The sequence below is a fragment of the Tachypleus tridentatus genome, chromosome 13 (genome assembly GCF_004210375.1).
Source record: "Tachypleus tridentatus isolate NWPU-2018 chromosome 13, ASM421037v1, whole genome shotgun sequence".
In the NCBI taxonomy this organism is placed as follows: Eukaryota; Metazoa; Arthropoda; class Merostomata; order Xiphosura; family Limulidae; genus Tachypleus; species Tachypleus tridentatus.
The window spans coordinates 188335579-188398787 of record NC_134837.1 but is presented as its reverse complement, the minus strand read 5'-3'; the positions used below and the strand labels follow the sequence as shown (position 1 = coordinate 188398787).

At 30.9% G+C, this 63209-nt stretch overlaps 2 protein-coding genes across 4 annotated transcripts; one reads left to right on the top strand and one right to left on the bottom strand.

Moving 5' to 3' along the window:
- The first annotated feature begins 14179 nt into the window (after positions 1 to 14179).
- LOC143237417 (uncharacterized) lies at positions 14180 to 25081 on the top strand. Of its 3 annotated transcripts, XR_013020060.1 has the most exons (8): positions 14188 to 14439; positions 15191 to 15320; positions 15933 to 16027; positions 17007 to 17099; positions 18595 to 18657; positions 22970 to 23050; positions 23553 to 24711; positions 24782 to 25081. XR_013020060.1 is itself a non-coding variant. In XM_076476651.1 (7 exons), the coding sequence occupies exons 1-7, from the start codon at positions 14323 to 14325 to the stop codon at positions 23673 to 23675; spliced, it is 702 nt and encodes a 233-aa protein (XP_076332766.1). In that variant the 5' UTR covers positions 14180 to 14322; the 3' UTR covers positions 23676 to 25081. The 3 variants fall into 3 exon arrangements, 2 of the variants coding, with proteins under 2 accessions (XP_076332766.1, XP_076332767.1); XM_076476651.1 differs by having other exon boundaries at positions 14180 to 14439; positions 23553 to 25081; XM_076476652.1 differs by having other exon boundaries at positions 14236 to 14476; positions 23553 to 25081.
- A 260-nt stretch (positions 25082 to 25341) lies between these two features.
- LOC143237416 (trypsin-1-like) lies at positions 25342 to 62945 on the bottom strand. The gene is made up of 8 exons (XM_076476649.1): positions 62760 to 62945; positions 61346 to 61478; positions 52812 to 52839; positions 51987 to 52071; positions 49739 to 49839; positions 47808 to 48088; positions 34435 to 34577; positions 25342 to 25707 (listed from the first exon to the last, which is right to left on the bottom strand). Exons 1-8 carry the CDS (start codon positions 62835 to 62837, stop codon positions 25534 to 25536), a joined length of 1023 nt encoding a protein of 340 aa, XP_076332764.1. The 5' UTR covers positions 62838 to 62945; the 3' UTR covers positions 25342 to 25533.
- Between the last annotated feature and the right edge of the window lie 264 nt (positions 62946 to 63209).

Here is a 63209-nt window from a genome sequence, read left to right as displayed (position 1 = left end):
ACTTACTTTGCCATTTTTAGTTCCCAGGCATTTGAGTGGTGAACTGAGGTGGTTTGATACAGCGAAAAAAATTAAACTTTATGTGTGTATCTGCTCAGCAAGAAGGCTATCATCTCTATACTCATTGTTATACTATACAATGATAATACAATAATCCATCATAACCCAGCATTTTTACACTGGATATTTTTTGCTGAGATGGACCACACTTAGCCTAATCCTGTATATCTCACCGTGCTTCCCCTGGAATGTTTTGCCTGAGCAGATGTTACTAAGCCAATTCATATACAATTCATAGTCTTTCAACCCTAGCCACATATAGTTCAGTTCTTATCATACACCATACTCTCACTACATTCAGTGCTATGTCTTGCTGGATCAGTGAACAAGATACAACTTGTACATTGATAGTTGGCTAGTTATGAAAACTTTCACAATTACACTCACAATTTTATTTTCCCCATAATCCTATGTATTCAAGGTGTTTCCATGGGATGCTTTGCCTGGATGGACCCCACTTGATGTAACCCAAGACACCACCATTGGGCGTGTGTGTATGGAGCCTTTGTTATTTACATCCCAGACTTTCTGCATATGTCAACGACATGCCGTTTCACGTCATAGTTATATAGCATCGAATGTAATGGTACCTGCCAATTCCATTCAATCTTAATGTTGTTTCACTGTGTTGATTAACTGTACAAAGAACGTATCTGTTCCAGAAGTTGTGTTATATGCTGTATTATTGCATTCTTGTTCTTTCAGTACAGTTGCTTTCTGCTTGATTGAATATTGATGTTCATTAACTGGCCCCTTCACCTTTGCAGTGTTAAATACTAGCTTTAGAAGAGAATATTTCCATACATTGAGAATGTATTTCTGACATGCATTTACCTCTAATCACCCATTTCCCACCCTTCCTCCCCACTGATATGCTGGTGTTTCTAGTGTGTATCTGTGGGTTCTTGAAAACGACAATTTTCAAGATAGTATAGACCGTGCAGTATGATTGATGGAGGGTAACCACGTGATCAGCACATGTTTGGAAATGGCATGAAACTGATGGGGTATAAGAGACTGGTGCACTGCTAGTGAAAACTTGTGTAGCAATGCTAAGAGGGCAGACCAGGGTTGAGATAGCTCTAACAGCATTATAAAAGATTTCACTACAAAGTTTGAAGAGATGAGACTTGAATTATCTTCTGTGAATTGAGTAACTAAATTAATTTGGAGATACAGAATAAACATGGAAAACATTTAGACATAAATTCTTAAATAGTTGAGAAAGCATGCTCCTTAAAGATAAAAAAAAAAAAATGTGGTTTCAAGTAAGATAGATATGTTAGCTCACACAGGATATAAGTATGAAAAAGCATTACAAATACAAGAAGTTTAAACTGATTGCAATGATGGGAGGTTTGGAGGATTATAGATGATTAAATGGTAATTAGATGGTTGGATTACTAAATTCCACTTTTTCTTTAGGTTTTCCTAATTGAGATTCCTCATCCTACACAGTTGATAGATATAAACAAGGTTAGTTGTCAAAAGTTGGCACATGTTATTCATCATTTCAAGGAAGGTACTAAAAATTATTCCAATAATTATAGGCCTGTTGGTCTTACATCAGTGGTAATAGTAGTTTTTGACAGTGTGATAAGAGATACTTTGTAAAGTAATTTAACAAAGTTTAAATTTTTGTTGGATCAGGGCCGGATTAAGGGTAATTGATGCTCTAAGCACAGCCCAACAATGACACCCCCTTCAGCCCCTCCATTGCTTAACTGACAAGACATTAAGACGTAAGTGCTGAAAGTGAAATAAAAGTTTGAAAATTTATAACCCTTCAGTTTTCTTCCAGGTCAGACCCCACAACTGTATTAAATAAAAACTATTTAATTTAACAGATTTAGCATGGATAAAAATCAAGCAATGACTGAGGCCTTTTATTTAGAAATGATAAGGAAAATCACTTCTTTGATTAATGATAATTAAAAAGAATTATTTTTACTGTATATTTGTTTTCACTCTGATTTAACAATTCAACTAGACATTCTAAAGATTCCAAAATTTTAAAGAAAGACTTCAAAATTGCTGTTGTTGCCATAGCATGTGCCTCCCATCTGGTATCATAGAGGGATTTTAACACACTTTCATTTCCAAGACAAGCTTTAAGAATTTTCCACCAACTGGTTGAGCTGAAAATGTACAGAGCAAATGTATTGTAGAGAAAAAACTAACTTCCACTTGACAGTAGTCAACAGCACTTCGGCATACCAGATTTAGTGAATGGGCTGCATAGGGTACATACATGGCAAACTTATTTTCTAAAATCCTTTGCTGCATCCCCTTATAATGCCCAGGCATGTTAGCAGCATTGTCGTAAGACTGACCCTGCAATACCTGATGTGCCATTTCCTCACCAGTATGACTTTTCATTTCCATAAAGGTTAAAAATATTCAATAGGCTGCCCATCTTTTAAGCATCAAAGTACAACACTTAACTGATCTATATGTGAGAGATCTAACGTTAAGTCAACTGACAAACTGAAATAACCAGAAGAATTTACTTCATCAGCAATAAACGTTTGGACCTTCTGAGCCATTGGTTCAATGATTTCTTCACAGGTGGTTTGGACAAGTAAGAAGGATTTCCTTTTCCAGAATTTCCATACTTTGAAATGTGCCCTGCTAAACATGGATCAAACTGACTTATGAGCTCAAGCAGTCCTAAAAAAATTCCCATTCTAACATGAACCAAATTTTTCGTCTGTTCCTCGAAAGGCCAGGCCATGTTCAGCTAACATATGAATAACAGCTATTACACACTCCAAGACATGTTCCCAGTAAATTGCACTCTTTAATTTGTTTTTCCAACTCTTGTTGCAAGCCTAAACTTTGTGAGTTAAGTATATTAGCATAGAGTCTTGGTGAGTAGTACTTCTTTCATAATGATCAATTACAATAGTATTTTGCCAGTCACTAAACCCTTCTCTTTCAACAAAATGCGAGGAAAATTTAGGGGCAAAAAAGTTCACAAACAAAGCAGTAAACTGACCCTGTTGATGGTGAATACAATAACCACTCTCTCTTGTATTGCTCACCATTGGCTTTTACCCCAACGAACAGTTTTTGTGAACAATATCTCATTGGTTTGCCACTACTGAAAGTCTGGCAAGATTTGCCAAATGAGCCATTTCAGTGTTGATGGGTCCACAAGCAATCAAATAAGCCACATCACCAGCAGAGAAATCAAGCCACAATCCTGAATCTTTTGCTTTAGTTTCTTCATCTTTTGTAGACTGAAAACATTTTACCACAGTCCAGTAGATTTTCATTTTCAGCAATTATTTCAACTTCAGACTGTCTTGTAGAGCAACTTGCATCAACATTAACACTAGAGACTAACATTAAAATAAAAATAAAAAAACACACAAAACAATATGGACCATGTATAGTTATAATGATTCAAAAACCACTGCTATCCATAAAGAAAAACATTGGTAAGATAGTCAAACATACTAAACTCTAAGTTTACAATTATAAAAAAGATTGTCAGAAAGTTATCCTGGGACCTGGGTCCATCAGGACATAAACATGAATTCATAAATACCTTTATTGATTTGTTGAAAACCATTCGAGACCAGTCTCTAATCGATTCGAAACTGGCTTCAATCTGTTTCAGGAAAATTAATTTTCAGTCATTGCAAAAGTTGTATTATGGTTGTTGCTACGGTAACTGTATGCAAGAAGCAATGTCAATGGTAATATACAAATCCATTGTGAGCCAAAAAGTATTCCAAAATAATTTGTGATAAACAACACATACTGTAGTAACCTATATACACAGTGATCATTCTGTACTGGTACATATACATGCTATATAATCTATTGTCAACTGTACTGCACGTTGAACTACCAAATACTGGGTTAAGCCTAGGTCACAGTACCTTAATCCTAATCAAATATCTGAAAAATGAGTTGCAACCTCAACTTTGAGCTCAGTTTTGACCTGGGGACTTTAAATAAGCCAATAAACCATACATCAACAAAATAGGCATATGTCTGAACCTTTATCTGCATGCCTGAATGCGACTGCCTTAAATTGGGAATAGTCCAATTCATTATAACAGGCTACAGTAGCGTTTCCACTGTACTTACACTAAACTAGTTATAGTATTTAGGCCTAACGTTACTGTCACTCAATTCAAAGATAACACTAACATTAGGCCTAATGCTAATACATTGCAACTGAGGTCACTAACCTCAGTCAGTGTAGTCAGTACTAACCTTGCTCACATGAACTTGTTCAATTCATACACTTTTTCAGACAATCCTAAATTGATTTTGTTAATTTGTCAGTTCTTTACAGTATCTTTGTGTGTCCACAGTACTGTACTACTACTGGTAGTTTAGTGTATACATAACAATGTTAAGAATCATGCTGTCACACGTGTCGAAGTCTTACGCAATTTGACCTAAAAGGTCGCATTATCGTCTTCAGACTTCTCCCATCAGTCGGTTGTTTCCTAGCTTTTAAGAAATGTAATAGAACAGATACTGATCTGAATTTAAAGTCGCAAAATAGTTAAATTACACCTAAAGGGTTGTCGTCGTTAACTCTGTGTTTCTGTCTCGGATTGTTCGTTCGTCTCTTACAAATATCACCGGAGGGCCGAATCAGGTTGGGGCATTATGACGTCAGAATAGGATCAAGGAAGAAGTAAGGAGAATAAATTATTGATGACGAGAAACTCACTTGAAATAAAAATGTTTCTCAGAACAGCTGTTATTGGTATTAACACTTTTAGTGATAAGGAGAGAACAGCGTTTCGAGCTCCATAGGTCATCTTCAGGTTAAGAAAGAGAGAATTTGAATGTGACCGTAGGCTGACACGTCTTAAGAACGAGAGTATCAACGGGTACGGAATTGTATGGAACGTTGCAGGTGGATGTTACGTTATTGATTAGTATAGATGTAAAGGTGTTCCTTTATATTGGTTTAATTTTGGTTGTAGTTGCTGTATAAGTGGGGCCTTTTTGATTTTGCGTTTGTATATATTTGTTTCCCAACTTAGGATTTGGGTGTTTTATATGGTTATATTGTGTTTATTTGATTTGCAGCGTTCATAAACATGTGAAGGTGTTTTCTTGTTGCCCTTTCAATCTAGTTTCCATTTTTCTGCTTGTGTTCATTATGACTATTGCACTGCCTTTATCTACTTTTAGAATTTTGATGTTGTTGTCCTGTTTTAAGTTGTTTATAGAATTAATATCTTTTCGTGTGAGGTTTTTTTTTTAGATTTCTTTCCTGTGAAATTATGTTGATAGTTTTGTGTGAAAATTCTTTGAAAAAGTTGTTTAAGGTACGTTTTGGGGTATTTCAGGAAAATACATGTTTTCAGTTCTACCTGGAAAGATAGGTTGTTGGTTGTCGGTGAAATTGTTGTCGAAGTCGTCTTCTTTCTGGTGGTAGTTTCTCGTTGTTTCGTTGGTGTTTTCGGTTTGTATAGAGTGGATCACCAGTCTTCTAGCTAGGTCTTAAAGGCAGACTTTCATTTTGATGGTTGTAATATTTCTAGGTGTTACTTTGAAGTTGTGTCCTTTGTTGAGTGGACGTATTTCTTTATTGCTTAATTTTCGGTCGGATCTGTTAATTATGAGGTTTGTTGGTGATTCGTCGTGTTAGCGTCTTTTTTGTTGTTGGCACCTTAATTTATCCAGTTTCTTGTTATGGCGGACATTCTTTTCCTTGTCGTTCTTACTATTGAGTTGATTGATGTTGCGTTGCATAAATCTGTAAAAGGTCTAGTTGAATGTAGCAGGCCAGTTGATAGTCTAGATTAATTTTTTGTTTCTGTAGGTCATTTAGTTCTTTATATTTCGAGCTTAACATGGCATTTAGTAGTTTTTTGTATTTTTTTATAAATTATGGATAATGTTTGTACACTGGATAAAATTCTTCGATAGTTTTATCTTCACAAAACTAAGGATTAGTTTTCCTTTCTTCACTGTTGGATGAAATAAATGTCACTTATTCTATTGATGATTTTTTTATTTAAGTGTCTTAGTTTCGTTAGGATTGCACGAGCGTGTACGGTTAACAGTGGAGCATATTGCATTTAGATGTGGTAAATGCAGTTAATTTAAGGGAAATAATTATAAATAATTAAATAAGTTTGTTTTGGAATTTCGCACAAAGCTACTCGAGGGCTATCTGTGCTAGCCGTCCCTAATTTAGCAGTGTAAGACTAGAGGGAAAGCAGCTAGTCATCACCACCCACCGCCAACTCTTGGGCTACTCTTTTACCAACGAAAAGTGGGATTGACCGTCACATTATAACGCCCCCACGGCTGGGAGGGCGAGCATATTTGGCGCGACCCTCAGATTACGAAGCGCACGCCTTAACGCGCTAGCCCATGCCAGGCCTAATTAAATAAGAGCTGGCTTTTTTTATAAGTGTTTTGCCATTTACTGTAGGAGATATGTCTGCTAGTTGGATGAAAAGGTCCCTTGTTACCCTCTAATATTATATTAAACTGATTCTAGTGGATTATAAATTACAAGTAACGACAGTATTATAAAAATATGTCATAACCAACTGAATCTAACCAACTGTAATAAAAAATACTACTACAAACCCAATACAGACAATTCCAGATGATAAAAAATACAACTTTCAACAGATTTAATATATTAAACAACATCAGTGCAATTTAAGGCTACCAGTTACAAATAGTTTGACTTTCAACATTATTATGAAAAAAATATCATGACTAGCTAAGTTTGGACAATTTCTTGTAATTTTCTACATGTTATATATGTCAGTGGCTAGTTAAATACAAATCACAGGCAGTGTGGCTTTGAACATTGTTATATATATCAGTGGCCAGTTAGTTACAGATCATAGGCAGGTGTGACTTTGAACACTGTTATATGTGTCAGTGGCTAGTTAATTACAAATCACAGGCAGGTGTGACTTTGAACAGTCTTTATTATTAGTAATAACTATCAAATTAAATGAAGACTAAGGAAAATATTAAGAGGCAAGGAATGAGAATTAAAGAGAGGACTTAAAACAGACTTAATATTTAAAGACAAATTATAAACAGAAATAAACCTGATTGAAAATATTGGAGATGGATAGAGGAATTGTAACACCAAGACTTAAGAAGTAAGTAAATACAAGAACAAGTATAAAAAGTTGTAATAACAAAATTGAAAAAAAATGCAGAAAGATCTTATCAATATGTGAATGTGGCCTGCGTTTTTAGCTTCATGTTGTATTATAATATTTATTCTGTTTCTGACTGTGTAGGTTTCACCTAACGTTTAGTGAAGAAAAGCATTTAGTTTTTTCTTGTTTCAAGTTATCTATGTTCTCAAAGTAATTAATATCTGTTATCCTCACGTGATTTGTTTAAGAAAATCCAGTGTACATTATACTTCAGGTTCCACCTATCTTATATTGATGATGTAGATGGATAAATGCAAGGTTGTTTTTGGTTGTTTTTTTCTATTTGGAAAAGCTGAGGAACTTGACATCTGGGGATATAATCAACAGAGCATATAACTTTATCCTCTTCATATCAACATGAGAGCCACCGCTCGATGCAAATGTCCCGCAGTTACATGTGTTTGTTTTTTGAATTTCGCGCAAAGCTACACGAGAACTATCTGCGCTAGCCGTCCATAATTTAGCATTGTAAGACTAGATGGAAGGCAGCTAGTCATTATCACCACCGCCAACTCTTGGCTTACTCTTTTAGCAACAAATAGTGGGATTGACTGTCACGTTATAACGCCCCCACGGCTGAAAGGACAGAAATGTAAAAGTACGAAAGAACATGAGTGACCGAGTAGAAAGCGTGGAACATCAAACCTGCGACACCTATTTCTGCTTTTGCCCAATAATTCTAATCTAGAACACCTTTACTATAAGGTATGGAATACAAGAAACTGATCTTTACCTGTTACCAGAACTGTTGTACTAACTGTGACTGCAGGAATGTTGTGGACTGTAAATATGAAACCACTTATTTATTAAATGCATCTGGAATAACAGGGAAGATCAGGCTTGCAAAAAGAAGGAAGTTTACAAGTCTCTAATGTGTTGTTTTTCCTCAATAAGTACGTTACTTAAGACTGACACGGATTTCACATAGAATACAAATTTTACTGAGCTCCAATGCAGGTACTGAGTTAACATGCAATACACTGCCAATGAAGGAGCATGTGTTTGTGATGTGTAACAAAAGCAAACAAAGACTATAACAACAAAGATATTCCGTATGACCCGTATAACTCCCCCTTCTGAAGTAAACTATGCAACAGTGTTACTAAACAACCTTAAGTTAGATTAAGTTACTCTCTTTAGGCACTTAAATCTCTCCGCATAAAATTCACGTTCCTACCTTTGGTTCTAGTGACCATTATAACACCTTTACTAAATAATAAACAAATGAAACATAATTCTAACAACATCAACGCTAATATTCCACGAAAATCTGTTCACAAATGGCAGAGAAATAATCTGTATTCAACTGCGAGACGTTACGGTACTCGTCCTGTATTTAGTGAAAGTTCGCGCATTGTAAGTTACACTACTGTTACACGTGCAAAAGAACTTTAAGAAATCTCTAAAACAAAGTAAAGTGCACAATACGCCCTCAGAGTTACGCATATAGTTTTAGAATGAGAGCTTTACGATATCTGTGTTTTAAACTCATGAAGAACGTATGTAAAATCCGGTAAAATAATTTAAAATGTGCTCATTATTTATGTAACATTTGCTCTCCCAGGCCCTAACATCGTATTACATATTGGAAAATTAACTCTCAAGTTTCCGTCATAAAAGAGCAGTGAATGGAGTCTGTTAAATCAGTCGGTCTATGGAAAGTGAAAACCATGGGAAAGTCTACCCGTGGCTACTTGCCTGATTCGACGAGTAGAATTTCTCAGCATTCCTGCTAAGACACATGTTGTTATTCCTGCAAAAAAGAAGAAAAAGCACTTTATATATATTTGATCTATTCAGTTTCCTAGAGAAAGTTAAAATCTTGCTTGAATAATCCTATGTTCAACTGGGGAACTATACAAAAATAGCAGAATTTTGTAAAGAGCCTTTAAACTAAAGGGAGTGAAAAACAGTACAGGCTGGTACTTCAACACTAAATCCTCATAATATGATAAATTTTCTGACCAGTTCAATAGCATCTCCCAAGTGAAAAACCAATGGACTATATTGGACAATTTCTATAGGAGGTATATTAAGTTCAGTTCAGAGTTATTTCAAGAGTAAATGGGTTTTATAGTGAGTGACAACTACCAATATTAATGCTCATTTAAAGAAAACAGATCAAACGACATTAAGCAACCGTCCGACTGAGAGTCGTCACGATTATGAAACATCATTAGCTATTTTATTTAACGGGCTCAAAGCGTTAAACGAGGAAATATTGAGTAAAAAAGAAAGTCCTTATTCAAACTTGCAGAAAATTTGGAAATATTTTCTCAATTATTTTATCTGGAAGTGTCGATGATAGATTCCTAGATGTCCTAATAGATTATGATCAGGCTGTATATGTACGTCTTTGAAAATGCCTGTCCACTCATAACTGGAACTTGAATCTATTAAATTATCGGGTAAATTATTAAAGGTACTATATAAAACTTGTAGGTCATCACATCAAGTGGTACTGAAATATAAGTTCCCTCTGACGATGATCTTGAAGAACTGAAATGATTATACAACTAGATACACATAAAGGATAAAATAAATCTCGTGATAATAAATGTTTCGAGTAGAACTTTAAAGTGCCTATTGCCAGAAACTGTAAACCAATTTTTCTAAATAAATACCGAAAACATGGCCGTTGTAGCTGAAAGTTGGGGAATCAAGATCTAGTAATAAACCAAGTAGAAAATACCATAAAGATGTGTGTCTAAGCCCAACCAGAAGAAAGGAACAACAAAGAACTGTACAATGTCTGAAAATAAATAAACAAACAAAAAAATGAATCATCTGGATTTGTGGGGCATAGTTCAGCTGAGAATATTTCACCTCCCAAAGATGATAAAAATTTATTATTATTTTACAGATTTCTTTTCACCAAAAGTAATCGAAAATATCATGTGACGTAAAAGTTTAGTTACAGCGTTTCCCAAACCATTGTTCTTCATGCCCCACATTAAGAAATATGGTTTCTTTCGACCCCCTATCCCCCACATTTTAATGCATTTCTGTGAATTACATTAAAATGCTGTATTGTAGTAACTGCAGATTTCCTTTGATAAAAAAATATTTAAGCTCTTATTTTTGTGTTATTGTACGATTGACTCCTTCCCAACTGTTCGTTTCTCCTAAGAATTAATCTGCGGCCCTCTGGGGAACGTACATCATACTTTGGAAAACGCTAACGTAATGCTTTCCCTGATTTGCCACACCTTCTGTTGTGAAATGGAGTTTCGCTCATTCATTGTTTCTCTGTAAAGTTTGCGTCAATAAACCAAGAAAATACAGTTAAGCCTTTTATAATGTTTTAAATCCCATATTGTAGGTTAAACCGTTTTAGGTGTGTGAATAATATTATGCATTATGCCTAATTTATTTATTTCGTATTATACAGTGGGCCAGCTGTTTGATTACTATATTACAGAAGTATTTTCACCAAACGTAAAACTGAAAATATAATCTGAATGTGATAAATCACATTCTACATCACAAATAGAATATTCGATTTTACTTTAGGTGTAAAGCAGTCTATTTTATTTTCTGTAGTTAGGCACAAATTTACACAATGGAATATCTATGCTGTTCCTACCAAACCCAGTTTTAAATCTTATAAGTTCCCAGGCCTACCGCTATCGAACTGGGGGATAAACGGCCTTTAATACAACCACTAATCAGCTCGTTCACAGTATAATACCGAATAATAAATTAGGCATAATACCAAAATATTATTCACGCACATAAAATAATTTAAATTACTATATAGTGAATTAAATGGATTAAAGACCAATAAATAAATAAACTTAACTAATTTCTTATTAGTTATTTCAACAGATAACTTAAAAGAATCCGCTAACAACAAAAAAAAAAAACAGTCTTAGAATAAAGTATTTGTTTGTCTTAGAGCAAATCCATATAAGGCAATGTGTTTTACCCACTGCAGAGAATTGAACTCCGAATTTTAGAATTTTAAGTTCGTAAACTTATCATTGTCCAACCAGGGGACCAACGAAGTGTGAAGATATATTAAGGTTTATTTATTTATTGTCCAACCAGGGGCCAACGAAGTGTGAAGATATATTAAGGTTTATTTCTTTATTGTCCAACCAGGGGACCAACGAAGTGTGAAGATATATTAAGGTTTATTTCTTTTATTTACTCTTCTTACAAAATATATCACCTTTATGTGGACTCTGTCCTGTGCAGGGTGAAAGAAAGACTTCGTGAGACCCATACAATTTTCCACTTTTTAGAGCTCGGACTGTGATTATCCAAATTATCATATATTTTCAGTGTGTGTGCTGTACTGGACCCTTGCTTGACATACTGAATTTCAAGAAAATTCATTTTTCTTCATACCGAATGTACTCAATCAGTTCTCCTATCCTAAGTTTGTAGTAAATAGTGTTTTAGATGGGAACTTTTGAACAAATGTATTAAATAAGAGTAGCTGGTTTAACCTCTGCATTTAAAATTTTATTTTCCAAACGTTTTATTCTGTCACTGTATTATTTTCTATTTCGTTGATCTCATAGTTACAGTCTTTCAGTATTTGATGTCTTTCTGTGCTTCACTTGTGAATTTCTTTATGTACGTTGTACTTTTTCCAAACTTGCTGTTGCAAGCTTTCCTTAGTTCTTCAATCTTATTCTGATCTATCTGTACACCTTCAATAGCTTCATTGATCTTGTCTTCAATCACGTTTATTATATTATTTAAATACTACGTCTCTTTCATTTTGTTCATCTTTTATTTTTCTCTCTTTCTTCTAATTTTCTGTTTCGCACCTCTTGAGATTCTTTAAATTGTTTCATTAACTCCAATAAATTTCCAATATCGTCTCGTAAGTTCATTTCGGAATTTTAAAGTTTGCACAAAGTTCAATTTTATTTTCACCAAAAGTATCCTACTGACACCAGTGTTTTAACGTTTTCCTTTGAGAGAATTGGTATTATTTTCATTATATAATTTAAAAGAACAAGCCCAATGAAAGAACAGCGTTAAACAGTATATTAATGATAAATATCTCATATATATTGATGGATTAAATTAATATCTTAATAATATATAACTTATATGTTGATCAGTTATCTTGATAAATTAATACTACACAGTTTATATAGTAGTGAATAAAGTTAATATCTTAATATTATTATTATTATTAATATGCCTTTCGATTCCATGAAGGAACATCGGGCCGCAATCGCTTGCGGATTCATTAACAGGCCGGTTTTTTAAGTGAGTAGATTGTTAGCCAACCGCACAACCCCCAACTAAGAGGATAAACCTGAGCCGTCCCTAATTTTGCAGTGTAAGACTAGACGGAAGACAGCTAGTCATCACCACCCACCGCCAATTCTTGGGCTACTCTTTTACCAACGAATAGTGGGATTGACCGTAACATTATAACGCCCCCACGGCTGAAAGGGCGAGCATGTTTAGCGCGACTGGGATGCGAACCCGCGAATTACGAGTCGCACGCCTAACGCGCTCGGCCATGCCGGGCACACATCTTAATAATATATAGTTTATATAATGACGAATTAGCTTCTTGATAATTTAATGCAGTATAGTTTATATGTTCATGGATTTCTCTGATATCTCGAATAGTAGCCAGTTTATGATAGAGTGATCAGACATCTCGTTTTTGTGACTTATACCAATGTCTCGCGAACTTTTCAGGACGCACCAAACAACTTGGGTTTATAATAAGAACATCAAACTATCAGTCACATCGAATCAGGAGCATTTGTTTGTTTTTGAATTTTGCGCAAAGCTACACGAGAACCGTCTCTAATGCAGCAGTGTAAGACTAGAGGGAAGGCAACTAGTCATCACCACCCACTACCAATTCTTGGGCTACTCTTTTACCAATGAATACTATGATTGGTTGTTACATTATAATGTCCCACGGCTGAAAGGACAAAAATGTTTGGTGTGACGGGGAATCGAACCCGCGACCCTCGGAGTATGAGTCGAGTGCCTTAACAACCTGGCCATGCTGGGTCATCAGAAATATAATAGGTCTTCTTAGCTTGTTCACTGCTATAACACCAAAATCATACCGCCAAAATCTTTAGAAAGTTCCGTCTGTGCAGGGTAAGAAACCCAAATTTTAAAGGGGAGATAATTAAGGCAGTGTTTATCGTCAAAACATACTTTACGAAGTTTTGTACAAAATCTATAATTATTAATTCAATGAGAAAAAAAAACATATGTTTGACTTATTGTTTACAAAAATATACCTAAAACGTTTCAAATTGGTGCTGAGACCTAAAAATAGTATGTTATTGTTGAATTAAACATAAAGCTGCACAAAGGGCTATCTGTGCTCTGCCCACCACGGGTATCGAAATCCGGATTTTAGCTTTGTAAGTCCGCAGACATACCGCTGAGCCACTGGGGGGCAATAGTATATTTGAAAATGTTATAGATTCTTAAATAAATCCGAATAAGAAATAGCCTATTTTAAGATGAAATGGATAAAGTGAATAAATAAGACTTTTCGGACGTATAATTTGACTATTTTTTTCTCATATGTTTTGTTGTCTTTCGCGAAAAACAGTAGTTAAAATTATTTCGAAAACAACGCCAATGTTAATATATTTTTAAGTAGAATGGAATAGTTCAATAAATTTAAAGGAACTTAAATGAAAGTTGAATAATTTCAAAAGTGTAATAACTATTTGAATGATGATAAAGAAATTGTTAGCTCTAAAATAATCATTTCAACCAAATATTATCGTAATAAAAGGTCAAATTAAGAAGGTAATATTAGCAACATAATGTGTGTGTGCTTTCTTATAGCAAAGCCACATCGGGCTATCTGCTGAGTCTACCAAGGTGAACCGATAGCAACCCAGAAGGCAAATAAAATCCATACCGAGTTGTCTTTAGTTCATAGGTATATAAAAGTAAGGAATAGTGCTGCCATCTGCTGTCTTAAATGTAAATTATTCGTTTATAACACCTGACTACGTCACGTGACGAGAAATACCTGCTTTACAATTCTGCATATGAGCCAACCGTCGCCATCTGTACGGTCACACCTTGACCGTTGTGAACCACAAAGTTTATTTGAAACTTCATCATGTCTACTTCATTAACTAGTAGTAAACACAGTTGGTTACAAAGAAGGCCTTTGCTTCGAGATGCGTACTTCACGGACTTACAGAAAGGCAGTTACTTTGCTTTTATTTACAGTATCGTGAGTATATTTCCCTCAGCTACAATCTACAGTGCAGGTGAGGTAGTGTAAGATAACAGTTGTGTAATAACAGTTAACTTTGCTTGATATGCTGAAGCGAACTTCCATAAGACGTTTTTCTACATACACATATTCCAAGCCATTGTTTAATTAGGATGAAAAATACCCATAAAATTCAAGTCTACACTCAAATTTACAGAAAGAAAGAAAAGTTCAGTGTTTAGACTGACAAGGGAAGAAGTAAAAGCAAGTTTCTAAGTCAGCAGACTTGTTTTAGTCACAACAGAAGGAGTATGTTGAACTGCATGTTAACTAACCATTTGCGAAGTAGCTGAACTTAGTAGGGTAGGCGTCATCTTCAGCAAGACAGTTTTATTTTTCTAACAGAATGACTGGCCTTTGGAACGGGTTGCCTTTTGACTCAAAGTTTGAAGTCTTGTTTTCGTTTAACGGTGTTAGTAATGTTTAGAAGATGGGATAACGTAGATGAACTGATAGCTTCCTTGTTGCTCTTAAACATTATATTATGTTATTACAGTGACTTTCGTACAGGTCACTTACTAATACATGACCTATAATGAGACTCTACGTGATTCGTGGTCTTTAGAAATATGATGGTAAATGAAAACAACGTTAAGGTTATTCTTTATTAAAACTGTTATTTTTGCAGTCGTTTTAAGTAGAAAATAACATAAACATACATAATGTCTAAAACTCTGATAAAAGTTGGCTACATTATTGTATTTTCCAGGTGGAAAGTGTATTTATGATTTGTTTGGTGGTGTTTGATATTTACTGCTTAGCTGAGGCACAACCAGGAACAACCAACCATCGATACTTTGGTATCAGTTTCCTCTTTGTTTATAGTGGAAACGCTCATGGTAAGTGTTGCATTCTATAAGATGTGTAGTGGCACTGTTAAAGTATTCTGACTTAAACTCTTATACCTTTCAAATTCAGAATTCAGTATTGTTTTGTTGTATTTAGTCTCTTTTATAGTCTAGACTTTCTTAACTCAATAATCAGTATTGTACTCATGTATTTAATATACCAATCAACTCTATACACCATTATCTCATCAGTGTCATAGAACTCACCGGTCAACACTTGCTCATATGTGTAAACTCATGAATATATTAGACTTCAGACACATCAGAGAATGCTATGGTCTTATATTTAACTCCTTTAGTACACTAGGTACTTTACATTCAACAATCAACACTATGTTCTTATATTTAACTACTTTATTACACTAGGTACTTTACATTCAACAGTCAACAATATGTTTTATATTTAACTCCTTTATTACACTAGGTATTTACATTCAACAATCAACACTATGTTCTCATATTTAACTCCTTTATTACACTAGGTACTTTACACTAATATGTTCTTGTAGTTTCAGTTTTTTACAGCTATTATCATACTGTAGTGTACAGTTTGTGTTTTTCCTAAGCTCTAAATGCATGTTTTTTTGTTTTGTTTTTTTACAGTTCGAAATCTTTTAATTTTCTGCTCAGTAATCTCATTTTTTCTCGCTGTTTATTTACTTGTGAGTTCAATCATCCTGATGAATGCACTCAAAAAGGTAAAGTGTCTGTTTATATACTTGGTTCTTATATTAGACTTTAAATAATATAATTTTGAAATAAGATTAGATTGGGTTATTATATATTTTGTGTTATATATATATATATATGTTACTTTGCTATGTACATTTTGTTATATATATTATATTATTTTGTTATATATGTTATGTTATTTTTTATATTATATATGTTTTGTTGTATATATGTATATATGTTACATTATTTTGTTGTATTAAACGTTTTGTTATATATATGTTATTATATTATATACATTTTATATTATATATGTTTTGTTATATATGTACATATGTTACATTATTTTGTTGTATTATGTACATTTTATTATGTGTACATGTTATTTTGTTATATTATATATGTTTTCTTATATATATGTATATATGTTACATTATTTTGTTGTATTATGTATGTTTTGTTATATGTACGTTATTTTGTTGTATTATGTACGTTTTGTTATATATATGTTATTTTGTTATATATATATATATATATGTTTTGTTATATACTTACATGTTTTGTTATATATATGTTATTTTGTTATATACATATATGTTTTGTTATATATATATATATGTTATTTTGTTACATTTTATACATATGTTATGCTATTTTGTTATATATATATGTTTTGTTATATATATATGTATTATGTTATTTTGTTATATTATATATGTTTTTTTAAATGTTGTGAAATTTAAACATTTCAGTTTTGAAAACTAATTAATCAAAGTGTTGTTTGGTAATTTTGAAAAACAGTTTTAATTTTATAAATTTTGAGATAGTAATAGGCTTTGTTTTTAAGGTAATGTTTGTAGCAATGCATGTCAACTTTGATTATAAAGTAATGACATGTCTCATATTAAGTATTCTCTTTTAAATATTGCAAAAAGACTAAGAATGTAAACATGATGTATGTTTTCAATAAAAGTGAAATACAAGTCATTATTCTCTGTTCCTCAGGAACATGAACAAAAGTTTCTCCCTTGGTTGATTGCTGCATTTCTTTTCACTGTTTGGCGTATCATTGCAATCATATTCCGCTCAATAGCTAATGTAAGTTTGTAGTTAAAAGTAGCCCAACTTATAATTTTATATTTAGTATCTATTCTGTAACATAAAGGTATTATATGAGTATTCATGTTTTATATTATTTTGAACTTAATGTTGTTGTAGAAGTTATTAATACTTTTCAAATGTTGATTTTGAATAACAAAACTTCACTATGATTTGAGGAGGTTATGAATCAAGATAATCATTCAGGTTTATTTAACAAGATCTGAACATTTCTCTTTTTAATAATAAAATAACCAACATTTCTCAATCTGAAGTCAAAGGGAAGGCAATTATGTTTTTGTAAAGCTCAAATCATAAATCATTTTTAGTTGCAATATTATTATTGGATTTTTTAACTGTATTTGGAAATTGTGATTTTTTTCAAAGAGTAATTATTTTTCTTTTATGATGAAGAAAGAGGTTAAGAAACAAATGTTACTGAAAAAAGAGAAGTTGTTCCCAAGGTTTTTAATTTTTTACAAAACTCCAGACTGCCTTTTTTGATGAATATGTCAGCTACTTAAACATAAAACATGAACACTTTAATATGTATGTACATTTTTATATCAAAATACACCTATTTTATAATTTCATTTACTGATAAAAATATTACATTGTTGTTTCCTACATTAAGACATAGAAAACAGTTTTTAACAAAGACAACATATTTAAAAGTGGAATTATCGATTCCCAGGCAGAAAATAACTTATATTTCTGTGAGAGGGTAGGAAAAATACCTGTTATTTTTCTCAAATCACAGAGTGAAATATATATTAAGATCTACTGGCAATGTCAAGAGTAGCAGAAGGCCTAAATATCTAGATAAATGTTAAATTAAGAAGACAGTGTAGAAGTAATGAAGAAATGAGATGGTAGACTGGATATTTGTATACTCTGTTACAACACTGTTGTAGAACATACTATGTGGACTTTATGTTAAAATAATGTTGTTTTTTTTGCAAGCTTTTAGACTGATAAATGCTCTGGTAAGAGGACCAAAAGCTTGTAATTAAAAAAACAAGTATTTCAATGTCAAGAAAATTCCATGTGCAATTTTACAAATACAATTATATGTGAAGTTAGATCAATCATTTGGTCAATAACCCATGTAAGTTCTGTAACTAGTAATTGAAGCAAAATGTTTTCATTGTTGTAGTAAGGGTCTGATATTTCAAGCATTGCTAGTCATAAGTTTATATTTTTTACCATGGTTACCACTAAGAGATACAACTATTAGTTTATTTACCCTGATTTCTAAGAAGCCTTATTGGTAATCTGATTCAGTTTTGTATCACATTATTTACTCTCATTACCATACTATTGATGAATTTGTTTTCTATCAGGTTAGTTACCATGTTACCACCAAGACTTACCAGCGATGTTTATAGTTGTAACACGTTATTGAGTTAGGTAACCATTGGCTCTTATAATACTTTAATTACATATTTTCAAAACATTTATTGTTGTTATTGATTAACTGTATTTCTTTTATTAGGATATTTATTACAGTTACCACCAAGCTATCCTTGTACTTTGGATCCTTCTTATTGGAACAAATGTAAGGTTTGAAGGATATATGTTTCTTTTATATTAATAGACAAGTGAGTTGCAAACAAAAATAAAATAAATACACTAGCACTAATTAATTAAAAAATAATATACTTTAGCAAAATAAGTTATTAATAAGTAAATAAGCAAAGAGTTGATGGTGTTCATATTATTGTAATGTTTTTCTCTTAGTAGTTCATTGTGTTAAACCATCTGTTAAAAAGAACTAAAGTTCAGTCCTTGTAGTAATCACATATTATATTTCTTCCTTTAATGTTTCTATAACATTGAATATTTGTACTCTGTCTTCAACTATTCTATGTATATGCTACAAATGATGTTCAAACTATACTGACAATCTAGGTAAAATCAAATTAGTATGCTTACACAAAGTAACTGCAATAGTTACCACAATGACTCATTTTAGTATCTTTTTCATGGTGTGTGACTCCAAACTTGTTAAATAAGACAGCCTCTCATAGTTACTAGTCATTGCATCTCTTAACCAGAAGTTTACTTAATGTAATCAAATCTGGATACTTTCTTATGGTGTGTGAATCAAAACCTGTTAGATAAAGACAGCCTCTTATGGTTACTGGTCTTTACATCTCTTAACCAGAAGTTTACTTAATGTAATCAAATCTGGATACTTTCTTATGGTGTGTGAATCAAAACCTGTTAGATAAAGACAGCCTCTTATGGTTACTGGTCTTTACATCTCTTAACCAGAAGTTTACTTAATGTAATCAAATCTGGATACTTTCTTATGGTGTGTGAATCAAAACCTGTTAGATAAAGACAGCATCTTATGGTTACTGGCCTTTACATCTCTTAACCAGAAGTTTACTTAATGTAATCAAATCTGGATACTTTCTTATGGTGTGTGAATCAAAACCTGTTAGATAAAGACAGCCTCTTATGGTTACTGGTCTTTACATCTCTTAACCAGAAGTTTACTTAATGTAATCAAATCTGGATACTTTCTTATGGTGTGTGAATCAAAACCTGTTAGATAAAGACAGCCTCTTATGGTTACTGGTCTTTACATCTCTTAACCAGAAGTTTACTTAATGTAATGAAATCTGGATACTTTCTTATGGTGTGTGAATCAAAACTTGTTAGATTAAGACAGCCTCTTATGGTTACTGGTCTTTACATCTCTTAACCAGAAGTTTACTTAATGTAATCAAATCTGGATACTTTCTTATGGTGTGTGAATCAAAACCTGTTAGATAAAGACAGCCTCTTATGGTTATTGGTCTTTACATCTCTTAACCAGAAGTTTACTTAATGTAATCAAATCTGGATACTTTCTTATGGTGTGTGAATCAAAACCTGTTAGATAAAGACAGCCTCTTATGGTTACTGGTCTTTACATCTCTTAACCAGAAGTTTACTTAATGTAATGAAATCTGGATACTTTCTTATGGTGTGTGAATCAAAACCTGTTAGATAAAGACAGCCTCTTATGGTTATTGGTCTTTACATCTCTTAACCAGAAGTTTACTTAATGTAATGAAATCTGGATACTTTCTTATGGTGTGTGAATCAAAACTTGTTAGATAAGATAGCCTCTCATGGTTACTGGTCTTTACATCTCTTATCCAGAAGTTTACTTAATGTAATCAAATCTGTATACTTCCTTATGGTGTTTGATGCCAAATCTGTTGGAAAAGACAGCCACTCGTGGCTACTAGTCTTTGCATATCTTAACTAGAAGTTCACTCAATGTCATTAAAGATGGCCCTTTAAATAGGCAGGCATTACAGGCTCTCTCACTGTGTTGACTAGGTATTACAAGCTCTCTAATTATGTTGACTAGACATTACAAGCTCTCTAACTATGTTGACTAGACATTACAAGCTCTCTAACTATGTTTACTGGACATTACAGGCTCTCTAATCATGTTGACTGGACATTACAGTCTTTCTAATCATGTTGACTGGACATTACAAGCTCTCTAATTATGTTGACTAGATATTACAAGCTCTCTAATTATGTTGACTAGATATTACAAGCTCTCTAACTATGTTTACTGGACATTACAGGCTCTCTGACTGTGTTGACTGGACATTACAAGCTCTCTAAGTATCTTGACTGTACATCACAGGCTCTCTCACTGTTTGAGAATATTCCTTTCCATGAGCCATTTCCAAATTTACTATTGAAAGTAATTTCATTGAGATTGTCTTATATATTTATCTTATAAGGTAGAGTAAATTCTTGTAACTTTGTCCTACAAGGCAATGTAACTTCTCTTATAACTGTGTCTTATAAGGTAATATAAATTGTGTTATAACTTTGTCCTATAAGGTAATGTAAATTCTTATAACTTTATCCTATAAGGTAATATAAATTGTCTTATAACATCGTCTATAAGGTAATGTAAATTGTGTTTTAACTTTGTCCTATAAGGTAATGTAAATTGTTTTATAACTTTGTCCTATAAGGTAATGTAAATATTTATAACTTTGACCTGTAAGATAATGTAAAATGTCTTGTAACTTTGTTGTATAAGGTAAATTCTTATAACTGTATCCTATAAGGTAATGTAAAGTGTCTTATAACTTTGTTCTATAAGGTAATATAAATATGCTTATAACTTTGTCCTATAAGTTAATGTAAACATTCTTTTAACTTTGTCCTGTGAGGTAATCTAAATTGTCTTATAACTTTTTCCTATAAAGTAATATAAATGATAGTGTGTGTATGTTTATCCTATTTTAGGATAGAAATACAGTAAAATATTTGTCCTATAAGGTAATATAAATTGTCTCATAAATGTGTCCTATAAGGTAATATAAATTGTCTTGTAACCTTGTTCTATAAGGTAAATTCTTATAACTTTGTCCTATAAGGTAATGTAAAGTGTTTTATAATATTGTCCTATAAGGTAATGTAAATTGTCTTGTAACTTTGTCCTTTAAGGTAATATAAATTGTCTTATGACTTTGTCCTATAAAGCAATGTAAATTGTCTTATAACCTTGTCCTATAAGGTAATATAACTTGTCTTATAACTTTGTTCTATAAGGTAATATAAATATTCTTATACTTTATCCTATAAGGTAATACAAATATTCTTATAGCTTTGTCCTATAAGGTAATGTAAACATTCTTATAACTTTGTCCTGTAAGGTAATCTAAATTGTCTGATAACTTTTTCCTATAAAGTAATATAAACGTTAGTGTATGTTGATCCTATTTTAGGATAGAAGTACAGTAAAATATTTTAAACATTTTTACTTCTCAGAAACATAAAAAAGTCATAAAAAATGTACAGTAAATTAAGATTATTTATTATCAATGTACTTCATCATTAAAAATATATATTTTACATTTATATTTGATATAAAAAATTTCTGTCACATTTTATAAGAATCTGTTACAAATTTTCACTATATGATTAATACCTGCACATTAAAATTGTAGTGATGGGGTTATGAAGGGGGTTGCTGTTAATTCTTGCTAGTGTTGTGAATGTTGGTATGAACTAAAGAAATCGATATAAGTTAAAATGTATTGTCTGTAGTAAGTCCATGACACTTTGCAGGGTGTGGTTGAATCTTCTTCAACATTGGTAAGGAGATTCATTAAAGCCACGTGAGGGGCACATGCAAATTTTTGGTTTTGCAGTTTATATGAGCATTCTTGTGTTTTTGGAATTACAAATAAGGGAAGTAACTTTTCATGTTCTAAGATAATCTTTCACTAATCATGAATTTACATAGCTTCAGTCCAAACCTAAAGTAAAAACACAGGGTGAGACAACCCAGCCTAGAACCAAATGCATAAAATTTATCATGAGACTAAAAATATTGATTCTATTTTAAACTTAAATAATAAAAAATAAACCTCTTTAATCAATGGAGGTTTCAAATGAAGAAATCAACAATTTGTATTTGTTTTTATGTTACTTTATCCAGTACATAGAATAACAATCATATTAGGTTATGCATTTGTTGCTAAGCAACATGACATATAAGTCATTGTTAGAATGCATTGTTACCAAAATGCTCTGACTTTTCTATATATTATAAGTTATATAAGGAACCACTTCTTTTCTATGTGGTTTTTCACTAGCTTGCCTTATAAAAAGACATGCATGCATGCACACACACAAAGATAAGGCATTATACCCAGATGCATACCCTCAGGGTCCACTTAAGTATGGATGCAAAATTTCAGATTTCTAGCTTCTTTCCCCTTGGAGCTATGGCAGTCGCACATAAATAGATACACTCTTTTATTTTTATAGAAGCAAATATTTCACAAACCAAGTTTAAACTGGACAGGCTGATTTAACACCCCTTTCTTTGTTAGGTATTTTTTTGGCTAGTGGTTTATTCCAACTACCAGGAGCTTGCAGATATAACACGCTTAGAAGATATGGCAAAACTTAAGGTAAACACATTTTACTTTGTTGTTTTTTATTGAAATATTGGATCCTTTATTTATTTAAAAATTGTTTGTTCAATGTTAAGGAGCATTATTGTGTTATGAATTATTTTATTATCATCTCAGTAAGACTGTAAATTATTGTTTTGAAAAATTGGCTGGAACCATTACTAATAAAGATGGCAAAATTTCCATACACTATTTTTCAATGTTTTTGATTTCTGGAATAGCTTGTTGTTGGATGTTGTGGAGGAAATAAATTTAAGTGACTTTAAAAGAAAGCTTGATAACTATATGAATGATAAGGGCTGGCTTAAAGATTATTTGTATTTTAAATTTATTTATTTGATAGTTTTAGTTTAGTTTAGAGGATGAGACAACTGAGGTGGACCAATAGTTCCCTTGTTATCCCTAACCATTATTATGTTAATTTTAAATCAATTTTTCTATTTTACAAGTTGCTATTAAAATTACAAATAATGCCAGCATTAAAACTTTTTTGTTACAGATGGGAACAATGAGCAGTCTTAATGCATCAAGAAGTCTTTCTCATCACTCCATCAATTCAGTAAAAAACACTCAGTCAAACTCTTTCACACCTAGAGGCTCTAGTTCCACAGCCTCTGTATAGAAGGACCATTTTAACAAACTTTATTAATCATGTTTCTTTTGTAAGGTGTAGGGATATATATTCTCCATTCAGAGATGAAAATGAAACTTTTGTGAACTGAGAATAATAACACTAAGTAAACATCATTCACAAATATTTAATCAAATTTCATTAGATTATCAAAATCCACAACGTAGTTTATATCTTATTATAAGTCATCATTAAAACTTGTTTGCATATACTTTATTATCCTGTGACTGTGCATACTCTAGTGAGTTTGTTTTTGTTTTTTTATACAAACCATGAGAATTATATTTTTTAAAGTTTATTGTTACATTAGCTTTTGTATTTCTGTACCATTCCCCTTATATGTACTTAGAGAAAATAAAGTTCTTGTGAGATATAGGTTTAGTTGATACATGAAACATCTAACTAATTGAAAGTATAATTGTTTTAATGATATACACGTACAAAGATATTTACAGACAAAAACACTTATTGTCCTTTAATAATAATGTAACAAATGATTTGGAGTACAAGAGCTAACATGAAATGACTCCTTTTTAACCATCACCCAGTAATACATGTGTGTATTGAGAAATAACAGAGCATTCCTGAAAGTTTACACGTGCTTTTTGGTAGATGACTCAATACAGAACATAAAAGTTTTAATTATAACTTCTAAAGGAACTTGGTGACTGAGGTTTGGTTTTTTAATAGTTGTACAAAGAATAAAATAATTCTTACCAGGAATGACACTGAGGGGTTTCCTCAAATTTCATTTTTGATTAAATCTATGTACTATTGCTTATCATAAGAGAAAAGACATTTCCTAGTTTTGATAACTCTGATCAATGTAAACATTCTTATAACTTTGTCCTATAAGGTAATATAAATTCTTATAACTTTGTCCTATAAGGTAATGTAACGTGTCTTATAATTTTGTCCTACAAGGTAATATAAATTGTTTTATAACTTTGTCCTGTAAGGTAATGTAAGTTCTTATAACTTTGTCCTATATGGTAATGTAAATTGTCTTATAACTTTGTCCTATAAGGTAATTTAAATTGTCATATAACCTTGTCCTATAAGGTAATATATATTGTCTTATAACTTTGTCCTATAAGGTAAATTCTTATAACTTTATCCTATAAGGTAATGCAACGTGTCTTACAATTATGTAAACTATTATATTTTTAGGTAGACAGTACAGCTCACAGTTATTGTTGAAGTTCATTTTTAAACGTTAGGTCATGATATCTCTGTTTGTGAGCCTTCAAGAAAGTTGTGTTCTACTGTAGCAGTTTTTCTTTGTTAATTGTTTGAAACAAATAATTTTCTACATCCACTCTGAAACCTTGTTTGTGACTTCAGTGTTGTCATTCTGTACAGGTTAGTCTTTCAATAGAAATAAACAATTTAAGATATGTGCTTGGAATTATGTAATGACTGTAAACAGTGGGTGAACCTACATGATTTATCAAACATTAATGGCTTTTCTGTTTAATTTTTAAACTTCACACATCTGAACTTTTAAGACATGCTGTATTCAACAGTAATCACATCTATTATAATTGGTAATTTATAAAAGAAAGGCAGCAGCTTTGGAAAATATCAGAAAATCTTGGTCCTTTTCTTGTCTAATTATAGATACTTTAAAAAGTAACTTGCAGAGAAGAGAGGCATGTTTAGTTAACATTTTTAATACAGTTGTGTCTGTAAATTACATTCATAAACTTAAGTTTTCAATGTTACTGTGGAAATAACCTTTTGAATCAAAGATATTGTTTATTCATTACTTGTTGGATATGGAATGATTTAAAATTTTGTTGAATATTTAAAAACTGTTCAGTCTTATGACAACAAGTGTTACATCATTTTAACAAGGAGGTGAGTCAACTGTATTTTCTTCTATCCAATCTATAAAACTTGATACTTTAGTGTACACGGATGGCCATCCAGGGTAAGCACATATTTCCAAACCAAATGAAACAATTCCTAAAATTGTGATTCGACCATCTTCTTTGATTACCATAGGTCCTCCTGAATCACCCTGTATATATAGTAAAGCAAAGAGAAAATTTTAATATTTGTTAAAGTTGCATGAGAATTCTCATGAAAGAAATAAGAATTTGTAATAGTATATTCTTTACAATTAATGATGCTGGAAAAACACAAAGATTCAAGAAGTCTTGACAGAAATGAATAAAAACCCTATAAATTGAGCACTTTTGGAAGGTGGGTCTTTCTTCTTTGGAGGCAAATTGGGAACTAATAAGTTATGGTTTGACACAACTGAACTTGTATATTTTAATGTTTCTTTGCTAGTTAAGATATGAAAGTGATCTTTCACAGTGAAACATGTAGAAGTTAACTCAGTGTCTATAAATGACTAAAGTTACCTTGGTATCAATTAAACACAGAACTTACATGTCATTCCAAACAAAGTAGTTAGTTACCTTAACGTTCCTAAATAAATGAAAGCGACAGTACTTTTCTCACACAGCTACAAATGGTAGCAATTTTAATTCTCTTAAAGAACTAAAAATATTTATTACCAGGAATGAAACTCTCCAAAGAAAGTATAAAGTTATTTTCTTCTTCACTTAGTTTTTCACATTAGCACCTGCAAAACAAATCCTGAAGAGGAGCTGACATATGAGTCTTAGTGTTCTGAACCAGAAGTGAGTGTGTCAGACTGCTTTAACCCTAGGACTATGTCCAAGTTAAGGTGGAAACTGCCTCACTTTCTGGATCAGTTTTATCTTGATCACTGTCTCTTATATGTAGGAGGAAGAGACTGGAAACAAACTAAGTTTGAGATTAAAGAGTCTTCTTGAGAAACACGAACTCCTAACTGCCTCAGCCTTCCAAAAACTATACATCTGTCTCCTGCCTAAGTGTACCAAATTACAATTAAATATTCCCTAATTATTCATAATGGCAACAAACTTAAAGCTTCTATCACAGTTGAAACTACCAGGATGCCCTGCTTTGCAAAAACAGATTCTTGTGTGATGCATAGAGAAGATTTATATATGTATATATATATATATATAGTCTCTCGATGATTATTGCTACAAGGTGAGGATATTTGTAACTTATAAAAGACATTGTACCCAAATTTAGAGCAATGCACACCCTCGTATGAAGAAACATGCTAGTTAAGTGAAAATATTTTGAAGAAGGATTGATATATTCATTGTGGGTACATGACATTCCACACAATCTGAATATACATAAGTAGCTTGTACTACTTTGTGTTTATGCAGTAAGTATGTGGTTTACAAAGCACCTGAGACTAGGAGGAAGACTGTGAAACTTCCAAAATAATCTGTGGTGTACTCATTGGACCAGTTGACTATATGGGCACAATAAATTTCACTCATCACCACGTAGCTACTGATGTTGGATTTCCCACAAAGTAGTCAAAGATGCAGACATTTAATTAGCGGAGTTATATAGAGTTATCAGAAATAAAAACACTGTCAGAGACATCACTAATATTGAGGAACAAGAAATTATCAACCAAAGAACAGAAGGAACCTTGATCCTGGTTTTACCAATGAAATAGTGTGATTCTTAATGGTAAATATATTAAATGATATATGTCTTATTTCACTCAACCAAAGACCTGAAGGAAACTTGATCCTAGTTTTACCAACGAAATAGTGTGATTCTTAATGGTAAATATATTAAATGATATATGTCTTATTTCACTCAACCAAAGACCTGAAGGAAACTTGATCCTAGTTTTACCAACGAAATAGTGTGATTCTTAATGGTAAATATATTAAATGATATATGTCTTATTTCACTCAACCAAAGACCTGAAGGAAACTTGATCCTAGTTTTACCAAAGAAATAGTGCAATTATTAATGGTAAATATATTAAATAAAATGTCTTTATGTCAGTAAACTAAGTATTAACCTTAATTTAACATATAACAATTTAACAAACTACTCAAAATATTAAAAGAATAAACTATTATATTTAACCTTTATAACATTTTACATTTAAACCAACCCATAATACCAAAAAATCTATAGTTTATCAAATGTCCATAAAAACTTAATAATCTAAAGTTCAATTATACCTTCTTATAACACTTTAATTAAAACTATAACCTTGGTAAATACTTTAACTGGATTTTAGAAAATTGCATCTCTAAAATAAGTATCCAATGAAAAACACTCCCCGCCTACAACACTTACACAGTTTAAACAGTAACAGCAACTGTTACAACTAGCAACAATAAAGGCATTCATAGTTCCTTCAATTATACAGACTTGTTGTTGGAAATCTATTACCAAGTACTTTGGCCACTCTTTTCTTACATTACATAGAGACCCCCACTAGTACAGCAGCATGTACTATATTTCTCTACAAGTGGGTTTTCTCGATATCACTGATAATTTTAACATGGTTCGTACATTTGTTTTCATCCCTAGAATGAAAATTAAACATCTTAATAAAGTTATATAACAAACCCATCCCATCAGGAAACATTCAAAAAACAAAGTGTAACAGTTTCACATTCTTTTACTTAAGTGAAAGACAACGAACTTGAAGATCAGGTTAAAAGAACACCAACAAAAGTTTTTCTGAACAGAATATTACGGTAGTAAAACATGAGTCTGAAGAAAAATCTGGGAAGTTTATTATTTAAATCAAACAATCCAATAATTAACAAATACCCAAACACATCTGTATGTGTCTTTAGTCGTTATTTCACAACACACTCGTATTAGTATGCAAATATTTTGCATAACATGTTCCACGTTTAAAAACATACTTATACAGTTTTTTGTTCCATTTTTCTGTTTAGTCGTAAACAAATAATCTGATTATTCATATTAATATTTACATTCATAAATAACTGCTATAAGCTTTGAAATTTAAATACATTGTTTAAATATTAAAACCTTTTGTACTGTTATAACTTGTGTACTTGATTATATCAGTGTTCGAAACGTTCAACCTGTTGCAAAAATAGCCGTCCTTACAGTAAAAGCTGTAACTTGTAATTAAATGATGCTTAACCAGCAAGTAAACTGATAAGTGAGGAAGTTATATAACTATTATAAAAATGCTAAGTGATTCCCACCTAATAATCATGAAGAAAAAAAGAAAGGAAATCATGACTCTGTTACATTCCAGGTAGTAAAATGTCTTGCTTCCATACACAAATATTTTGGACCGAAATTAAGTCTAACTTATTTACCCATTCAGTGTCCTGAATGGGATGAGCAGTCACAGTGGACTAACTAATGTATCAGCACTGACTTATCCTTAATGAGATATCACATTTATCTTATACATACTAGTGACAGTAGCATTCTGTTCAAAAAGTAGCAGGTTCACAAATTCTCAACAGCTGTAACAGTGTCTCTCATAGGAGAATGACATTCATAGTTGTTATGTAATCAGATAATAGTGTTCTCATAGTGCTCATGCAGATAATTGCTATAAAAACAAATTAATGTATGATAATTTATGGTGAACTTGAAATATATTTCAATTGTAGTTGATTGATTGGAATTAAGCGCATAACTCCATAAAGAGCTATCTGTGCATTGCCCACCATGGGTACCAAAACCCGCTTTCTAGCGGTGAATTCACAAACATATTCGCTGTGTCACTAGAAGATTCAGTGTTATTTGACAGTGACATCAAAACTATGCCTATCTATTTTTAAAGCTGAGAAACTTATAATATTTTTGTTGAAAGTACCGTTGAACTTATTTCACATAAAAATCTGCTTATCAAGAGAATGCAAATAGATTTATTACAAATTAGAAGAAATGAGTCTTTTTTTAACTCTTATATAGCACACTAAATTTCATGTTTGAATATTATTGCGATATTGCGCCTAATTACTATATTATTCAATATTATAGTTAAACAGTAAACCAAATATATAATGGTTGTATTATATATTAGATTTAGACAGTAAACCAACTGTTTCATGATTATATTACACCCTTGTGCAAATTAATTGAAACAAATGGTCATTTTACAATATTTTCAGCATGGCGGCCGGTGTAGGCTCGCTGGACCCGCTGATTTCCTTTAATAGTCATTTTTCACACAGACGGCGTCATTAGCTGTGTTTTGCAGTACGGTCGATCTATTTTTGGGATATATCACGAAATTTTGAGGAATATTATGTTATTCGAAATTGCGTTAGAAAGGCAAGGAGACCAGTCAAAAAGCAACTTCTTACCAACTCAATGAAGAAAAAACGGTATCAATGGGGTCTGAAATACAAGAACTGGACGCAAGAACAATGGAGAAAGGTGTCATTCAGTGACGAGACTTATTTCTTCGTACTGGGTCAAAGATATCTACATGTTCGCAGATCTCCAGGTGAGAAACTTCGAGAATCTCACATCAATCAGTTCGTAAAACATCCCTTGAAAAAAATGTTTTGGGACTTTTTCAGCTACTATGGCGTCGGAGGCTCACATATCGTAGAAGGTATGATGCGAGGACCACAGTACATCGAAGTTTTGCAGAGAAGAGTCGTTCCATAATTGAAAAGAGATTTCCAGATGGATCTGGCATTTTCCAGCAAGACCTGGCTTCGTGCCACACATCGAAACTTGTGAAGAATTTTATGACTACAACGCGAATAAAGGTGCTAGACTGGCCTGGAAACTCTCTGGACTGAAATCTTATTGAAAATCTTTAAGCGATTTATAATGAAAGACTTCGGGGAAAAGACTGTACTACGAAAGATAAGCTAATTGAGGCCATAACTGAGGTGTGGTACCGCGATCCAAAAATTAGTAAACATTGCAATCAACTCGTGGACTCGATGCCAAAGCGGATTAATGATCTTCTGAAAAATAAAGGCGATCATATCATGTATTAATTTGCGAGTAATTTTTGGATTCTCAGAAATAAAGCGCAAAAAATTGAAAAAAAAAATCGTAATTTTCCGTCTTGTTTCAATTAATTTGCACAAGTGTGTATATACTGTACTTAGACACAAAACCAACTGTTCGTGTTTGTTTTCTTATAACAAAGCCACATCAGGCTATCTGCTGATTCCACAGAGGGAATCGAATCTCTGATTTTAGCGTTGTAAATCCATAGACTTACTGCTGTAACAGCGGGGAACACCAACTGTTTAATAGTTATATTATATTTAAAGAGTAAACCAACTGTTTAATGGTTATATTACATTTAGACAGCAAACCTACTGTTTAATGGTTATATTATATTTGGACAGTAAACCGACTATTTAATGGTTATACTATATTTGGACAGTAAACCGACTGTTTAATGGTTATACTATATTTGGACAGTAAACCGACTATTTAATGGTTATACAATATTTAGAGAGTAAACCTACTGTTTAATGGTTATACTATATTTAGACAGTAAACCTACTGTTTAATGGTTATACTATATTTAGACAGTAAACCTACTGTTTAATGGTTATACTATATTTGGACAGTAAACCTACTGTTTAATGGTTATACTATATTTCGACAGTAAACCGACTATTTAATGGTTATACTATATTTGGACAGTAAACCTACTGTTTAATGGTTATACAATATTTAGAGAGTAAACCTACAGTTTAATGGTTATACTATATTTGGACAGTAAACCTACTGTTTAATGGTTATGCTATATTTGGACAGTAAACCTACTGTTTAATGGTTATACTATATTTGGACAGTAAACCGACTGTTTAATGGTTATACTATATTTGGACAGTAAACCTACTGTTTAATGGTTATACTATATTTAGAGAGTAAACCTACTGTTTAATGGTTATACAATATTTAGAGAGTAAACCTACAGTTTAATGGTTATACTATATTTGGACAGTAAACCTACTGTTTAATGGTTATACTATATTTGGACAGTAAACCTACTGTTTAATGGTTATACTATATTTGGACAGTAAACCTACTGTTTAATGGTTATACAATATTTAGAGAGTAAACCTACTGTTTAATGGTTATACAATATTTGGACAGTAAACCTACTGTTTAATGGTTATACTCTATTTGGACAGTAAACCGACTGTTTAATGGTTATACTATATTTGGACAGTAAACCTACTGTTTAATGGTTATGCTATATTTGGACAGTAAACCTACTGTTTAATGGTTATACTATATTTGGACAGTAAACCGACTGTTTAATGGTTATACTATATTTGGACAGTAAACCTACTGTTTAATGGTTATACTATATTTGGACAGTAAACCGACTGTTTAATGGTTATACTATATTTGGACAGTAAACCTACTGTTTAATGGTTATACTATATTTGGACAGTAAACCTCTGTTTAATGGTTATACAATATTTAGAGAGTAAACCTACAGTTTAATGGTTTTTCTATATTTGGACAGTAAACCTACTGTTTAATGGTTATGCTATATTTGGACAGTAAACCTACTGTTTAATGGTTATACTATATTTGGACAGTAAACCGACTGTTTAATGGTTATACTATACTTGGACAGTAAACCTACTGTTTAATGGTTATACTATATTTAGAGAGTAAACCTACTGTTTAATGGTTATACTATATTTGGACAGTAAACCTACTGTTTAATGGTTATACTATATTTGGACAGTAAACCTACTGTTTAATGGTTATACTATATTTGGACAGTAAACCGACTGTTTAATGGTTATACTATACTTGGACAGTAAACCTACTGTTTAATGGTTATACAATATTTAGAGAGTAAACCTACAGTTTAATGGTTATACTATATTTGGCCAGTAAACCGACTGTTTAATGGTTATACTATACTTGGACAGTAAACCGACTATTTAATGGTTATACTATATTTAGACAGTAAACCTACTGTTTAATGGTTATATTATATTTGGACAGTAAACCTACTGTTTAATGGTTATACTATATTTGGACAGTAAACCTACTGTTTAATGGTTATACTATATTTAGACAGTAAAACTACTGTTTAATGGTTATACTATATTTGGACAGTAAACCTACTGTTTAATGGTTATACAATATTTAGAGAGTAAACCTACAGTTTAATGGTTATACTATATTTAGACAGTAAACCTACTGTCTAATGGTTATGCTATATTTGGACAGTAAACCTAATGTTTAATGGTTATACTATATTTGGACAGTAAACCTACTGTTTACTAGTTATACTATATTTAGACAGTAAACCTACTATTTAATGGTTATACTATATTTGGGCAGTAAATCGACTGTTTAATGGTTGTATTACACTTAAACAGTAAACCAACTGTTTGTGTTTGTTTGTTTTCTTATAGCAAAGCCACACCGTGGTATCTGCTAAGTACACTGAGGGGAATCGAATCTTTGATTTTAGCATTGTAAGTCCGTTGACTTCCCGCTGTAACAGCGGGGGACACCAACTGTTTAATGGTTTATATTATATATGATATTTAGAAAATAAACTGTTTAATGGTTATATTATATTTAGAGAGTAAACCAACTATTTAATGGTTATATTATATCTAGACTGTATATCAACTGTTCAATGGTTATATTTAGACAGAAATCAAACTGTTTAATGGTTGTATTTAGACAGTAAACCGAGTGTTTAATGGTTATACTATATTTGGATAGTGAACTGACTGTTTAATGGTTGTACTATATTTAGATAGTACATCGACTGTTTAATGGTTATAGTTTGATAGTATATCAACTGTTCAATGGTTATATTTAGACAGAAATCAAACTGTTTAATGGTTGTATTTAGACAGTAAACCGAGTGTTTAATGGTTATACTATATTTAGATAGTGAACTGACTGTTTAATGGTTGTACTATATTTAGATAGTACATCGACTGTTTAATGGTTATAGTTTGATAGTAAATCGAATGTTTAATGGTTATACTATATTTGGACAGTAAACCAACTGTTTATGTTTATTTGTTTACTTATAGCAAAGCCACATTGCGATATCTGCTCAGTCCACGGAGGGAATCGAACCCATTACTTTAGCGTTGTAAATCCGTATATTTACCACTGTAGTAGTGGGGTACCAACTGTTTAATGGTTATATTATATTTAGACAGTAAACCAACTGTTTAATGGTTATATTATATTTAGACAGTAAACCAACTGTTTAATGGTTATATTATATTTAGACAGTAAACCAACTGTTTAATGGTTATATTGTATTTAGATAGTAAACCAACTGTTTAATGGTTATATTATATTTAGACAGAAAATCAACTGTTTAATGGTTGTATATTATATTTAGACAGTAAACCAGCTGTTTAATGGATATAATGCATATTTATTTTATTTTCCTCAAAAGTAAAACATGAAATTTAAATCTCACGTCACCATTACAAAAAGCCTTATGTATTTTTCTCAAGCTGTAGTGATTAACCTGGAATTGGGAAATTACAGTGATTAGTTATTACGGTAATTTAAGGTATGCTTTATTCGTCTGTATCAGAGGATTTATTTCCTATTTTTACCTTTGGTGTAAAGTAAACAAATCTATAGTCATTACACATAAGTATAAAATTATAAGTTAGGTTTAGTGTCATAATATTATTCACACATCTGGTGTTTAAAAAGTTCAAGTACTAATGATGTTGGCAAAAATCTCAGAGGTAAGTCGAAAGCCTAATAACGCTGAAAACTGGGTTTAGGAATCCGTTGTGTGCAGATCACAGATAACCCATTTAAAAATAAACAAATCTTCATGACGTGTTTTCCTTAACCACAATATAAATTTAAATTTATTAAACTTCTATCTATTAAGTCAATTTTAAAACATACATACCGAACACGAGTCGGTCGTCTGTCCTCCAGCACAAATCATCGATGAAGTTATCTTCACATTTGCGGTTTCCCATTTCTTTTTACATTCCTGTTGGTTCCAGATAGGTATATCAGCTTCCATTTGTTGGGTACTGATCGAACCAACTAAATCGTATTCATGAAAAGTCGTATAAATGCAAATATATATATACATATTATAATTGTGTTTATACTTTTCTTCGAAAAGAAAAACTTTTAGTCACTTACTCAAATTTCTTCTCGTAGATTCTCAAAATTGGCTGCTAACATATCCAATAAACGACTGATAATACACTAGTGTACAAAATGGCTCACTAACTTTTGACTCATGAATTAACTCATCCACTGTACATACTAGTTGCGCAAAAGTAAAACAAACAAACAAACAGACTTGAGAAATTCGAAAGTGTAACAAAAAGTGTTCTCTCGCAATCGAAACATCTAAATTAATATTAAGGACATTTTAACTCGCCATTTAATAACCGAAATTTGGGTAAGTGAATAATATTGTGGCATTGCACCAAATTTATTATTCAGTATTATACAGTCGCCCAAGTTGATATTACAGATTTGTTTTCTTTTCGCCAAAAATGAAACTGAAAATATTCTTTGTGACATAGAGGCCTAACAGATTTTTAGAGGTGGTTTGAACCAATATTTGCGTATTCAAGGCTCATCAACACAGTTTTCTTTAAATCTGTGATACTTACTGTTGTTGTATAAAGATAGCTTTTTACTTCAAGACTTTTGTGAAGTATGGTTTGACCTCTTGAAGAATAAGCATGCGATATGAAGTTTAAATTTAATGAAAGCAGCACTCAAATTGAGAACTCTGATATCTACTACATTATTTCAAGTTATAAGAATCCATGAGCGAAAGTAAATAAAAATGAAGATGGTCAAAAATTACCTTTCCTCTTTTAAAATTTAATATAACAGAAATATCATTTCCGTTTGATGCCTTTAGGAGACGCCATCGATGTTTCCCTGGAGGAATTGACGAGCAGTTTTTCTACCATGATGAATAACTGCTCAAACATATGCTGCACCTCTTTCCTCATCTTTTTTCCAGTTAAACGACAAATACGAACCATACTAAACTTAACAAATGGAAAACAGGACTTATCTGAAAATAGGACATGTCGCCAGAGTCCTAACTGTAACACAGTGACGGCAGTGAATTCTGGTTAATATCGATTTGTAGATAGCCCTGACATATTGCCAGCATCCCAGCTTCAAGCTGCATGATCTCTTACCTAAATAACACGATGATGGCGTGATTCTGGTTGGTTTGCAGATAGTCTTTATTACAAAATAACATTGTTTGGTCAAATTCCTATTCACTGTTCTTCTAGTTAGCCTAGAATGAATGTGTCCAATGTTGGAAGACTTCTTTTGACTTTGACAAGTTAAATTGATCAAAACATGATCATCTCAGACAGTAGTTTTTCAGAGTCTATGAGTAGACTCTCCTGAAACAACGTTTCTTGTCGTCCAATGATCTTTGAGGATTCTACAAACACTGGGGATAATTTATTGTTCTGGCAATATCCGTTTGTTTTTTTACCATTTCTAGAAGTCGAAAGAGACGCTCTGTAATTTCTGGCCAGTGAGGAGACATGATTCTACACCGAGTACAAAGAAATTGTTTGAACAATGCATTAATCTGTTTGGAAAAAGGGCATACAAAAATAACTCTTTTATAGAAGATAGGCGTTTATATATGTTCTGACGAACGAATATTCAAGAAAACTCATACAGACCAAATATTTCCCATAATACATTATATTCTCTATTACTACTTGGGCACTTACTCAACAACTACTACATAATAACATTCATACAGAAAACTACGCAAACATTTGGCCCAGACTGTACTTATTATTTAGTCTATTATGCAATATTTTCCTTACCAACCCAAGTAATTGTCTTAAGAAACTGGTCATATCAAATAATAAGTGTCTCAACAAATTATGTTCGATTCTCGTCGGAGAAGCTGTAAGTGAGCATTATTCTAAGATGAAGACAGAGATATAATGAAAACCCTAATACTCTGTCTTCATCTCAGGCGTTTTCAGTTTAAGAAAGTTTGTGAACTATTCGGCCAAAGTCAGGAAGTAACCAGCTGAATATTTTGTCATGTTCTACCACTTGATTTCAAAATTTACAAGAGCAATTTTATGTTTAACTCCCATGAGCTAAATTATTTCAACTACAGAAGGTCGTGCGAAGAACATGGCAGCTATAGTCAATAATCATAAACCAGGACCTGTTATAGGTCTACACATTCTACTTGGCATTTTAAGTTTTGACCTTAGGCAGAAATAAGGGAGTCAGCAATTTTCTGATTCTCCAAGTATGTTTATGCCAACCAAGTTAAATGTAGTATAATTTTCATATTCTATGATTTTTTTGTCTATTTACCCCTTTAGACTTTGTGAAGAGATCAAACGTTAATCTCATGTGCCATTAGTTCCATAATTTGTCCCATAATTTTCACGTCCAATTGTTTCTACATGGTTATTCTTCAAACCGTTCCGCCACGAGTAGACGAGGTCAAAAGTCTTTTCTTTCTAAATTCAATTTATTAAATACATGATCAAAAGTCAAGTTTAAAATTTTCAACATTATTGTAAAGCTTAAAACATTTATTACTTACACGATAAATAATCAAGTTTTAATTATTCAACGTTATTGAGAAGCTTAAGACATTTATTCCTTACACGACGAATAGTCAAGTTTTAAATATTTAATATCATTTGAAGCTTAAGACATTTATTACTTGCACTATGAATAGACAAGTTTTAAATATGCAATATTATTGAAAAGCTTAAGACATTAATTATCTGTATGATGAATAGTCAAGGTTTAAATGTTCAAAATTATTGAAAAGCTTAAGAAATTTATTACTTACACGATGAATGGCCATATTTTAAATATTCAACGTTAATGAGAAGCTTAAGACATTTATTACTTACACGATCAATAGAAAAGTTTTAATTATTCAACGTTATTGAGAAGCTTAAGACATTTATTCCTTACACGACGAATAGTCAAGTTTTAAATATTTAATATCATTTGAAGCTTAAGACATTTATTACTTGCACTATGAATAGACAAGTTTTAAATATGCAATATCATTGAAAAGCTTAAGACATTTATTACTTACACGATTAAAAGACAAGTTTTAAATATTCAACACTATTGAAAAGCCTAAGACATCTATTATTTACACGATCAATAGAAAAGTTTTAAGTATTCAACGTTATTGAGAAGTTAAAAATATTTAATACTTACGCAATGAATAGTCAAGTTTTAAATATTCAACGTTATTGAGAAGCTTAAGACATTTATTACTTACACGACGAAAGGTCAAGTTTTAAATATTTAACATTATTTGAAGCTTAATACATTTATTACTTGCACTATGAGTAGACAAGTTTTAAATATGCAATATAATTGAAAAGCTTAAGACACTTATTATCTGTAAGATGAATAGACAAGGTTTAAATGTTCAACATTATTCAGAAGCTTAAGGCATTTATTACTTACACGATGAACAGTGAAGTTTTAAATATTCAACACAAATTAAAAGCCTGAAACATTTATTACATACACGATGAATAGTTAAGCTTTAAGTATTCAATAATCAAGTTTCAACTATTCAACATTATTGAAAAGCTTAAGACATTTATTACTTACACGATGAATAGTCAAGTTTAAAATATTTAATAGTAATTGGAGATTAAGACATTTACTACTTGCACTATGAATTGACAAGTTTAAAATATCCAATATTATTGAAAAGCTAAGACATTTATAATCTGTATGATCAATAGTCAAGGTTTAAATGTTGAACATTATGAAAAGTTTAAGAAATTTTGACTTACACGATGAATAGTAAAGTTTTAAATATTCAGCACAATTGAAAAACCTAAACATTTGTTACATACTCGATGAATAGTAAAGCTTTAAATATTCAGTATTATTGAAAAGCTTAAGACATTTACTACTTACACGATTAAGAGACAAGTTTTAAATATTCAACACCATTGAAAACCTAAGACATCTATTATTTACACGATCAATGGAAAAGTTTTAAGTATTCAACGTTATTGAGAAGCTTAAAACATTTATTACTTACGCAATGAATAGTCAAGTTTTAAATATTCAACGTCATTGAGAAGCTTATAACATTTATTACTTACACGACGAAGAGTCAAGTTTTGAATATTTAATATTATTTGAAGCTTAAGACATTTATTACTTGCACTATGAATAGACAAGTTTTAAATATGCAATATTATTGAAAAGCTTAAGACATTTATTACTTACACGATGAAGAGACAAGTTTTAAATATTCAACACTATTGTAAAACCTATAACATTTATTACATACACGATGAATAATTAAGCTTTAAATATTCAGTACCCAAGTTTTAACTATTCAACATTATTGAGAAGCTTAAGACATTTATTATTTACACGATGAATAGTAAAGTTTTAAATATTCAACACAATTGAAAGGCCTAAGGCATTTATTACATACGCAATGAATAGTCAAGTTTTAAGTATTCAACGTTATTGATAAGTTTAAGACATTTATTACTTACACGACGAAAGGTCAAGTTTTAAATATTTAACATTATTTGAAGCTTAATACATTTATTACTTGCACTATGAGTAGACAAGTTTTAAATATGCAATATAATTGAAAAGCTTAAGACACTTATTATCTGTAAGATGAATAGACAAGGTTTAAATGTTCAACATTATTCAGAAGCTTAAGGCATTTATTACTTACACGATGAACAGTGAAGTTTTAAATATTCAACACAAATTAAAAGCCTGAAACATTTATTACATACACGATGAATAGTTAAGCTTTAAGTATTCAATAATCAAGTTTCAACTATTCAACATTATTGAAAAGCTTAAGACATTTATTACTTACACGATGAATAGTCAAGTTTAAAATATTTAATAGTAATTGGAGATTAAGACATTTACTACTTGCACTATGAATTGACAAGTTTAAAATATCCAATATTATTGAAAAGCTAAGACATTTATAATCTGTATGATCAATAGTCAAGGTTTAAATGTTGAACATTATGAAAAGTTTAAGAAATTTTGACTTACACGATGAATAGTAAAGTTTTAAATATTCAGCACAATTGAAAAACCTAAACATTTGTTACATACTCGATGAATAGTAAAGCTTTAAATATTCAGTATTATTGAAAAGCTTAAGACATTTACTACTTACACGATTAAGAGACAAGTTTTAAATATTCAACACCATTGAAAAACCTAAGACATCTATTATTTACACGATCAATGGAAAAGTTTTAAGTATTTAACGTTATTGAGAAGCTTAAAACATTTATTACTTACGCAATGAATAGTCAAGTTTTAAATATTCAACGTCATTGAGAAGCTTATAACATTTATTACTTACACGACGAAGAGTCAAGTTTTGAATATTTAATATTATTTGAAGCTTAAGACATTTATTACTTGCACTATGAATAGACAAGTTTTAAATATGCAATATTATTGAAAAGCTTAAGACATTTATTACTTACACGATGAAGAGACAAGTTTTAAATATTCAACACTATTGTAAAACCTATAACATTTATTACATACACGATGAATAATTAAGCTTTAAATATTCAGTACCCAAGTTTTAACTATTCAACATTATTGAGAAGCTTAAGACATTTATTATTTACACGATGAATAGTAAAGTTTTAAATATTCAACACAATTGAAAGGCCTAAGGCATTTATTACATACGCAATGAATAGTCAAGTTTTAAGTATTCAACGTTATTGATAAGTTTAAGACATTTATTACTTACACGATGAAAAATCAAGTTTAAACTATCCAACGTTATTGAGAAGCTTAAGACATTTATTACATACGCAATGAATAGTCAATTTAAAATATTCAACGTTAATGAGAAGTTTAAGACATTTATTACTTACATGATGAAGAGACAAGTTTTAAATATTCAACGTCAATATTCAATTTCAATGTCAATAAGACATCTATCACTTACACGATCAATAGAAAAGTTTTAAGTGTTCAACGTTATTGAGAAACTTAAGACACTTATTACTTACACGATAAATACTCAAGTTTTAAATATCCAACGTTATTGAGAAGCTTAAGACAGTTATTACTAACACGATAAATAGTCAAATTTAAAATATTTAATAATTATTGAAAAGCTTAAGACATTTATTATCTGTTAGATGAAAGATCAAGGTTTAAATGTTCAACATTATTAAGAAGCTTAAGACATTTATTACTTACACGATAAATACTCAAGTTTTAAATATCCAACGTTATTGAGAAGCCTAAGGCATTTATTACATACACGATGAATAGTAAAACTTTAAATATTCAGTATTATTGAGAAGCTTAAGACATTTGTTACTTACACGATAAATAGTCAAGTTTAAAATATTTAATAATTATTGGAAGTTAAGACATTTACTACTTGCACTATGAATAGTCAAGTTTTAAATATTCAATGTCATAGAGAAGTGTAAAACATTTATTACTTACACGACAAATAGTCAAGTTTTAAACATTTAATATTATTTGAAGCTTAAGACATTTATTACTTGCACTATGAATAGACAAGTTTTAAATATTCAACACTATTGTAAAGCCTATAACATTTATTACATACACGATGAATAGTTAAATTTTAAATATTCAGTACCCAAGTTTTAACTATTCAACATTATTGAAAAGCTTGAGAAATTTATTACTTACACGATAAATGGCCAAGTTTTAAATATTCAACGTTAATGAGAAGCTTAAGACATCTATTACTTACAGGATGAATAGTCAAGTTTTAAATATTTTATATTATTTTAAACTTAAGACATCTATTACTTGCACTATGAATAGACAAGTTTCAAATATGCAAAATTTTTGAAAAGGTTAAGACATTTATTACTTAGACGATGAAGAGACAATTTTAAATATTCAACGCTATTGTAAAGCGTAAAACATTTATTACATACACGATGAATAGTGAAGCTTTAAATATTCAGTACTCAAATTTTAACTATTCAACATTATTGAAGAGCTTAAGACATTTATTACTTACACGATGAATGGAAAAGTATTAAATATTTAACGTTAATGAGAAGTTTAAGACATTATTATCGTACACGATGAAAAGTCAAGTTTTAAGTATTCAACGTTATTGAGAAGATTAAGACATTTATTACTTACAGGATGAATAGTGAAGTTTTAAATATTCAACACAATTGAAAAGCCTAAGGCATTTATTACATACACAATGAATAGTCAAGTCTCAAATATTCAACGTTATTGAGAATATTAAGACATTTATTACTCACACGATTAAAAGTCAGTTTTAAATATTTAACGTTATTGAGAAGCTTAAGACATTTATTAGTAACACGATCAATACTGAAGTTTTAAATATTTAATATTATTTGAAGCTTAAGACATTTATTATCTGTAAGATGAATAGCCAAGGTTTAAATGTTCAACATTATTTAGAAGTTTAAGACATTTATTACTTACCCGATGAACAGTGAAGTTTTAAATATTTAACACAATTGAAAAGCCTAGAACATTTATTATATACACGATGAATAGTTAAGCTTTAAATATTCAGTAATCAAATTTTAACTATTCAACATTATTGAAAAGCTTAAGACATTTATTACTTTCACGATGAATAGCCAAGTTTTAAATATTCAACAAAATTGAAAAGCCTAAGGCATTTCTTACATATACAATGAATAGTCGAGTTTTAAATATTCAACGTTATTGAGAAGCTTAAAACATTTATTACATACACGACGAATAGTCAAGTTTAAAATATTTAATATTATTTTAAACATAAGACATTTGATATTTGCAGTATGACCACACAAGTTTTAAATATGCAATATTATTGAAAAGCTTAAGACATTTATTATCTATAAGATGAATAGCCAAGTTTTAAATATTCGACGTTATTGAGAAGTTTAAGTCATTTATTATTTGTATGATGAATAGTCAAGGTTTAAATGCTCAACATTATTGAAAAGCTTAAAAGACTTATTACTTTCACGATAAATAGTGAAGGTTCAAATATTGAACACAAATGAAAAGCCTAAGGCATTTGTTACATACACAATGAATAGTCAAGTTTTAAGTATTCAACGTCAATGAAAAGCTTAAGACATTTATTACTTACGCAATGAATAGTCAAGTTTTATATATTCAACGTTATTGAGAACCTTAAGACATCTATTACGTTCACGATAAATAGTCAAGTTTTAAATATTCAACGTTATAAAGAAGCTTAGGACATTTATTACTTACACGACGAATAGTCAAGTTTTAAATATTCAACACTATTGAAAAACCTAAGACATCTGTTATTTACACGATCAATGGAAAAGTTTTAAGTATTCAACGTTATTGAGAAGCTTAAAACATTTATTACTTACGCAATGAATAGTCAAGTTTTAAATATTCAACGTCATTGAGAAGCTTATAACATTTATTACTTACACGACGAAGAGTCAAGTTTTGAATATTTAATATTATTTGAAGCTTAAGACATTTATTACTTGCACTATGAATAGACAAGTTTTAAATATGCAATATTATTGAAAAGCTTAAGACATTTATTACTTACACGATGAAGAGACAAGTTTTAAATATTCAACACTATTGTAAAACCTATATCATTTATTACATACACGATGAATAATTAAGCTTTAAATATTCAGTACCCAAGTTTTAACTATTCTACATTATTGAGAAGCTTAAGACATTTATTATTTACACGATGAATAGTAAAGTTTTAAATATTCAACACAATTGAAAGGCCTAAGGCATTTATTACATACGCAATGAATAGTCAAGTTTTAAGTATTCAACGTTATTGATAAGTTTAAGACATTTATTACTTACACGATGAAAAATCAAGTTTAAACTATCCAACGTTATTGAGAAGCTTAAGACATTTATTGCATACGCAATGAATAGTCAATTTTAAATATTCAACGTTAATGAGAAGTTTAAGACATTTATTACTTACATGATGAAGAGACAAGTTTTAAATATTCAACGTCAATATTCAATTTCAATGTCAATAAGACATCTATCACTTACACGATCAATAGAAAAGTTTTAAGTGTTCAACGTTATTGAGAAACTTAAGACACTTATTACTTACACGATAAATACTCAAGTTTTAAATATCCAACGTTATTGAGAAGCTTAAGACATTTATTACTTACGCAAAGAATAGACAATGTTTAAATGTTTAACATTATTGAAAAGCTTAAGATTTTTATTACTATCACGACGAATAGTCAAGTTTTAAATATTTAATATTATTTGAAGCTTAAGACATTTATTACAAACACGATCAATAGTCAAGTTTTAAATATTTAATATTATTTGAAGGTTAAGACATTTACTACTTGCACTATTAACAGACAAGTTTTAAATATGCAATATTATTGAAAAGATTAAGACATTTATTATCTGTATGATGAATAGTCAAGATTGAAATGTTCAACATTATTGAGAAACATTTATTACTTTCACTATAAATAGTGAAGGTTCAAATATTTAACCAAATTGAAAAGCCTAAGGAATTTGTTACATATACAATGAATAGTCAAGTTTTAAGTATTCAACGGTAATGAGAAGCTTAGGACATTTATTACTTACACGACGAACTGTCAAGTTTTAAACATTTAATATTATTTGGAGGTTAAGACATTTACTACTTGCACTATGAATTGACAAGTTTTAAATATGCAATATTATTGAAAAGCTTAAGACACTGATTATCTGTATTATGAATAGTCAAGATTGAAATGTTCAACATTATTGAGAAGCTTAAAACATTTATTACTTTCACGATGAATAGTGAAGGTTCAAATATTCAACACAATTGAAAAGCATAAGGCATATGTTACATACACAATGAATGGTCAAGTTTTAAGTATTCAACGTTAATGAGAAACTTAAGACATTTATAACTTACGCAATGAATAGTCAAGTTTTAAATATTCAACGTTATTGAGAAGCTTAAGACATTCATTACTTAAACGATGAATAGTCAAGTTTTTAATATTGGACACGACTGAAAACTTTAAGACATTTATTACTTGCTCTCTGAACAGATAAGTTTTAACTATTCAACGTTATTCAGAAGCTAAAGACACTTATTACTTACACGATGAATAGTCAAGTTTTAAATATTTAATATTTGAAGCTTAAAACATTTATTTTATGCACTATGAGTAGACAAGTTTTAAATATGCAATATTATTGAAAAGCTTAAGACGTTTATTATCTGTATGATGAATAGTCATGTTTTAAATATTCAACGTTAATGAGAAGCTTAAAACATTTATTACTTACACGATCAATAGAAAAGTTTTAAGTATTCAACGTTATTGAGAAGCTTAAGACAGTTACTACTTACGCAATGAATAGTCAAGTTTTAAATATTCAACGTTATTGAGAAGCTTAAAACCTTTATTATAAGTAAGATGAATAGCCAATGTTTAAATGTTCAACATTATTCAGAAACTTAAGATATTTCTTACTTACACTATGAATAGTTAAGCTTTAAATATTCAGTAATCAAGTTTTAAATATTCAACGATAATGAGAAGCTTAAGACATCTATTGCGTGCACGATGAATAGTCAAGTTTTAAATATTCAACGTTATTAAGAAGCTTAGGACATTTATTACTTACATGACGAATAGTCAAGTTTTAAATATTTAATATTATTTGAATCTTAAGACATTTATTACTAACACGATCAATAGACAAGTTTTATATATTTAATATTATTTGGAGGTTAAGACATTTACTACTTGCACTATGAATTGACAAGTTTTAAATATCCAATATTATTGAAAAGCTTAAGACGTTTATTATCTGTATGATGAATAGTCAAGGTTTAAATGTTATACATTATTGAGAAGCTTAAAACATTTATTACTTTCACGATAAATAGTATTTCACAAAATTGAAAAGCCTAAAGAATTTGTTACATACACAATGAATAGTCAAGTTTTAAGTATTCAACGGTAATGAGAAGCTTAGGACATTTATTACTTATACGATGAACTGTCAAGTTTTAAATATTTAATATTATTTGGAGGTTAAGACATTTGCTACTTGCACTATGAAATGACAAGTTTTAAATATGCAATATTATTGAAATTCTTAAGACATTTATTATCTGTATGATGAAAAGTCAAGATTTGAATGTTCAACATCATTTAGAAGCTTAAAACATTTATTACTTTCACGATGAATAGTGAAGTTTTAAATATTTAACGTTATTGAGAAGCTTAAAGCATTTATTATTTACACGATGAATAGTGAAGTTTTAAATATTTAACACAATTGAAAAGCCTAGGACATTTATTATATACACGATGAATAGTTAAGCTATAAATATTCAGTAATCAAATTTTAACTATTCAACATTATTGAAAAGCTTAAGACATTTATTACTTTCACAATGAATAGTCAAGTTTCAAATATTCAACACAATTAAAAAGCCTAAGGCATTTGTTACATACACAATGAATACTCGAGTGTTAAATATTCAACGTTATTGAGAAGCTTAAGACATTTATTACATACACGACGAATAGTCAAGTTTAAAATATTTAATATTATTTTAAACTTAAGACATTTATTATTTGCAGTATGACTACACAAGTTTTAAATATGCAATATTATTGAAAAGCTTAAGACATTTTCTATATGTAAGATGAATAGCCAAGTTTTAAATATTCGACGTTATTGAGAAGTTTAAGTCATTTATTACTTGCACAATGAAGAGACAAGTTTTAAATATGCAATATTATTGAAAAGCTTAAAACGTTTATTATCTGTATTATGAATAGTCAGGATTTAAATGTTCAACATTATTGAGAAACTTAAAACATTTATTACTTTCACGATGAATAATGAAGGTTCAAATATTCAACACAATTGAAAAGCCTAAGGCATATGTTACATACACAATGAATGGTCAAGTTTTAAGTATTCAACGTTAATGAGAAACTTAAGACATTTATAACTTACGCAATGAATAGTCAAGTTTTAAATATTCAACGTTATTGAGAAGCTTAAGACATTCATTACTTAAACGATGAATAGTCAAGTTTTTAATATTGGACACGACTGAAAACTTTAAGACATTTATTACTTTCTCTCTGAACAGATAAGTTTTAACTATTCAACGTTATTCAGAAGCTAAAGACACTTATTACTTACACGATGAATAGTCAAGTTTTAAATATTTAATATTTGAAGCTTAAAACATTTATTTTATGCACTATGAGTAGACAAGTTTTAAATATGCAATATTATTGAAAAGCTTAAGACGTTTATTATCTGTATGATGAATAGTCAAGATTTAAATGTTCAACATTATTGAAAAGCTTAAGAAATTTATTAATTACATGATGAATGGTCATGTTTTAAATATTCAACGTTAATGAGAAGCTTAAAACATTTATTACTTACACGATCAATAGAAAAGTTTTAAGTATTTAATATTATTTGAAGCTTAAAACATTTATTTTATGCACTATGAGTAGACAAGTTTTAAATATGCAATATTATTGAGAAGCTTAAGACCTTTATTATCTGTAAGATGAATAGCCAAGGTTTAAAGGTTCAACATTATTCAGAAACTTAAGACATTTATTACTTACACGATGAATAGTGAAGTTTTAAATATTGAACACAATTGAAAAGCCTAAGGCATTTGTTACATACACAATGAATTGTCAAGTTTTAAAAATTCAACGTTATTGAGAAGCTTCAGACATTTAGTACTTAAACGATGAATAGTCAAGTTTTAAATATTGAACACGACTGAAAAGCTTAAGACATTTATTATTTACAAGATGAATAGTGAAGTTTTGTTCTTTAGAAGAATTGTGAGAACTTATTGTTATTTGAATTTTATTTAGTCTTATGTTATATGCGTTAGAGAAGTAAAAACAGTAGCTGGAATGAAAAATTATGTTTGCGGTTTTTTATTCTTAATAACAAATATATATTGTCCATTTTCGGAGGGCTCAGGGTACTTACCGCGCAGTTGGGAAATCTGCTCTGTGGGCCTGCTCCTTCGGAACGTCACATGTACCCAAAGTTATGGAACAATGTTTGCAATACTTTTCTTATTCATATGCAGAAAAACGGTTTTTAGAGTTTTTAATTTTTCGTTAATTTAGTACATTTTCTCTTTAAAAGGTTATAAGACTGTTGAAGTTTGTTTTACTTTACTTTAATACTAGATTTACTTACATGCTGAAGTTCGTCCCCATCCAATCACAGTTGCGATTAATCCAGCATTAGAGAGATGACTCGTTGGAAGACACACAAGGTTTACTCTTTCGTTTAGTGAAAGTTCTTCTTTAAGCCTAATAAGTGCTATATCATTTGAGAGAAAATCCTTCTTGTACTGAGGATGTACAATCACAGCACTTGCAGTTAGGGAGTACGTAGTTTCTATTGACGTAACATCAACGTTGTTTTCTCCTACAGATATCTTTACGTGTTCAGCATTCACCGTGTCTCTATTTTCCCTATATTGTGTTTAGGTATTTGTAACTTTAAGACTTTAGGACAAAATAACTTACACAATAGTTGATAAAGTAATAAATAGCCAACCAAAACTAATTTGTAAGTCTAGGTAATAACCGAGAACAGTTTGACTTCAGCAATTCGAATTAAGCAACAAATTAAGAAAGAAACTTTGTAATATATGTGCAAGATTGACACCAATGTCTTCCTTAATGTTAACATTTTCCTATACCGAAAATGTATTTCCAATAATACCTGTATCTGCTGATAGCTATTATTGGATACTGTCTTTGACAAGATTGACACAAGTACGCATGGATCTCTGTTGAAGGAACACCAGGTGTCCATCAGTGGTGGTAACCTAACCCTAACTAGCTCCCACACATCTCGGCATATACTGACACCGTTAATGTCGGTTGGCCTGAATGAATGGATCCTGGAACTACGATTTGATCTATTTAACAAACAGGTGAGATCAGTTCGTTATACAAATGCCGCTGAACACTCGCAAATATCAAAATACGATAACAAGAAGCCACATATAAAACAGGTAGATAAACTCCTTCTACTAGAAGAACCGAAACACTCAAGATAGAAGTCGGATGAAGACTCCATCCAACTGCAAATTAAAGTGTGGGTCTATCTATCCCATAACGTAATAAAACAGTATATCTACTAGTATAAACATGGAATATCTAGTCAAGAAGGAAAACTAACCTTTCCACTAACAAGGAAGGAGTGGACTCAATCTGCACAAATAGATTCTAACAAGTACAGTAATACGAGAATTCATACCAATAAATAGCCCGTCTAATTTATTAATTTGTTTAATAAATAATGATTATACTGAAATCCATAAGGCGGCAAGAGAATCGTAACCCATATAGGAAGGACGCGCCACACTTCATCGGAACAAACCGTGACCAACGCTTTGTCCACTAAAAGTGATTATATTATCTAAGTGATGGTACCAGGATAGAGGGCATTCACCAGGATTGATAGATTTGCAAATTAGATATTGTTAAGAGCATTTAAGGCTATAAAAGTCTGGAGCATGCAAGCCCAATGATTAGATAAACAAGCAAATGTGTAAGAATAGCTATAGGGTCAGTATATAGTATGTTTTAGGAAATATATGTTCCAGTGTTTTCCTTAATTACTAATTTTTTTTTTCAAATATCACTTTAGTGACTTCAGTCATTGTCATAACGTTAAGTAGAAAAAATTAAGTTATACACCTACATGTTTTCAATTTTCTCCAACTTACGCCAAAATAAAACTCTGTAAAGGATAATTACTAAAGCAGAGAAAGACAGTTATATCATAGTCTAACATTAACTAAGTTGTACCAACTTATGTTACTAAAAGTGGTTCTTAGTACAAGTGTATGTTACCGTAAACGTCTACACTTGCCGTGAAGTTACCATGTGATTCTGTGAATAAATACACTTGATGATATAGAATAGCTTACTCTTGTTAATATCTATACCTACGGTGAAGTTACATTTATGATGGTATAAATATCTTTCCTTTCAGTAAAATAAGAGTTTATTACGGTGAACATAACTTCTTACTGTGATTTTACGTGGTGTGCAGCTGTAAATATCTACACCCGAAGAGATGTAACACAGTTTACTGTTGTTAACACTTACTGAGAAGTTACACAGTGAGCTGCTGTCAAAATGTACGCTGGACTTATGAGAGACCCTCCACACAAACTAGAAGCTTCGTTACTTCTTATGAGAAGAGAAACCTGTGTGATTAAAAATGTTTCAATAATTATTATAATCACCTTAATACTTTAAAAATTGCAATGTTTTGTATGACAACTAAATATCCTTACAGTATTGTTTTATGTATTGAAAGATACGTTGTCACCATTTTTGTATGTTGTATGACAGAGCTTAAGGTCAAATAATTATGAAATAATAAAGCTATGCACTAAGGTATGGCCATATATCATCATATAAATAAACATAGTATGTATAACATCAGTAACAATCTATACCAAAAGACAGATAATGAAACAAACGTACACTTAACAACACCACAGGCACACCTAAATATTTACGTACAATGCACGGATTCACCATTCAACTGTCTCTGAGACTCATCATATAGATGTTAACTTGTTAAGACATAACCTATTATGTACGGAATATAAAGGTAAGAACGATAATTTCACCATTAAAAATAACTTTTTTTTTCATTAACTATCAGCCACACTGTATACAAACACTCTTCCAACAACGTGAAAATATACTTACACGAAGTGAAAGAACCGGCCATGGAAAATACTCATGAACATTTTTAAGGTAATACCCATACAACAGTCACGCTAAGCCCTAAGATGACACCCAACTATGTTGACGATACGTTAGTAACAGTGCTATACATTGATGACAAAATTCTATAATTCATAAACCACACGAACAGGCAACATAATACAAGGGCTTAGGAAATCATGTTCCTCTTTATCGAAAGTCTCTCAGAAGACAGAGGAAATATAAACAGCAGAAAAGTCACAGCACCATGTAATCACTGATAGTACATATCAGTAAATAATCAAAAGTTGGAAATATATGTAACACTATGATATTGATCTATCTCAAGAGAAAACCATATAATATCATAGAATAATACTAAAACAATGTTATATAAAGAAAGAAACCATACAAAGAATCATAGTAAAACAATATGATACAAATAGACAACACAAAACTACACAATACAAATGAATAATCCTAAAATAATGTGATATTAACAAACGAGAAAAATAATATTTTTACCACACTTAACTTCAGATGGGAACAACACCTGAATTCCATTAAAAATTAACATGAGGCACTATATAACGAGAAGTCAAAGGTTCAAATTCTGGCCTTTTCTTCTTTATAGAGATTGCAGAAGTTAATCATCTTAAACATAGAACATGAACTAATTACTAATTAGACTGAGGTGATTGTATAGGTTAGGAAGTACCACAAGTACACATTTCATTTAGAACTAATTACTAATTAGACTGAGGTGATTCTACAGGTTAGGAAGTACCACAAGTACACATTTCATTTAGAACTAATAACTAATTAGACTGAGGTGATTCTACAGGTTAGGAAGTACCACAAGTACACATTTCATTTAGAACTAATTACTAATTAGACTGAGGTGATTCTACAGGTTAGGAAGTACCACAAGTACACATTTCATTTAGAACTAATTACTAACTAGACTAAGGTGATTGTATAGGTTAGAAAGTACCAAAAGTACACATTTCATTTAGAACTAATTACTAATTAGACTGAGGTGATTGTATAGGTTAGGAAGTACCACAAGTACACATTTCATTTAGAACTAATTACTAATTAGACTGAGGTGATTCTACAGGTTAGGAAGTACCACAAGTACACATTTCATTTAGAACTAATTACTAATTAGACTGAGTTGATTGTATAGGTTAGAAAGTACCACAAGTACACATTTCATTTAGAACTAATTACTAATTAGACTGAGGTGATTGTATAGGTTAGAAAGTACCATAAGTACACATTTCATTTAGAACTAATTACTAATTAGACTGAGGTGATTGTATAGGTTAGGAAGTACCATAAGTACACATTTCATTTAGAACTAATTACTAACTAGACTGAGGTGATTGTATAGGTTAGGAAGTACCACAAGTACACATTTCATTTAGATGTCGACCTCTAGTTAAACACATTGTTCTGCAAGTTTTCTTCCATTGAAAATCTTACAAAATAAATATTTTCTTCGCCACTAGAATATTATTTCGAGAGTTAATAAGAAGTTTCTCAGACACATAATGAGATATAATTATTCATTAACGCCTACAATAGTTTCTATTTTATTCAACAGTCAACACAAACCATTAGCAAAACTTACCATAAAGGGATATTCGTTCAAATCTGTTCTATCTCCGTTCACAACGCGGGTGGACAGGTGGGAAGAGTGATTACCACAGACTCCAGCAGTTCAAAATGAAAACAGTTATTAAATATTACTTATAAACTAAATTTTTTATTCAATACTGTTTTCAGTTATTGAGCTTATAATAGTTTGAAAATGAATAATGTATAAAAGTGAGCTCATCAAAGGTAACTAAAATATTGAAAATGCTGAACAAATTTTTGTAAAACATGAGTTCCCAAACTTTCCCATCCGGCGAACTTTTTAACTTCTTTAATGTATTACCTGATTCTAGTTTTAAGAAAAGAACAATTAACAGATATTTAAATTTAAATTTTTTTTAATATCTTACGACTTGCTTTAATGTGAAGGACGATTCTGCTTTGTTAAAACAATCTAGTGAATTTCAAGGTAAATGTCTGACAGTTTCAAACGAAGATGCAGCTTAACATATCTCAACACAACAAATCAATTGTCTTGTTTTTTTGCGATCGACAGAAAACGATATCACGCACACAACGAATTTACATAATTCGATTTATATCAATTATAGTTATTGATTTGATATAATAATATTGAATTTTATTTTTCGTTAGTCTTTCAGTAAAAGGTAATTTCATAAATTTGATGTATTACTGAGAACTCCCTAAAGTACAGTTTTGGACCACAGTTTGGGAACCTTTGTAAAACATTAGTTAACAAATAAACACAAAAAAACGGGTCACTGGGTTGTTGCTTTTTATTTTTCCTGACATATTAATATAGAAAAGATAATTGTAACGAAAAGTAATATACATACCACATTCATCTTCCATCCCACTGTCGGCACCTGTAATAATAAAAACAATTATTAATATTCCGTGTTTTCAGAAACTTCATTATCGAGATTATGGAGAAAATTATAAAATCAACTTGTTAGCGAGTAAAGAACAATTACACATCTCTAGCTACTTGTACCAGGATACAAATATAACAAACTACTCTTATTTTATTACAGAAGTGTAGTTAAGAACAATTATACATCTCTTTCTACTTGTATAGGGCAGACTAATATAAAAAACAACTCTTATTTTATTACAGAACTGTAGTTAAGAACAACTACACGTCTGTTTCTACTTGTACAGGGTAGACCAACATAAAAAGCAATTCTTATTTTATTACAGAAGTGTAGTTAAGGACAACTACACGTCTCTTTCTACTTGTACAGGATAGACCAATATGAAAAACAATTCTTATTTTATTAAAGAAGTGTAGTTAAGAACAACTACACGTCTCTTTCAACCTGTACAGGGTAGACCAATATAAAAAACAATTCTTATTTTATTAAAGAAGTGTAGTTAAGAACAACTACACGTCTCTTTAAACTTGTACAGGGTAGACCAATATAAAAAACAACTCTTATTTTATTACAGAAGTGTAGTTAAGAACAACTACACGCCTCTTTCTACTTGTACAAGGTGGACCAATATAAAAAAAAAAACTCTTATTTTATTACAGAAGTGTAGTTAAGAACAACTACACGTCTCTTTCAACTTGTACAGGGTAGACCAATATAAAAAACAACTCTTATTTTATTAAAGAAGTGTAGTTAAGAACAACTACACGTCTCTTTCAACCTGTACAGGGTAGACCAATATAAAAAACAATTCTTATTTTATTAAAGAAGTGTAGTTAAGAACAACTACACGTCTCTTTAAACTTGTACAGGGTAGACCAATATAAAAAACAACTCTTATTTTATTACAGAAGTGTAGTTAAGAACAACTACACGCCTCTTTCTACTTGTACAAGGTGGACCAATATAAAAAAAAAACTCTTATTTTATTACAGAAGTGTAGTTAAGAACAACTACACGTCTCTTTCAACTTGTACAGGGTAGACCAATATAAAAAGCAATTCTTATTTTATTACAGAAGTGTAGTTAAGGACAACTACACGTCTGTTTCTACTTGTACAGGGTAGACCAACATAAAAAGCAATTCTTATTTTATTACAGAAGTGTAGTTAAGGACAACTACACGTCTCTTTCTACTTGTACAGGATAGACCAATATGTAAAACAATTCTTATTTTATTAAAGAAGTGTAGTTAAGAACAACTACACGTCTCTTTCAACCTGTACAGGGTAGACCAATATAAAAAAACAATTCTTATTTTATTAAAGAAGTGTAGTTAAGAACAACTACACGTTTCTTTAAACTTGTACAGGGTAGACCAATATAAAAAACAACTCTTATTTTATTACAGAAGTGTAGTTAAGAACAACTACACGCCTCTTTCTACTTGTACAAGGTGGACCAATATAAAAAAACAACAACTCTTATTTTATTACAGAAGTGTAGTTAAGAACAACTACACGTCTCTTTCAACTTGTACAGGGTAGACCAATATAAAAAGCAATTCTTATTTTATTACAGAAGTGTAGTTAAGGACAACTACACGTCTCTTTCTACTTGTACAGGATAGATCAATATAAAAAACAATTCTTATTTTATTAAAAAAGTGTAGTTAAGAACAACTACACGTCTCTTTCAACTTGTACAGGGTAGACCAATATAAAAAACAACTCTTATTTTATTACAGAAGTGTAGTTAAGGACAACTACACGTCTCTTTCTACTTGTACAGGATAGATCAATATAAAAAACAATTCTTATTTTATTAAAAAAGTGTAGTTAAGAACAACTACACGTCTCTTTCAACTTGTACAGGGTAGACCAATATAAAAAACAATTCTTATTTTATTAAAGAAGTGTAGTTAAGAACAACTACACGTCTCTTTCAACTTGTACAGGGTAGACCAATATAAAAAACAACTCTTATTTTATTACAGACGTGTAGTTAAGAACAACTACACGTCTCTTTCAACTTGTACCAGAATACAAATATAACAAACCACCCTTATTTTATTACAGAAGTATGGCTAACATAACATAACGTTTTCGAAGAATGTGGGACCTGTTAATTCACCTCAGATGTTCCATCCTCTAAACTAAATTGAAATAAGTTAAAAAATCTTAAAGCCATCCCTTGACATTTGTAAACTTATATAGCTTTTTCTTAAACTCACTTCAATTTACTGTTTCTACAAGATCTGAAGACAACCCATTCAAAAGGCCAATCATTCTGTTAGAAAAATGAAACTGTGTTAGCTGAAGGTGATTTCTATCCTAACAAAATTTAAATTTATATTTCTGTTCCCTAGTACTACTACTGTCACTGTTAAATATAAAACAAATGATGCATTAACACTCACAATTCCCTTTACAATCTTAAACACATCAATCACATCATCCTAAGTCTTCTCTTTTTCAAGAGAAAACAATTTGAGATATTTCAGCCTCTCCTCGTTTGACAACATCTCCATCAGAGAAACTGTTCTAGTGACTCTTCTCTGAATTATTTCCAACAATTCAATGTCTTTCCTCAGGTAAGGATTTCATCAGTATCATCTGGTGGTCTGTAACAAGTTCCCACTAAAAGCCTTTTTCCCTTTATATCCACTAATAGAAATTCAAATGGATTCAATCTTTAACAGAATGTAACTCACAAATTTACATATAAAACCACTTCTCACCTCCGCTCTTTCGTATTCTCTTCCTATTAAATAGCCTGCAACCCTGTATTCCAAAGAAACTTCTATCATCAAAGTTATCTATTCAGTGGATAAATATGTTGATCGTGCTATATTAATATGAAACTCTGAATACTTCAGAAACTTTATTTATCGAACATTTTGTGTTATAGTGTTAACTGACCAGCGCACCCTAGTGGTTGAGGCATTCGAATAAGTTACCGGTTAAAGGATTTTCGATCGAAGTTGCATTTCTTATTGTCCGGTTAAGGCTCACGATATTTACGTGAATGTAAAAATTAGTAAATTAGTTGTTAGTTATATCACTAGTTGGAAAGCAGCAGAGTTACAAACATGAATAAAGATCGTTACGTAATATCACCAATCTCTTCTGTTAAACATTGTGATCTATCTGATGCATATTATTAAGCACAAAGAGCCGTCTCTACTCTGCCCACCACGCATAGTGAATCCCAGCTTCTACCATTGTAAGTCCGCAGACATATCTCTGTACCATTATAATCTATCTCGGACGAGCCTCTGCTTTATTATGTTATGTATTACTATTTCAAATAGCCGGAAATTTGAATTTCAATTTAAAAGTTTGTTGAATGCTGATATATATCAAACTTATGATACTCTGCCAACAAGATTGATACACACAATTTTCTTTCTTAGCACAAACATAGTTTAATATATAAACAACAATACAATTTATAATAACAGTTATTAAAATAGTTATTACAAATAGCGGTTTATATACAAGCGTTTCATTAACTTATAAACAATGCTGAGTCTTCTATCTGGTCAGGAACTGAATATTTTAAATTAATTCTATGTTGATACACAGGTACAATTTACCTGACAAGAAGTTCGTTCTCTATTCTTGGCCAGTCTCACGCGGTTTACAAGCTAATTTTTTCAGAGAGAAAGGTATCTAATGTCGTCGTAGAAATACTAATGCGCGAAGTTGATTTTCTGAAGTTGAATGATTTGTAATGTTTCAAATCTATAAATGTTCTTGGTCAGATATGTATAATTTTCCGATTAAAAAGCGTTTATAACAGTTATAGCTTCCGATGTTTATAGCAAAATAATTGCAGTAAACCATCAATATTCTGAAAAAATGTCTCTTGACGCGAGGTTCTCAAAAGTTCAGTTGCAACAATGTGAAGTATACGTTGCTGATTCGTACATTTGATAATCTTTTACAAATTTTGAGGCGGGACTTTCGCAATACACATTTAAAAATATAAAACATTTCTTAATATATATTAAATTGAAACAAACGTACATACTAAAATAAATATATAATATTAAATCCGTTACAATTTTATCTCTAGGTTACAGCTCTAGGCTTTCATAAAAACCTTTAAAGTTGTGTTGATACTTTTGAAGTAAGATAATATATAACATTACTATTTAACATTAAACAGTATACTCCACTTTCTTGACTAAAAGCCCCACAATGTAGTAAAACGTGCAAAAAATCTGTTAATGTCATCACGGAAGGCCTCTAACTGTTAATAAAAATGTAAATATACTATTTGTTCATTTAACTATCAGAATTAATAGATATTCTTCAGTGTATAATGTATTCGAATACAATAATATCTAATTTCTAGAAAGGGTGACAAAGTTATTTCTTTGTCTTTCAAAATGAATTTTAAGCAAGTTTATCCGTGACAGTTTCTCTAGCTGAACATAATTTCTATGAATGTGTGTCTCTGCACAACAACTGAAAGTGCAACAGCTGCAGCGATGGATTTTGGACAATGTTGAAGCTGGGAGGACATTCAGAGAATTCACATATTATGAAGAGTTGGATTTTATGGTGACGTTGTTCACCGTCTCCCTTCTCTTCCTATTGAAATCAAGAGGCTTAAACAGTGACATGAAATAAATATGTTGCTGAATCGATGAGGGGCTGTGGTCGTCCACATCGCCTGTTCTTTCTAAGATGATGGACACATTGGTTGTAGGTATAAAGTCAGCCTTGTCATCAGTCAGCCATTCTGCTTGACCAACAGGTTCAGCATCTTTATCACTTCAATAGTGTACTGTTTGTTTTTTTAAGTTAATCTTTTAACTAAATGTTTGGTATCATCAACCCGAATTGTGGTTTATCTGACATTCGAGGTTAAGGGTACTTGTACGACAAGAATCTTTAGGTTCTTCCAGTTTCATTACGGATGACGGATTCATTTTTCTTTATTTTAGTGTCATTGCTGTGAGACCTCCTTTGTTATTTATTTTTAACTAGTGGGAACACAGCTAGACAACACTACCCACTGCTATCGGAAAATGATGTACCTGCATATTATAACAAATAATGGGATTGACCGTCACATTCTAATGCTATCATGGAAGAAAAACAAGCATCTTTGTTGACGGGATTCGAACCAAACATTGAGTCGAATTCTCTTACTATCACAGTAAAAAGGATTTTAGTATGAGTGGGGAAATGACACAATAACCAGATTTAAGGTTTGTTTCTCCCTCTTTTTATACATAGCGAATGTTATATATAGTAATATATTCAGGTGTTAAACCAGAACTTATGTTTAGTGATGTTTCTGGTATACTCTCTGTTCATACACAAACACATTAAAACCACATCGACAAAGAAGGAAGAAGATAAACCTATTTCCAGGGAAGTACCAATAATATTCATTATAACTAATCATCCACAATAGTACAATGTAAGTTAGTATTTACTACAAGTAACCACTTACAACAGTACAATGTAATTTAATATGGACTGCAAGTGATCACTTACAACAATACAATGTAATTTAATATTGATTACAAATAACCACTTGAAACAATACAATGTAATTTAATATTGACTGCAAGTCACCATTTACAACAGTACAATGTAACTTAATATTGATTGCAAGTGACCACTTACAACAATACAATGTAAGCTGATATTGATTACAAGTAACCACTTACAACAATACAATGTAATTTTAATATTGACTACAAGTAACCACTTACAACAGTACAATGTAAGTTAATATTGACTGCAAGTGACCACTTACAACAATAGAATGTAACTTAATATTTACTGCAAGTGACCACTTGCATTGTACTATTGTAAGTGGTCACTTGTATCAATATTAACTGAAGGTTAATAGTTGAAGTTTTTTCAATTGTTATGCACTAACGAATGTATTCGCTTTCGCTCGGGTTGTTTTGGTAATTTATTCAAATGATACGTCATTTTGTGTATTCTGAATCAGTATTAGGATAAAATTATAACCAATACGCTTTTATTGCTCCTTTACTGGATGTGGCCTGTTATAAAGGCATCCTTCCCTCTGACTTGTCCTCTGATTTTAAACTTAAATTATAGAAACAAATATCTTTAATTAATGGAACCTCTAAGTTAGAAAACATTCGTTTTTCAATTTTGTAGTTTATGGATTTCTCTATATACTTTTAGCACATAGCCTCTTAACAAGAATAGCAGGTTAACTTTTATTGCTGAACAACATAATATAAAACTTAAGTAACAGGTTGAACAATCGCCAAGTTTTTATATATTTTTATTTAAAGAAAGATGGCGCTTTGAGTTTGCGCTCTTCATCAGATCATCCAGATTATAGCAAAGGCGCATGCGCAGAATTCATAGAACTTGAGTGCGTGGTATTTTGAATGTTGAGCTTAAAAATTCTGAGCAAAATTACATCCATTATATGAACGTGCAAGTTAAGAGAAGTAGATAGCAACTGAACTTTAAAGAGAAAAATAAAAACCTATAGGAAAAAAAAGCTTTCATTTAAACTTGATGGTTGTGGGGTTCACAGATTGTACATTAATATTCTTTTCGGTCATTCTGTTTTGTAAATGTCTGTCGGAGAACTAATGAGCCCAAGAATCGAAAGTCCTCAACTGTATGATTGTTTTTGGTGAAATGTTTACCTATAGGTGTATCTTGGTTCTGTAGTTTAATAAGGTTTAGTTGTTTCCTGCTAGATCACCGAGTCGCCGGCCTGATTGTCCAATCTATAAATTATTGCATATTTTGCAAATTATACAATAAATGATACATTTAGTGGTACATAAAATATAATGTAAGAAATGATGGATGGATCATACAGAAATGATAAAAACCTAAATTAAATCTTGGCACACAGTAACCTTAAACAAAAACAGAACGAGATAGACAGACGCTCACACGTGTAAACGAAACAGGTGTGTCGTCTACCCACGTATAAATAGAACCACACACATACAAAATAAAAACACAGCTTTCGACATAAGACAATCCTTTACAGGCTAGCTCGAAACGCCACCTTTCTTTAAATACAAATATATAAAAACTGTGTTTGTTCAACCTGTTATTTAATTTTAATATTTTCGTCGCTTATGTAGATTTAACTGTATTTTACTTTTAATTAAACATTATATAAAAACCATTACTGGAACGCACTGAATTTTTTACATGTTAAAAGTTGTTATCTAAGGAACTACTTCTTTTCTAAATATGGGCACACAGTTTTAGATGTCTGTGTACTATTTTCTTAAAGATATGGCGGCCACATATTCCTCTTTTCTCACAGTGGCATAGCGGGATGTCTGCGAACCTACAACGCGAGAAACCGGGTTTCGATTCATGTGGTAGACAGATCACTTATAGCCGATAATGTAGCTTTGTTCTTAACCTCAAACATGCAAATGAAACTATTTTCTGTGTGGTTTTTCGCTTGCTTATTTCACAAGAAAAAATATCTAGCACGCACTAGACAAGTAAGAGGAGATGATGGACTATATTGTGTCTAGCACGCACGTGGGTAAGTAAGATGAGATGATGGACTATCCTGTGTCTAGCACGCACGTGGATAAGTAAGAGGAGATGACTGACTATCCTGTGTCTAGCACGCACGTTGATAAGTAAGAGGAGATGATGGACTATGTTGTGTCTAGCACGCACATGGGTAAGTAAAAAGAGATGATGTTCATGTTTCTTACTTCTTCATTTGTCTTCCACCAACAGTGCTAAATTTACAGATTCCCCTTGATGTACATAGCAGATAGCCCAATATGGATTATCTTTAAAACATACTGTTCTTTCACTGAAATTTGTTGTTAGGTTCAGAGGATAATACTGTTCTTTCACTGAAATCTGTTGTTAGGTTCAGAGCATAATACTGTTCTTTCACTAAAATCTGTTGTTAGGTTCAGAGGATAATACTGTTCTTTCACTAAAATCAGTTGTTAAGTTCAGAGGATAATACTGTTCTTTCACTGAAATCTTATCTATTCAGACCATCCCATTTAATAAACTAATTTGTTCTTTATCGTTATCTGATTTAGACTTCGTATTATTTTAACCAATTACTCCTAAATAATTCGATTAATGACAAAACTTTAGAACTGTAGGAAAACTGTTTTGCAAAAGGATTAGTTGATATAATTAAATTAGTTAAACAAGAGTTCATAAGTACTTGAAATTTAAAGACTTTACAACTTGTACGGGATACATTACACACGCCTATATATTATTTCGTTTTCTATTTGTGTAAGCATTGATAAATAAAGATTTTTGTTGAATACGAATTATTTGTGTCTTTTTTATTCTTATATGCAAAAAACGGCTTGAGTTTGGAGAGAAATTCTCTTAGTAAACTGATATCTCTGTGCTCTTCCGTTTTCTAAATGACTGTTTTGAGGTAAATCCTTCATACGACGTATACAGAACTGAAAGTACACTATATCCTCAACATTAAATAAGTAATCACATTCTACATTACTTACTTGTTGTAGTATTGGATAAAGATGTTTCAGGTATTGACTTGTTTCCATTTGTGGTAGTGTGTTTGATAACTGGAAGGTTAAAGCCAACCTTTATTTCAGTTTGCTCAGAAGAACCCTTTGAGCCTTCTGCTGGCTGCAGTTAAACACAGAAAGAAAACAACAGTTGTGGTGTTAATATCGTTAAACTAGCTGTAAAGTTGTGACGTTAGTATTGTTAGACTAACAGTAAAGTTGTGACGTTAGTATTATTTGACTAATAGTAAAGTTGTGACGTCAGCATTATTTGACTAATAGTAAAGTTGTGGCGTTAGTATTGCTAGGCTAACAGTAAAGTTGTGACGTTAGTATTGCTAGAGTAACAGTACAGTTGTACGTTAGTATTGTTAGGCTAACAGTAAAGTTGTGGCGTTAGTATTGCTAGGCTAACAGTAAAGTTGTGACGTTAGTATTGCTAGAGTAACAGAGTTGTGGCGTTAGTATTGCTACGCTAACAGTAAAGTTGTGGCGTTAGTATTGCTAGGCTAACAGTAAAGTTGTGACGTTAGTATTGCTAGACTAACAGTAAAGTTGTGACGTTAGTATTACTAGACTAACAGTAAAGTTGAGTTGTTAGTATTGTTAGATAAAGTTTTGATGCTGGTATTGTTAGATTAACAGGTTCAAATCAGAATACGTTTTATTAATAAATTAATATAAAAGTTTCTTATAAATTTAATGATGATGTTTCAAAATATCTTTTGAATCCTGAAATACTTTGTTAGAAATCTTAGTCAAGTTTATATTAATATTTTTAACACTGTCGTTCACAATATTAATATCTTTATACCCCTATGTACATTTCTATTATTAAGGTCTGATTTCTTTGGTATCAATTTCTTTTAAGTCGTTTTGTAACGCCGTAGATTATTAAACAATTATCCTTAATCTCTACATATCTTTGAATCTTATATAAATCCTATATTTTTATCATATTTTACCAGGTTTATCTGTAACGACATCAGTCATTTAATAAATATCCCTAAGCTTATTGATATCTTTCAATCTTCAATGACTCCTTTTTTTTATCCATTTGTTTCTAATTTTTCTTCAACGCTATTAGTCATTCATCTATATTTTTGAAGATATGGTAAATAATCTTGTACAAACTATCAAGTTATTTCTAACACTTAATAAAAAATCAGTTTCGATTATGGTAGAAAGTAATGTAATTTCAACGTTACGAGACATAATACCTCCCTGTTTTTATAACACGTCTAAATACTACCAAACAGATAAAGCAGTAAAACAAATATTTTATCGATATTTTTTAGACATTCTTGGAATATAAAAGCAAGATTTTTAAATATATCGTCATTATAAATAAGTCAGTAAACCTAGATTTTACGTAAAATTTAAATTTCGTCTACAAAATTACCATAGGTGTACTTGATAGAAAAACATCCTGTTGGAACACCAGAGCCAAACAAAACAAAGTTTTCAAAAAACTACTCATATTTCTTTCTGATGGCTTCTATATAAAATGTCTATGAATTATGAAACTCAAAATAACTTGAAACCGACGTCCAGTAGCTAAAGCAACAAAACACGTCATTGCTGATTCGTGTGGTGCCCAAAATATCAGATACCAGCTGTTTCCAAATTGCATCTGTGAAATATACCCTAACCAATACCGTGTGTTCATGGATTTATTCTGAATAAATATTGCACTGCTGTGATAATTTTGAAAAAAAAGAGAAAATAACATGAACAACTGTTTGTTCGTTGCGAGCATGAAATAGCTCTAGGTCAAACTCATTACAAATAGCGTGTTGCAATATTAATATGTTTCCACTTCATTACACTTTATAGAAAACATCACGTCTTA

Coding starts and splice junctions, on each gene's coding strand:
- LOC143237417 (XM_076476651.1), top strand. CDS start 14,323: ATGTCTACTTCATTAACTAGTAGTAAACACAGTTGGTTACAAAGAAGG. Junction 15,321..15,932: donor TTATAGTGGAAACGCTCATG/GTAAGTGTTGCA, acceptor GTTTTTTTACAG/TTCGAAATCTTTTAATTTTC. Junction 17,100..18,594: donor TATTCCGCTCAATAGCTAAT/GTAAGTTTGTAG, acceptor TTCTTTTATTAG/GATATTTATTACAGTTACCA.
- LOC143237416 (XM_076476649.1), bottom strand. CDS start 62,837: ATGAGTAGTTTTTTGAAAACTTTGTTTTGTTTGGCTCTGGTGTTCCAA. Junction 48,089..49,738: donor GCTCACTGTGTAACTTCTCA/GTAAGTGTTAAC, acceptor AACACAATATAG/GGAAAATAGAGACACGGTGA. Junction 34,578..47,807: donor ATGGGGACGAACTTCAGCAT/GTAAGTAAATCT, acceptor AATACGATTTAG/TTGGTTCGATCAGTACCCAA.